We start from the raw sequence: 54,497 nt of genomic DNA, 5'->3' as shown, positions 1-54,497 counted from the left end.
GCCTCTGCCTCCCAAGTGCTGGGATTAAAGGGGTGCGCCACCACCGCCCGGCCCAAACACCTCATCTTAACACGGGGTTTGCTTCTGTGCCGTGTCTGTCTCCCTCTCCAGAGGCCGTTCTCTGTCCCTCTAGGACAAACACACCTTTCCCCTCCGCTCTCATCCCTATCTCCCTTACCACCACATCCTAGCTCGTTCTATCACAGACCTCCCTTTTTTCTCTCCTTAAAAATTGCATCTGCTGGAGGAAGAGGGGGGAGGGAACAGGTGGAGAGGAGGGAGGGGAACCTGCAGTTGGTATGTAAAATAAGTGAAAAATGTTACTTAAATAAAATTTTAAAATTACACTACAAGATCATTAGCTGCTGTTTTCGCCTGAGTCAGGAAGCAGCCGCTTTAACTTTGCTCCCCCACTTACTAAAGGAGCTCTCTGTGGAAACAGATGTTTGGGTGTGGTCTATGACTAATCGGGGTCCAAGGGGGAGCCCCCCGACCCCCGTGTGGGATCCCCTTCATCACTTTCTTCTTCCATGTGCTTTATACAGGCTGCCAGTGGGTGGGGTCCAGATTAAAGGTGATGTTTCCCCTCAAAAGATCTGGATTAAAAGTGGTTCTCCCCACTTTAAACCATTTAATTAAGAAAACAATCGTTCACAAGTGTGCCCAGTTGGGGTTTCGTTGATTCTAGATGGAGTCAAACTGACAACCAAGAATAGCCATCACAGAACATAATCAGAGAGCGGGGTATGGCCGCTGAGGTCTACCACTCAGCACTAAGGGACGCTGAAGCAGGACAGACACAAGCTTCAACGTGGCTTACACAGGGAGACCCTGTCCGCAGCAGCAGAGGCCGGCTCCCTGGACACCCAGGAAAAGGAGCAAACGCACAGTTGTAATCTCTCCACTTGCTGGACACAGCATACAAATAATGTCCTCCAAAACAACTGCCAAAGGAAACAAAACAAAAACCCCAGCCCATTTGTGATCCCAGTAGTTGAGAAGTAAAGCTAGGTGTGGTCACACACCTTTAATCCCAGCACTTGAGAGACCAAGGCAGTTGTGTCTCCCTGAATTCAAAGCTAGCCTGGTCTATAGAGTGAGTTCAAGGACAGCCAAGGCTACATCGAGAGACCATGTCTCAAAACAAAATAAACAAAAAACAGTTCCAAGTCATCTTCTGCTACATAGCAAGTTTGAGGCCAGCGTGGCCTCCATTAAAACCCCGTCACTAACAAAACAAGCCACACGCTTGACATCCAGGTTCTCTAGATGCTGAAGCAGAGCCCAGAGAGGGTCTACATAGCAAATTCAAGGTTAATCAGACTCATGACCTTCTGCTCTCAAACCCACACAAACACAGGAGTTATGGCCCAGAGAGATGACTCAGCAGGCAAAGGCTCTGGTCTACAAGGCTGAGCACAGCGCTTGATTCCCGGAAACCCACAGGTGGAAGAGACCCAAGATGTCCTCTGACCCCGCATGTGTGCTCTGGCCTGTGTACACGCTCACATACACATACAGGTGAGTGATTTCTAATGTAATTTTTAAGACTTCTAAACCAAGCGGTAGTGGCACCCGCCTTTAATCCCAGCACTCAGGAGGCAGGGGCAGGCGGTGAGTTCGAGGCCAGCCTAGGCTACAATGTTACACAGAGAAACTCTGTCTTGAAAAACAAAAACAACAAAAGACTTAACCTTTCCAGACAGGGTATCTCTTCCTAGTCCTGGCTGTCCTGGAAGTCACTAAGTAAACTTGGCTGACCTCGAATTCAGAAATCCTCCTGCCTCAGTTTCTGGAGTCTGGGTGTAGGGAAAATGGACCAGTCAAAGAAACACACCCTGGCCGGGCGTTGGTGGCGCACACCTTTAATCCCAGCACTCGGGAGGCAGAGGTAGGAAGATCTCTGTGAGTTCGAGGCCAGCCTGGTCTCCAGAGCAAGTTCCAGGACAGCCTCCAAAACAATACAGAGAAACCCTGTCTCGAAAAACCAAAAGAAAAAGAAAAAAAGGGAAAAGAAACAAACCCTGAGCAGAGCCAAAGAAACACACTTTGGCCCTGCAACCAGAACTAAAGAAATGCACACTGACCCTGAAACCAATGCCAAAAGGCTAAAAAGGACCAGAGAAAGAAACACACTTTGGCCCTGAAACCAGAGCCAAATCTGATCCTAATCCTGTGCAGAAAACTAACCAATCCCTGAGCAGAGCTCTAGCCAATCTGAGCTCAGCATTAAAATCTAACCAATCCCCACCCTGGAAGCCCTATATAAACCCTGTGTCTGTTCAGCTGTGTCTGTTCGTGACAGAGGGCAGCCACTCTCCTGGATTCTTCCCTCCCAATAAACCCCTTGGATGAGCTTTGGCTGAAGATCTTCTTTTGCGGTGGAGGCGACGGAGCAGAGGCGACCCTGAGCAGTGCAGAGCAGAGCGAGCAGGGCTGTAATACTCTTGCCAGGGAAACCTTCCCTTGGCAGAGCGGAGTTGTTACACTCAACTCTCCAGGAGCAGAGCTGAACTGTAGCAACTTCGCCCTAGAAACCTCCTGCCGAGCAAAACTGCTACACCGGGCGAACATCCCCAGCTGGAAGACCCTGTCCTGCTGGAGGGAAGCCTTCCCCTGAGGCAAGTCTGTAAGCTGCTAAGCTTACTGCAACCTGTGGTGGTCCTTGGCTCCCGAGCTCCAGGATACCCATCCCAACCCCATCCAGCCCGAAATGCCTACACTGGGTAACTGTAACTTTTTAAATTGAAAAACTACAGTAATGACACCGAGAACACAGTAAAGCAGATGCCCATAAAGTCGGAAGTGGACGCCAGACACAAGCGCTGCTTTAGACCGGCCAGGCTGTGGGAAGCTTCCCACCGGGCGTGAGAGCGGAAGTGTGCCAGAGTCGCAGACCGGAGTACGCAGACGTCTCTCCTAGCCGACCAATCAGAAGGAAGCGGGGCGGCGCCGGGCGGAAGTACGGTGTACAAGCAGGAAGTGTGGCGGGCAGAAGCGCTCGGTGGGCAGAGCTATGGAGGCGTACGAACAGGTGCAGAAGGGCCCCCTGAAGCTGAAAGGCGTCGCGGAGCTCGGCGTGACGAAGCGGTGAGGCCCGGGAGCCCGCGGTCTGTCCCTAAGGGCGACCCCGGGCTTCGACCCCGCTCACCGCCCCTCTCCCCCAGGAAGAAGAAGAAGAAAGACAAAGACAAGGCCAAGCTGCTGGAGGCCATGGGGACGAGTAAGAAGAGCGAGGAGGAGAAGAGGCGTTGCCTGGACAAGCGCACGCCGGCGCAGGCGGCCTTCGAGAAGATGCAGGAGAAGCGGGTGAGCGGAGGGCGGGCAGGCCGGCCCGTGTAGCCCAGGCCTTCCCCCAACCCCCGTGTAGCCCAGGCCTTCCCCCAACCCCCGTGTAGCCCAGGCCTTCCCCCAGCCCCCGTGTAGCCCAGGCCTTCCCCCAGCCCCCGTGTAGCCCAGGCCTTCCCCCAGCCCCCGTGTAGCCCAGGCCTTTCCCCCAACCCCCGTGTAGCCCAGGCCTTCCCCCAACCCCCGTGTAGCACAGGCTTTTCCACAACCCCCGTGCAGCCCAGGCTTTCCCCCAGCCCCCGGTGTAGCCCAGGCTTTCCCCCAGCCTCCGGTGTAGCCCAGGCCTTCCCCCAACACCCCCTATAGTTTGTAGTTCTGCCAAATTTAGCATTCGTGCCTACTAGGGTGGTAGGCGGGTGTCACCACTTTCCACTAGCTGTTGATAACCACGTTTATTGCTCCTAAGTTACCACAAAGTCTGTTTCCTTAACACCTTGCTTTAGTAACTTCAAATGGGTTTGTTGTTGGGGAGGTGGTGTGTGTTGGATGGAGCTAGACTCTCCTGGAACTAGCTGCAGTTGGCCTTGAACTCCCACCTCTGGTTCCTGGAATGACTAGTGTGGCCCACAAGGCCATGCTAGTTATTTTGGGTGTTTTGGCTTTCTTTTGTTTTTGAGGCACCATTTGTCCGTGTAGTTCAGGCTGGCATCAGACTTACTCTGTAACCAAGGGCAACCTTAGACTTGCAATCTTCCTGCTTGTTGGGATGACAGGCACTCAACGCCTCCTTAAGTTATTCTCTTACGATTAGAAATCATGAGGGAGAGGAGAGGTCAGAAAAAGACAGGTTCAGACTGTAGACGGGAAATAAGCCCAGTGTGTGGCTCGCTTTTTGCAGTGTAGGAGGATTGCACCCAGGGCCCGGTGCGTGTCCCAGCAAAGCCACCCGCCCCCGGGTCAGTGGTCCTCTGAAGGCAGTCCCTGTCTCCCAGATGAGGGTCTGAAGGCGTTTGGAATCCTCTGTACAGAGATTGCACTGGCATCTAGTGGGAAGACCAGGGCCACTGCCACACCTCTACAGAGAGAGAAGGGATTTTCTCCAAATATCGGGCTGAGCTGAGAATCACCGCCTGCTGTTTCTTTTTTTTTTTTTTTTTTTTTTTTTTTTTTTTTTTTTGGTTTTTCGAGACAGGGTTTCTCTGTGGCTTTGGAGGCTGTCCTGGAACTCACTTGGTAGTCCAGGCTGGTCTCGAACTCACAGAGATCCGCCTGCCTCTGCCTCCCAAGTGCTGGGATCTTAGGCATGCGCCACCAACGCCCGGCTCCGCCTGCTGTTTCTGTGCCTGGACAAAGTTCCTGAATCGCCTGGGTCTAACTTCCTCGTGCATGTGGGCTGGCAGGACAGGCCTGGGTCTGCTGTCTCTGCCACCTCTCAGAGGGACAGTCCATAGCGGAGAGGAGGGCTGAAGCCACCCTTGCAGGGGTGTGGTGAAAACTGAGTTACAAGTGACTGCTTCTGTCCCCTGTCACCTGAGGTCCCAGCTAGGGCTGACATTCAACCACCAGTCAGGGTGAGCAGTTGGTGCAGCCAAGAGTGATTGCAATGAGGGCAGCTGGCCTTCGAGGACGGATAGCAGGTTAGATCCTGTCGGGGAGAAAGAGGGTGGAGGTGAGGAATGGAGCGGCATCTGTGAGCCGGGAGTGGGCACTGTGCGCTCCAGGCCAGTCTGGGCTGCAGGGTGAAACCCTTCTCAAGAGGCAAAAGCGTCTTTGGAGGACGCAGTGATCAGGCAGCATGCACTCCTCCCAGGATCACTTATCGCTCACCTCGTTCTTTGTAATAGAGTCCAGTCATGCCACTGTTTTTTGTTTGTTTTTGTATTTTTGGTTTCTCTGTAACAGTTCTGGCTGTCCTGGAACTTGCTTCGCAGATCAGACTGGTCTGGTCACAGAGATCCACCTGCCTCTGCCTCCCAAGTGCTGAGATTAAAGACGTGGGCCACCACCGCCCGGCCTGTATTTTTTTTAATCATATTTATTGTTACTAGTGTGTGTACTGGAATGCTACAGTATGTTTGCAGAGGTCAGAGGACAACTTGTGGGGTCAGCTCACTCTTTCCACCATGTGGGTCCCCAGGATAGAACTCAGGTTGTCAGGTTTGGTGGCAAGTACCTTTACCTCACTGAGCATCTCCCCATCCGCAATCTGTTTCTTAATCTTCAACCCACCTCAAGCATTCACATTCAGAGTTGGGTCCTCATTCAGTATTTGTGGCCCAAGGACAAGAGTGGGGGAGGCACAGACAGACAGACAGACACGGGTGAGGTGGACTAGGAGCCACCTCTGGACTCTGAGCCAGCTGTGTTCCATGAAGAGCAAACAGAAAAGGACAGCTGGGTGGCAGTGGCCCACGTCTTCAATCCCGGCTCTGGGGAGGCAGAGCAGGTAAGTCTCAGTGAGTTCCAGGACAGCCAAGGCTACACAGAGAAACCCTGCCTTTCAACAAACAAACAAGCAAGCAGACACAAAACAGAAGAGGATTGGGCCTCCGGCAAGGAGCTTGTCATTTCAAATTGCAGCCTGTTCTGTTTGTGTTTGTGATGAGAGGTGCAACAAGTGTGGGCCAGGGTGCTGAGATTGCTGGCCAGCTCCCGGCCTCTGCCAGAAGCCCCTTTGGGTGGAGTGGGTCAGCTGCACAGTGAGGGCAGCAGTTGCAGGGATCCAGGCGGTGTGCTCGCTCTCTCTCTCTCTCTCTCTCTCTCTCTCTCTCTCTCTCTCTCTCTCTCTCTCTCTCTCTCTCTCTCTCTCTCTCTCTCTGAGAAAACAGCATGGAGCATGCTCACATCCATTTGTCTGTGTTCTCTGAGTTGTGTTCCTAAGGCTGCCTTCAGTTTCCCTCCATGGTGGATGTTGGATGTGACCTGAAGGGGCAAGCCAAACAACCCTTTCTCCCCAAGTTGCTTTTTTCCTGGGTATTTTGTCATGATAAGAGAAATGAAAACTCCAACCTGAACGTTCATTTGGATCCTGTCCCCTTAGCCCCTCCCCGGGGCCGCTTGCTCCATGTTCTCTGCCTGTGGCACGTGGTTCTTCTGGCTTTCACCATGGCCCAAGGCAGCACAAAGCCGACGTCCAGCTTCTGGCAGGGTCTGCCCATGAGGAATGCTGGGATTTCAGGGAGACTAAGCAGGGGCCCCTCCTGAGGGGGCTGTCAGGAGAGGGACAGTTGTGGGGCCACAGTTGCTTTGGGTACTTTTGGGCTGTATGGGCATGGGGACTCACTCCGGTCTCTTCTCTTTCCAGCAAATGGAAAGAATCCTGAAGAAGGCATCTAAAACCCATAAGCAGAGAGTGGAGGTGAGCACTGCACCTGTGGGACGCCCAGAGCTGTGGGCGGGGCAGTTGGGCTGTTGGAGCACACCCTCAGGCATGCTGCCCCCCAGGCTCACTTGGGTGCTGTGAGTCCTGTGGTGGTGTCTGAGAGGGCTGGGCACAGGGCGGGCACTACCCACCTGGTTCACACTGGTGTGGCCTCTCTTCCACAGGACTTCAACCGACACCTGGACACACTCACCGAGCACTATGACATTCCTAAAGTCAGCTGGACCAAGTAACCTTCCCCTGGTGCAAAAGACAGCCAGGTTGGCTGTATTGCTCCCTCAGTGTTTTCTAGAAAGTTCTACACCTGCCTGAGGCTTCTGCTGAGTCCAGACTGTCTGAAACTTGATTAAAGTCAGGCTGTTCTTTCACTGAGTTTTCGTTTCTGGGTAATATCCTTTCCTATTTGGACTGTTATGTTGTGAGCTGACAGGCTGGGACCATTTCTGGGTGAGGGCCATGGAAGGAGGGTACCCTTCCCAACCCCATTGCAGCCTCTGTCCTCATCTGTACCACAATGCCAGGACAGGAAGCTCCGGCCTGTGGACCACCACAGGACTTCCACAGTGCTGCTCCGTTTGGGCCAACTGGACCTCAGACCACACAGCAGCTCCGGAAGCAAGGATGGGACACAGGCCCCGGCATATAGCCAGTTCCTCAGGCCACCCAGTGGCTGCCATTGCAGACGTTTCTAATCAGCCCAGCTCTCGGTGATGGCACCTGGCACTCTAAGCATATGGCGAGTGTCATGAGCCTGCGAGGCATTCCTGGCTTAAGGACCCCAAGTGCCAGACAGTGCCAGGGCAAAGCATCTGAGAGTCTAGGTGGACCACTTGGAGAACCTGTGCACGCACACTATTGAGAGAAGCAGCTTCTGTTGCCATGGATACTGAAAGAATGGCAGGGATCACTGGAGCTGAGGTGTAGAATAAAGAAGTGCCAATCATGAAGAGTCGAGTGTTGTCTGTGCACGCTGTCCATCACGGGGATCTTTCCGTTCCGCCCCACAGTGAATGCACCGCACGAAACTGCTTGTGGGGCAAGCTTGTGGGGCTTTCCTTTTATATATATACAGAGAGAGACCGAGGAGTGTGTGTGTGTGTGCGTGTTGTCTGTGCACATGTTCCTGCGGAGAGGACCGCTTGAAGGAGGATTGGCTCTCCTTCCACCATGTGGATCCTGGGGGGATTGGATTTTAACTCAGCTTGTGAGACTCAGCTGTAGTGCCTTTACCCACTCAGTTACAGTCCAGGCGACACATTTGTTCCACCTGCCTGAGGGAGATGGCTGGTGGGGTGCGCATACCTTGTCTCAAGTGTTTAGGTCCATTTTGGATTTGGGAATCCTAACAGATTTGGGCAACATATTAATTTTGTGATATGTAATGAGATGTTACAGTGACTGTCATAAGTCTGCATACATTTTGTTTCTATTTCAATTGTACCTTTGTGGTCACTTTATATGAAGTTTTTTGTCTTTGAACATAGTATACAAAATGCACAATCTTCAGAAGAATTTTGTGCATGAGACAGTTAATGGTGTGAGATTTAGTTATTTGGGTTGTGTGTGTGTGCGCGCGCGCGCACACACACACACACACACACACACGAGTGCGTGCACATGCGCGTGTGTTGGGGGGAGGGGGTTGAGACTCACTGTGCATCCCTGGCTGCCCTGAAACACTCTATATAGTCCAGGCTCCTAGATCCTCCTGCTTCTACCTCTGGAGTGCTGGGATTGAGGGTAAGCACCACCACACTGTTTGTTTTTCTTTTGCTTGTTTTACCTAGGTTCTGTAGCTCAGGCTGCAAACCCGCATGCAGTCCTATCAGGAGTTGGGCAAGATGCCTTGGCAGGTAAAGAGGCATTTGCCACCAAGCCTGCAGACCTAAGTTTGAGTCCCAGGACCCACATGGCGGAAGGAGAGAACTGATTGCCACAGGTGTCTCTGGATTCCTCATGCTCACCATAACGCACACAAATGCTGAATAAGAAGGGAGAGAATAAGAAGGAAATGGGTTTATATGATCAAAACATAAAATGTATACATACATGAAATTGACAAAGGATAAATTAAAATTTTTTAAACTGCATCATACTGTGTAACCCTGGCTGGCCTGGAGCACAGATCGGCCTGCCTCTGCCTCCAAGTACTGGGATTGAAGGTACACACTACCATGCCTCACTAAAATTTAGTGCTTTTAAAAAAGACCTAATTTGTGTGTCCATGTTCAGGTATGTGTGCGTGAGTACGGGTGTCACAGAGGCATCAGGTCACCTGGAATCGGAGTTACAGGCAGTTGTGAGGAAGCACATATGGGTGCTGGGAACAGAGGTCTCAGCAGTTAGAAGTGAATACTTCTCCAGCCCTAAATTTTTAAAAACTGAAAAAGGAGCCAGGCGGTGGTGGCGCAGCCTTTAATCCCAGCATTCGGGAGGCAGGTGCAGGCGGATCTCTGTGAGTTCAAGACCAGCCTGGTCTACAGAGCGGGTTCCAGGACAGGCTCCAAAGCCACAGAGAAACCCTGTCTCGAAAAAAAAAAAAGGGGGGTGCGGGGGACCTGCAAGTAAAGATTCCTGTTGCCGAAACTGATAACCTGAGTTTGATCTCTAGGACCCACATAGTGAAAGGAGAAAACTGACCTCCCTGTGTGTACCGGTAACCAGCCACACTTTGCATTAGTGGCTAAATAACACACGTGTTAGTCACCCGGGTTCACTGGAGCAAAACGGGGTGGGGCAGTCTGACAGATTGACACAGGTGACTGCTGATAAGTTTGGATTGCCATTCAGACTGACTTCCTTTAATCGCCACCTTACAGCGAATCACAGCTGGTGACGGGATATTAGTTTACCAGACTTCTGCCGAATGCAAGGCTGACCCAACTCGGTTCCGCTTTCAACCCAGCGTCTGCCCACAGCATCGGGTTCGAAAGCGCTCACCTTCCTACCACCGCCAGTCTGCCAGCCGCCGGCCCGTAGCCCCGCCCAGGCCCCGCCCACCAGGCGGGTCCCGCCCTCCGAGGCTTACTTCCGGCCCGCTTGATCTGTGGATGAAAAATACTGCCCCACAGTTCGTAGTGCGCCTGCACCTACTCTGCTGCGCATGTGCGCACTCGCGGCTTGCCCCTCAGACCGGACATAACGGTCCGCGCGCCGCTTCATGGACCGGAAGTGGAGGGGAAGTGTCGCGGGGCGCGCCGGGCCTTGCTGAACGCCGGCAGTTCTTGCCGTTGCCGCCGCCCTCGGCTATTGCCGAGGCCTTCCAGAGTCGCCATGTCCGCCAGCGCCGTCTACGTACTGGACCTGAAAGGCAAGGTACTGAAGGGCGCTCCACCCTCCGCGTTGCCAGGCAACAGCGGGCCCTCGCCCTGTCGGGACCCACCCTGTTGCTAGGTAACTGGCCGTCCCACCCGGCCAGGGCGTCGGGCAGGCGGGGCAGCCTCACTTGCCGGCCCTGCCCTGTTGCTAGGAAACGGCCGGTGGTCTTTGCGAGCCCCGCCCCACCTCTAGCTCACTTGGTGGGCTGTGGTTGCTAGGTAACCGTCCGTTTTGCCCCTTTCCCGCCTGGTGCGCCCGGGTGCGGGGACCGGCCTGGGCCGTGGACCGGAAGCCGAGGACCCCGCGGCCCCGGGTCGCGCGACCCTTGGCCGGAGGCGTGGCGCGGACTGTGTCCTCGGCTCGGCCCCTTGCTCCGCCGCGCGCAGGCTTCGGCGCTTTCTCCTAGAGCGGCCGCGCTCCCTGTGACATTGACTTTCGAGCCCCGAGTGACAGGGATGCGGTTTTCCTGAGGGGTAAACAGACACTGACGACTGGCAATGGCCATCCGGAAGTCCCACCTCAAGCATCCTTGCTTCCAACCGATGCTTCCAGAGAAGCTAGACAGGGTGCTACTCCTAGGCCCCATGGGTGGGCAGAATCCGCCATGGCTAAGCGCATGGAAAAGCTCAGACACATGAGGAAAGCTTTCCTGACTGGGGAAGAACAAGACTGCCGGGACAGGAAGGCCCTGGACAGAAGCAGGATCCTGGCATCTTCCCCAGGGGTATCTGAGAAAGAAAGCTTCATCCGTGTGTGTTTGTGCAGGTTTGCACATGTTGGGGAGGAAGGAGACCCCGCCACCCTGACAGGGGCCCTTGCCATCACTCAGTCACTGGTCTGACTCAGTGAGGCTGCCTGGCCTTTAAACCACGTGGGTCTGCCTGTCTGTTTCCCAGCAGCTCCCCTTGGTTTTATAAGACAGGGTTTCTCTGTGTAGCCCAGGCCGTCCTGAGCACACTCTGTAGACCAGGCTGGCCTTGACCTCAGATAGGCCTGCCTCTGCCTCAGGAGTGCTGGGATTATATCTGGCATGTGTGTGACTCTTTTACATGGTATCTGGATGTGGCTAATCTGTGGCTTTGTGATACAGAGGCTATGATTCAATCTGTTCAAGGAGCACTCTGCCAGGGAGCCACAGTATGCCCAGTGCAAAAACCTCTTACTGGAATATATGTTCATCCTTCAGAAATGGGCTATCACTATCCCTCAGTCCATCAAAGTAGAACAGGTGGCCAGCCTCTTGTGTTTGGAAGCTACCAGAACAGGTCCAGCCACAGTAAACAAATCCAACATTCCCCATTGAAAGAACATTGGTGTCCTATCCACATGGAAGAGCTGGAGGTATTCAGAAGTGAGGAGGGGTGCCCAAGCCCCAGCCTTTTCCTTAGTCCCTGGAGTGAGTGCCAGCCTTGGATGCCACCCAAGGTCAACAGCTGGTGAGTCCCAGATCTGGACTTCCTCCACAGCCTTCTGGGAACCTAGGTAGGCAGTGTTCCCTATGGCACATGCCCTGCCTTTTGCCCTGGCCTAAAGGTACAGTGGGCTGCCTGTCACGGCTTGCTTGTTCCTTTAGCACATCTCATTGGCGCCTAGTACGTGCTCCCTCCTGGACTCAAGCTGTAGAAGTAGACTCGTGCAGATTCAGCCGTCTCCGCAGCTGAGGTGTGTGACCATAGACCCCTCCTGTGGCCTCTCTGAGCTTCGCCTTCCCGGCTGCTCTGAAGAATCTCACCTGGGTATTACAGGTGCGACTCGGGCCTGACCCTGCACATGGTACAAAGAGCATGGAATTCAGGCCCCACAGCCAGGTTGCTGCCTTCTCTTTGGCAAGCAGAGCTGGGCACCGGAGCTGGTTCTGAGGAGGTGACAGGTATCCTAGTTGGCATTCGGGCACAAGGCAGCCCACAGACTGGTGGTGGCACCTCTAGGGCTCCAATGGGAGGAGGCCCCAGGGCGCTGCAGTTCCAGGAAGGAGGCCCATGACGGGGTGAAGCAGACCTGCCTGTGGAAAGTCCCTCAGAGGGACTGTAGAACTCCCTGCCTCCTGCCAGAACCAAGTCAACTCAGCTGCTGGTTACTGTGGCACCTTTGGCAAACAGGAGGTCCTCTCCCTATTGCTTCCCCAGCTGCTCCTCAGCTTCCCTGCTTGGCAGCATGGCCCTGGTGACCCTAGGTCTGGGGTGCCGAACTCGCTGGTTTCCCCTCCTTCTTCTCGATGCTGCCCTTCTGGGCACTGAAGACAAAACCCCAGGCTGCCCCCTGTGTGGTCTGAGTTCTCATAGCCCAGCCCAGTGCTTTCTATGCAGGTGGTCCTGACTCCAGGCAGAGGGGCCGTAAACAGGGTCCTAGAAGATGTGTCTGCTTCTGCCTCAGGGCCTTTGTGCTTGCTCCTGCAGAGAGCTGTGTGGCCCAGCCTCAATTCCAACAGCACCCCCTGCCAAGACACCTCTTCTGCCTGCCCTGGCTGAGATCATACTGCAGCCTCCCTCCCTCCCTGCCACACTCCATCTGCCCGCCGATCGCATGCATGTTTACCTGTGTGCTGCTTACCCTGGGACATTCCACACCAACTCTACACGCCCAGAGCAGAGCCTGGCTGTCAGACAGACTTAGTAAGGGTGCTGTGCAGAGGAGGGAGAGGAGCCATAAGAAAGGCAGCTTGTCGCTTGCTCTGATAGAGAGGCCTGTGACTGGCAGGGTGCAGCTGCTGTGAGACCATAGGGCATCCCGGAGGCCATGGGTCTCAGAGGTAAATGGGCTGCTGCAGGGGCAAATACTAGGAATGTGAGAATTGCCCCCTCCCCTGGGGACAGGCAACTGCCCCTGAGCTTCCTGGTGGGTTTGAACCGGGAGAGGGCTGCCCCATCTAGCTTGTGTTGACGCTAAATCCTCTTGTGCTTCATGGGAGAGGACCGAGGAGCGAGAGGATGGCAGAGAGGATCTGTGGCCTCAGCATCTCACCTGTCTCCCTTCCTGCCACACCAGCTCAGAGGCAGATTCCCTCCCCAAGTCCCCAGGGTTCCTAAAACTCGTCCCCACCCCATAAAGCCTTGATGAAGGTGGGGATAGTGGGGAGGTCTCCCCGTTATCTGTCCCTAGGCAGCTGTGACAGTGCAGGACCCACATCTGCCTTAGCTACCATGGTGGTAGCCACCATATGGGCGCAAGGTGCACATTTGCAGAGCAGGCAGATAAACCCTGGACAGCCCTGGTGAGGTGACCCGGAAGGTACTCCTGGCTGACTCTTTGACCAGTCCAATCTAGCAAGAAAGCAGTTCCCAGTGAGTACAGGTGGCCGCTCAGCAAATAGGAGTGAGGTTGTCGCTCAGGTCCTGCCCTGCTCTGCCTCTCTGGGCACTGTAGTCTACATCTGTAAAGCTAACCAGCCTACCATACAAGAGATAACAAGAGGAATAGAAGCAAAGGCAGTCCCTCAGCCAGCACATCAGACCCAGAAGCTCACCCAGTGGGTGCTGTGTCCCTACAAGGCCTAAGTGCTTAGAAAGAAAGGGACCACTTTTGCTACACTCCCAGCTGAAAGCAACAGACAGAATATTTTCTGAAATGACAGGTTCTGAGGCAGGTGGTGCCTGTACAGCGTGGCAGCTCAGGGGAGCTGCAGCTCTGCCCACCAGCCAAGCTAACAGCAGGCAGTGTGACAAGATGGACACTGTCACCCTGAATAACCAGGACCATTCTCAGCCCTCACCCACAGCTTCCACATGGCCCTCCCTTGTGCCCACTCATGTCCACCCCGTTTCCTCAGGGTCCTCCAGGATGCACAGTGACTCTTGAGGGTAGAGCCTACCCTGCCCAGCCTAGTGTCTTGTGTCTCAGAGTCCCATGTCCTATGTTCACGTTCTGTGTCTGTGCTCAGCTCACTCTGGATGGGAAATAGTGATTGTGTGTGTATGTGTGCGCACAAAAGTGCAGGTGCCATGGAGGTCAGAAGAAATCAGATCCCTAGCCGGGCGTTGGTGGTGCACACCTTTAATCCCAGCACTCGGGAGGCAGAGGCAGGCGGATCTCTGTGAGTTCGAGGCCAGCCTAGTCTACAAAACGAGTTCCAGGACAGCCTCCAAAACAATACAGAGAAACCCTGTCTTGAAAAAAAGAAAGAAAGAAAGAAAGAAAGAAAGAAAGAAAGAAAGAAAGAAAGAAAGACAAACCAGATCCCCTGGAGCTGGGGTTACAAGCAGTTGTGAGTTACCTGGTGTGGATGCTGGGGACTGAACCTCAGCCTCTGAACAGCAATGGGCTTCAGTTAAGCAATGAGCCATTTCTCTAACCCCTGGGATTTGTTTGTTTGTTCTTTTGTTTGTTTGTTTTTTTGAGACAGGGTTTCTCTGCATACCCTGGCTATTCTGGAACTCACTTTGTAGACCAGGCTGGCCTCAAACTCAGAGATCTGCCTGCCTCTGCCTCCCCTACCCAGTGCTGGGATTTTTTAAAGACAGGTTCTCACTCTGTCTGGTCTGAAGCTTACTATGCAAACTCACAGGGATCCCCCTGCCTTTGTCTCCCAAGTACTAGGATTGGAAGTGTGTGTCAACATATTTGGTAGAGTATTTTCAGCAGGAAAAGTGCTTGCTATATAACTATAATAGTCTGAGTTCAGATCCCCAGAACCCACATAAATGCCAGGAGGGTATGGTGCCCCAGGATCCAGGGGTCTTGCTGGATAGCTGAAGTGACAAGCTCTGAGTTCAAGTGAGACACCCTGCTCACTGAGTGACAAGTGTGATAACCACTACACTATGGAGACACCCTGCTCACTGAGTGACAAGTGTGATAACCACTACACTGTAGAAACACTCTGCTCAATATGTAAGGTTGAAGAAAACACCCCATGTAAACTCCTGGCCTCCACACTCAGACTCAAGTACCCCCCCCACACACACACACAGGTGTTGCATTTGAACTGCCTATAATGCCAGCACTTAGCATTGCCATGAGTTTGAGGCTGCACAGTGAAATCATTTCAACAAAGCAAAAGCTACAGGCATCTTTCTTGTCAGAGTAGGCTGTCCCCAGACACCAAGGCATAGAGATTAGAAGCTCCTCAGATTCTGGAGTCCTGAGGTCCTGGAACCTAGGGGTGGAATGCTTTTGGATGGTATGGGCCCAGATGCTCTGTGCATCTGTTGAAAGACATGTCCTTGTCTCTGGTCCGGGTCTATTTAAAATTTAGCCACTGAAGTGTTCGTATATGTGGGCTGAGGATGGTAACTCATGCCTGTCGTCCCGGCACTCAGGAGGTAGCAGCTGGAAGAACAGGAGTTCAGGGTCATCATTGGCTACATAGTGGATTTGGGACTAGCCTGGGCTCATTGGGCCCAGTTCCATTCCCCTTTGAGTGTTCACTGCCACATGTAACTTCCTCTCTACCATAACTGTCTCCAGGAGGAGCCACTGGGCCATGATTAACTCTTGTGTCAGTGCTTCAGACCCTCTGTGTGGGGAGGAAGACCAGGGCAGGGCTGCACTTGTACAGGCCTCAGAGGGGTCTATGAACTTGAACGCCTGGGCAATCGGGTGCCTGGTGCTGTCAGGAGAGCCAAGTGCACCAGCAAGTCTGCCTGGAGTGCTCATGGGGCGGGACTTGTGGACGTCAAACTGACCTGCAGTCCTGTCCCGTCACAGATGGCTCCCACCCTACTCCAGGCACTCAAGAGTGGATGCCACCCCTTCTTTCCTTCCCGATGCAGGTGCTCATCTGCCGGAACTACCGTGGGGATGTGGATATGTCCGAGGTGGAGCACTTCATGCCCATCCTGATGGAGAAGGAGGAGGAGGGCATGCTGTCACCCATCTTGGCCCATGGCGGCGTTCGCTTCATGTGGATTAAGCACAACAACCTGTACCGTATCCCTGTGCTGCGGAGCTGTGTGCGGGACGTGCCTACCTGCCAGCACAGGACAGCTGCGCAGCAGGGGACACAAGTTCAGGGAATGCTGAGTATTCCAGAAACTGCACCCCGGGGGGGGGGGGGGAATCTAGCAAGAGTGGGAGCCAGCTGGGCCCAAGGTTGGCCTTTGGAAGCATGTCATATTAAACAGGTCTTTGGATGGGATGGCCAGATTGTCAGAGGCAGGAGTGGACAAGTGAGGAAAATGGCGTAGGAGTAGGGGTAGGGAGTTTATATGCCCTGCATCCCCAGTCCCTCTTCAGCCCCTCACCAAGCATGCTGCCATGGAAGCCCACCATGGGTATACCCACCACTTGGGACTTTGGGCAGGCCTGTCAGGGTTAACTGTGCTGTACACTGGGGCACAGCAGCTCTGCAACTGCAGGTCCCTCAGGGTCAGGAAGTAAGTGTGTGTGCCCAACAGGCGCAGATGCTGCCTCTTCATAAGGACACAGAAGTGTTCTGGCCTTGCAGCTCCTGCCCCACCCTCCCACCCAGGCATGCCCCTGGAGCCACAGGTTAGCTGTGATGACAGGTGCCCCCCTCAGGGTGGATCCCAGAAACACGCCATCTAGCCCTGAGGATAGCTCTGGAGAGGGAATACGTGACCTGAGACCCCCAAGAGAATGATGGCTAGCGTTTGAAACCAGACTCCAAACTGTGGCTGCCCCGTTGCAGGAATAGGTGAGACGCTTGTTGGACCAGCAGTCAAGGCCCTCCCACCATAGTACGTTAGTGTGACAGCGGGGGCATAAGAGGGCTTACACCTACCCCTCTCCTGTCCTGGGGCATCCTCCACCACTGCCCCGCCCTCTGTGTGGTCCTCTGGCTTTCCAGTTTGTGCCTGGGTCAAGGCTCAAGTGGATATGGCCTTCTCCCTCCTTCTCAGGCCTTCCTGCCCGGCACACAGGTTGGACACAGGTGTGGCATAATAGGGACTTGAGGGACTGGCCACAGCTCCCTGGTAGCTCGGCTGATGGGAAAGGGAAGCAGGAAGCTCTCGAGGGCTGGCGGGTTGTGCCAGCACAGTTGCTGTGAATCTGGCAGCCTCGGCCAGCTGGGGAGACCTGGAGGTTTCTGTGAAAAGTGTGATTGGCCTAGTGCTGTCTGCTAGACTAGGAAGGTGCTATATGACGAAACTTTTGCTGGGAAGACATTACATAGGGAGCTCCAGACAGACCAAAGTATGGATGCCACTGAAGTCCAACTTGATGAACCAGTGAGTTTTACTGCAGTTACTGTAGGATTATGGTTAGGGGTCACTTACAGGAGCAGAAATGACTCAAAGCCAGCTGCCATCACCAAAGCCATCCCAGCGTGGGTGACAGCTCAGGAAAGCTGGAAGCCTGGAGCACCCTGCACAGCCTGCAGGCAGCCTAACAGATTGGAGCGTGTCCCTTCCAAGTGTCTGTGGTCTAAACTTGTGCCGGGCAGCTACCTCTGCTTGGTCCCTGCTTCCAGGCAGCTGATCTGGTCTCAGAGTCTTCTTTGCAACTTTGCTTGTTTACTCTTGGGAAGAAGAGGCCTAGTGAATCTGCTGAGTTTCAGGGACTTCCTGAAGCTATGTGGAGCTGCTTACTTTCCTACTTAAGGAGTTTCCCTGTGGGGTGGGGTGTTTCTGTGTCAGAGGAAACTACTGTACAACACCCATTCCTCCAGCTGTTACATTCTTTCTCCCCCTGTTCTACTATGGTCCTTGATATTGGAGGGATAACTACAAATGTCTGCCTCTGGGTAAACATTTAGCCACTCTGAGGGTGAGGGGCTTCACCAGTGATTGGTGAACACACACTTAGAAGGCAGTGTGACAGACCATCACATCAATCTGGTAAGACATTACAAGTTGCTTACCCATTAGGACCTATGACCTCCCCAGCCACAAGTTTTTGTCCTGGCAGACAGAACCAGTATGAACTTGCTCTTGTGGGTCAGGCCTGAAAGCCAGTAGACAAGTCTTACCTGTGACCACCAGGCCGCTACACAGGCAGGCAAGTGCTGCCCATCATGTCAGTATTTTAGCATGCAGCGCCCATAGCTGAGCAGGAATGTTGGTGACAGTTCACCAGCAGCACGAATGACCCCTCTGACACTGTAAAAGCCAGCCCGCAGGGTGGGAGTTTCCAGTTCAGTCCCAACTTAATTTCTCTGTCCTGCAGTCAAAGTGTGCAATGTCTTCAGCAATAGGATCTTACATCTAGTTGTGGCATACAACTAACAGCAATATCAATAGCCTTTACGGTTTGTGGGGCCTGGGACTCCCTGGGACTCCCTGACCCCGAAGTAGACACAAACCACTTCCAAACATCTGTTTCCACAGAGACCTCCTTTATAAAGTGGCTGCTTCCTGACTCAGGTGAAAGCAGCAGCAGATGAGCTGACAGTGTGATTCTAAAGCGGAGGAAGAGGTGGCGAGGCCTGTGTTAGAACGGGCGAGGGTGCTGTGGGAGGGAGATAGGGGCTGGGGTACCAAAGGACGACCCCTGCATAGAGAGGAGACAGACATGGCACACAGGCAAATTGTGGTTTGTGAAGGTAAAGGGAGGAACCCCGTGTAGCATGAGGTGTTTAATTTTGATTGGGCATGTTAATTAGGGTACCCAAAGGGGGCTTTTGATTGTTGGGTTTCAGTACTTTGATAGCTGACCTTGGTAGTCAGTCTCAGGAGGAGGAGGTGGCCAAATAAGGGAATAGATATTGGTGACAGCTTTAGAAGTATGACCTAGGGTTTTTAGCAAGGCTCAGGGGAGAAGGGCAAGAGACATGTTTGCCGTGCTTGGGCTGACCAGAGCCCCTTCAACTTGAACGAAAATGCTTATAAGAGGCCTGTGGCTGTCTCCACATTGGTTAGGAAACATTTGCATCCCTCACTGATAGGCATAGGCCCTGTGAAATCTGCCTGCCAGTCTCTCATGGGACAGCTTGATTTAATGTGTGTGTCCCATCCATTTACCCAGGCCATAATCAAGAACAGGCGTCATGTGTTTGGAGAGGATATTTCGCAGGAATGCCAGCACACTTAACTATTTTCTAACCTGTGTTGGCTTCCCTGTAGCCAGACTGTATATGGACCAGTGGGCAGCTTCCAAGGGTACCTGAAGGAAGTGGTCCTTGCTGTGGTCTGCCCTGGGCTCCCTGTCTCGTTGGGGGGGGTGGGTAGATGTGTGTAGCGTCTACTCGGGAAAAGTGTTGCTGCATGGTAGGAAGACACAGACAGTCCTGACCCTGGTTGCTTCTCCACCCAGCTGGGCTCTCCCAGTCTTGTTCCTAAACGCAGCATCCCAGAACACACCTTGTAAGCCTTCTACTTCCTGTGTCCCCCCAAGGTTCCACTGACTGCTTACCACATGTCCTTGGCCTGGCTCAGACTTGGGCTTAGTCCTCCTAATCTTGGGTCCAGTGGACAACTAGAGTGCAGCTGGTACAGGGAGACATGGGGGGGGGGGGGGTTCTGTGATATGGTATCCCAGCCCCAGAAGGCTCCTTGACTCTGCCACCATGCAGTGGTCGCCACTTCCAAGAAGAATGCTTGTGTGTCGCTGGTATTCTCCTTCCTCTACAAGGTGGTGCAGGTAAGGCCCTCAGCAGTGGGACTTCCTCCTGGAAGGGCTTTGGGTGAGGGATTGTAGCATAGGATACCCAGATGATCCTAGGCCAGGAAGCCTCAGCCTCCTTGCAGGTGAGGTCTTTGGTCTTTATTGCATCCCCAAGAAAGTGAACAAGGTGGGGAGACATCATGACTGGGCAGACGTACTAGGGCAGGGGTGCATAGTGTGATCCAGGCCCTGTGCCTGGACATAGTGCTTTGGGGTCAGTTGGGTGCACAGGCTGGGTCTTGGGGATGTGTAGGAATGTGCAGTCTGATGCTGGTTAATACACAGCTTTCCCCAGGACACCTTTGGATTTAAAGCAACCTCCAGCTGCTGAGTCTGCTGGAATGAAGGCAGCAGAGCTATGGGCAAACTTTGTTTGCCCCTGGGATTGAGCAAGGGCTCCAGGCCTGGTTTTGTGTTTCCACTGAGTGCTTCTGGGGGTGGGGAACCCTTTCTGTGTCTCTCATCCCTCTCAGGTGCCTCATAGCTGAGGGCTGGGGATGGAGCAAGGGAGCCCACTGGGAGAGCCCCCTTCTGAGCAGGCCCACTGTGAGGAGCCAAGCCTTGCCACCTCTGGCAGGCAGGCAGGATATGGCTGGGTGCTGTGGTGAGCAGGGATGCAGGGATGTGCCATGTTTCTCCCTTTGGCTGCTCTTTCCCACTTGTTCTAATGTTGGGCTTGCTTCAGTGTCAGTATGAAGACAGACCTCTGGTACCCTCTGGGTCCCCGTCCACCCCCCAGCCTCCTACCTACCCATTGAAATGGAGATGTTTGCTTACGCAAACATCTTAGGGAGGTAGGCAGAGGTGACAGGCACAGTCAGATTTGACCTGCAGAGGCCTCAGACAGCTTTAATGGTGATACAGGGTCATTCCTCCTGGCCAGTGCCTATTGGCCATGTTCTGACCCTTGAGTTCAGGGCTTGTGCCATCTCCCACAGGGAGCATCACCCATGGAGAGGGCCAGAACAGCCCTTGGGTCTGGGCTGAGGCCTGCTCTTCTGCACCCTGCCCAGGTCTTCTCCGAGTACTTTAAGGAGCTGGAGGAGGAGAGCATCCGAGACAACTTCGTCATCATCTACGAGCTGCTGGACGAGCTCATGGACTTTGGCTACCCACAGACCACAGACAGCAAGATCCTACAGGAGTGAGTGCATGTGCCCCCTGCGCCTCAATCGCCAGCCCAGCAGGGCAGGCACATTGCTCTTCTTGTCCCTGCTGTTTTTAGGAATTTTGAGACAGGGTCCTGATCCTCCTGCCTCTGCCTCTGGAGTTCTGGGCTGATAGGAGTAGGCCATGTTTCCATACAGTCTTGCCTGCATAGCAGAGACCAGCAGGTTCCACGCTGCACCTCATCCCCTCAGTGCAGCCTGCGATGCCAGCCGCTCCCGCCCCGCCCCCGCCCCCGCCCCCGCCCCTTGACAGAGAGACCAGGGAAAGCTGCCACTCGCTGTTCTGGTGGGATGGGGTCACTGGGTGGCCCAGGGCTCAGTCCCTTCCAGGTGCCCACAATGCTATCTGAGTCCCTGTCCCCCACCCTACACCAGCACCCTGCCTCTGAAACTCAGTGTGTGCAGCCCACTCACTATGACTGCCTAGTCAGAGGCCGCTCTCCTGGAGCCTGCTGATGTGGGGGACTTCCTGTGGTTGGGCCTTCCCTGCTCCTTAGCCCATCCCAGTGCCAAGGCCAACAATGCATGTCACCTCTAACTGAGCGGTGGCCCCATAGGTACATCACTCAGGAAGGCCACAAGCTGGAAACAGGGGCCCCCCGTCCCCCGGCCACCGTCACCAATGCTGTGTCCTGGCGCTCGGAGGGCATCAAGTACCGAAAGAACGAGGTGTTCCTGGACGTCATTGAGGCAGTTAACCTCTTGGTAGGCTGTCTTCTCTCTTCCTTTCCTAACTTGCCGTCTTTTCCAGGGCGGAAGCCAGAGGGATAAAACTGAAAACCAGCAGAGCCCTGGTGTAACCCTGGGCCTTGGCAGCAGGTGGCAGGGCTTAGCCGCAGCCATTGGAGAGACCCTGCTCCCTCTGTGTCAGCCTCCCTCACTTAGAATCTTAGAATCTATAGGGACAACATTGTGGTGGCTTTGAGGAGACTGAGGTAGGGGGACCTCAAGTTCTAACCCTTCCAGGGTCACACTGTCTCAGAGAAACAGAACTAGAGAGGCACCGAGATGACTCAGCAGTAAAGGGTGTCCTTCCCACAAAGCCTGACCGTCTGTGTTCCATCCTGGGACCTGTGGTGGGAACAGGGAACTGACTCTCTCTCTCTCTCTCTCTCTCTCTGTCTGTCTGTCTCTCTCTGTCTCTCTGTCTCTCTCTCTGTCTCTCTCTGTCTCTCTCTCTCTCTCTGTCTGTCTGTCTCTCTCTCTCTGTCTCTCTCTCTCTCTGTCTCTCTCTCTCTCTGTCTCTCTCTCTCTCTCTGTCTGTCTGTCTCTCTCTCTCTCTCTCTCACACACACACACACACACACTAAATAACTACAATTTAAAGAAATACAGGGCCAAGGGCAAGGGGATGGCTCAGTGGGCCAAGTTGCTGTTTAAGCGTAATGTCCAAGCTCCATCCCCAGAAGCCTCAGAAAGGTGAAAGGAGACAACACCACAATGTTGTCTTCTGATCTCCCCAACAAGCACGTGTCATATACACTCATACACAGTAAAAATAACCTCTGTAAGTAAAACTAAGTGTGAGGACAGAAGTGTGGATCCCAGCACACGAGTGGAAGGTGGGTGTGGTGGCATGCACTTTAGCCCCAGCACTGACACATAGGGGCAGGTTAGCCCAGCCTAAATGAGATCTCAGCTCAGTGAGAGAGCCTGCCTCAGACAAAGGAACCCTGGCCTCCACGTGTTCAAAAGCAGGCGTGTGCACACATGCAAGACTAAACTCACAAAACATGTACAAAGCTGGAAAGCCAGCTCTGTCACCAAGGCACCCTAAAAAACCACACACCCCAAGAGATCATTGGCTTGTGCTTTTGGGTTATGTGTTCCTTGCTTGGTGTTTGATGTTTGTGGTAGTGGGTGTGGACACCAGGACCTCTGTGCACAGGGTGTATTAGTTACTTGTCTGACTGTCACAAAATGCATGACAGGTGCAACTTCAGGGAGGAAGGGTTCATTCTACATGACAGCCTGTCATGGTTGGGACTTTGATGGCAGGAGTATGGGCAGCAGTCACATGGTGTCCACAGTCAGGAAGCAGATCCAAGAAGGCTACGGTTCCGCCTGCTTCCTCCCTTTCACTCATCCAGAACTGCGGCTTGTGGGATGGAGCCCTCACCTCACATGCTGGGCGGGCCTTCATACCAGCTAACCCAATCTAGAGACTCCCGGACCTGGATGACTCTAGAGCTGTCAGGTTAACAATCAAGGGTTACCATCATATCAGGCAAAACATTTTCATGACATGTCGGTGTGTGCATGTGTGTGTGTGTGCATGTATGGGTGTGCACATGGGTGTGTGCATATGTGGGGAGTGTGCATGTGTGAGGGGGTGTGCATGTGTGAGTGGTGTGTGTGTGTGTGTGTGTGTGTGTGTGTGTGTGTGTGCCTGCAGAGGCCAGTAAAGGAGTAGGATCCGCAGAAGTCGCAGTCACTGTTGTAAGCCACCTGACATGAGTGCTGGGAACCACGAGCAGAAACTCCACCTCCCAGGTGCTGGGATGACAGGCGCTCCCCACGCCCCAGTCCCAGTGTTGTTGTTTTTATATATTAGGTTTTGGATAGTGTATGCTCTTACAATCCGTTTCCTTTGGTTTGCTTTGTGTTTATTGTAGTTTGGCTTTTGTAAAAGGGTCTCACTATGTAGCCCTGGCTGGCCTGGGATTCTCAGAGATCCTTTGCTTTTGCCCCCAAAGTATGGGGTTAAAGCTGTGCACCTCCATACCTGGCCTTGCTTTTGTTTTGTTCTAGTACAAGGTCTCGCTCTGTAGCCCTGGCTGGCATGGAGCTCATGGAACTCTCTGAGCTAAATGAGATGACTTTGCTTCTGTTCAAAGCAAAGGGATTGAACACGGTGCTCAGTGCTGGAGCTGACAGTCTTTTTCTCCAGTGAGCCATCCGAGCAGATGGGAGAGGTCGGAAAGCAGGACAGCCTGGGCTTGGAGCGTCTGGCACTAGGTGTACAGAGAGTCCACATTGAGTAAGGCAGACGGCACTGCCATCCTTGAACACACAGACATCTGCCTGCCTCAGGCTCCTAAGGGCAGGGACAACAGGAGCGCACCCCATGCCTGCTGGCTCTGCCTCTGTCACCTACACTTCCCATGCCTCTGTGGCCGAGCCAGGCAGCCACCGGCCACAGAGGCATGGGCTTCCAATCCCACTTCTGACACCAGATAATGATGATAGCTGATGCTATAGGGGATACAATATATTTATTTACCAGAGAGAGTCACACAAGCTAGGAGTTAGAAGCGTGGCTGGCTTCCAAAAAGGGAGGTCCTTTTTCCTTTCACTTCCTTTTATCTCTACCTGTGCTAATTTACTTGTCCCCGCCCTCATGGGCCGATAGCTTTGCGGGGTTCACTCCTACAGCCAGGGCACCTTATTAAGAGAGACTTTACTGGGCCAGGGTTTGTAGAGGGTTAGGGTCTGTAATGGCAGGGACAGCAGGGCAGCAAGTGGCAGACATGGCGTCTGGGGCTGGAAGCTGAGCCCTCAGCTGCAAACATGAAACAGACAGGGAACAGGGAATGGCAGGCTTTGAACCCTGAAAGCCCAGCCCCACATTCTCCAGCAAGACCACACCTCCTAAGCCTCTCCCCAGCACCAGCAGGGGAGCACCTTCAAATGCCTGAGGCTGAGGAGGGCTGTTCTTTCAGACCACCACACCTTATCCTACTTGGAATCTGCCTACATCTTACTCAGAGTGCTGGTAGGAACATCATTTTTAAAACCCGAGACACTGCTTGTCTTCCCAGAAACTGGAAGGTTGAAACAACAAAATCATAATGTTGAAGCCAGTCTGAGATCCATAGTGAGACTTGACCCCTCACCCCCAAAGGGAAATCCATTTTGAGTGTGAGTTAGTGTGTGTGTGTGAGTGTGGTGTGTGAGTGAGTGTGTGTGAGTGTGGTGTGTGTGTGTGGTGTGTGTGTGGTGTGTGTGTGAGTGAGTGTGGTGTGTGTGGTGTGTGTGTGAGTGAGTGTGGTGAGTGTGAGTGAGTGTGGTGAGTGTGTGTGTGAGTGAGTGTGGTGAGTGTGTGTGTGAGTGAGTGTGGTGTGTGTGTGTGAGTGCAAGTTTATGAGAGGAGGTCAGAGGACAGGCTTGGGTGTTAGCCCTGAGCCTTCCGCCGTGTTGGGATGGTCCTTTTCTTGTTTGCTTGTTTATCGCTGTGTACACTAGGCTTGGAGGCCCAGAAGTTCAGGGAGTCTCCCCACCTCCATCGCAGGCGCTTACAATAAATACTGACTTGAGGCTCTGAGCCCTGAACTCGGGTCCTCACGCTTACATGGCGAGCACTTTACTCACTGAGCCGCTGCCCGCCCCCGTCTCTGTCTTGTGACTGATGTGTCTGGACCATCTGTCCTCACTGAGTCTCTGGACTGCGGGCTGCTGTTTTGCCTTCTTTTCTGCTTTCTGTTCTCTGTGGCCCTCCCCCTCTCCCTGTGGGTCATGGGACATTTGAGGGTTCTGTTGGAGCTTCCGGCCTTGTGTCATGGTTATCTTAGTGCTGTCTGCAAAGCACCTAGAGCTATGTATTGCATGACACTGTTTTGGCAGATGATGGATCACACTCAAGATAGTGCTCCCTTGAGGACCACCAGGAGCCCTGTCATCAGCAGTGCAGTGAGAGCTCACACACACGAACATGCACACGCTTCAGGTTGTGCTGTGTGCCCTGCACCCCTCTTTCCGGTGCCATCCTTTCAGCATTGGGCTGCACCTTTGGAAGACGTGCCAGTGAAGCAGCAGCCATATTTGCTGTGTCATTTGGCAGTCTCAGGTAGTGCCTGCAGGTAGCCCATGGCCTGTCTAGGCTTGAGTAGGCCCTCTGTGGTGATGGCATGGTGACGTCCCCAAACACCACAGTCCAGTCGCTGTGTGTAAACTGGACTTGGGTTTCCATCTGCTTAGACAAGTGCCCGTCTGTCTCTGGAAGTGGGCATCACCAGCCCTCCATGCTGGGGAACCCTCGCGCCTGCGCCCGGCTCATCTGTCCTCCTCGGGACAAGCACTAGGAGAAAGTCGGGTCTGCATTAAGCCAGAGTCGTGGAGGTCACACCTTACACAGTTGCCACTGTCCCCAGGTCAGTGCCAATGGCAACGTGCTGCGCAGTGAGATTGTGGGCTCCATCAAGATGCGGGTCTTCCTCTCAGGCATGCCCGAGCTGCGCCTGGGCCTCAACGACAAGGTCCTCTTCGACAACACAGGCCGTGAGTACCCGAGAGTAGTTAGAGGCTGGGTCAGTCTCGCTCCAGAATGCTGTCTTCCCTGATCCCAAGTGCATGCTCGCCCAGTGGGAAAGCTTTCAAAAGCCAGGCTTTAAAAAGTCTCCTGATCACTGAGGGGCTCAGCTCAGCAGGTAAAGGTGCCTGCTGCCCCACGGCCTGAGTGTGCTCGCCTGAGCCCTCGGGTGGAGGAGGGAGCCAACTCCTGCAAGCTGTTCTCACTGCCACATGAGCAGCACACACGCCCTCTGTACACAAGGAACAAGATGTAACAAGTTCACATTGCTCAAAAGACCCTGAAAGCTAGGGCTGCAGATCAGTAAATGGTCACCAGTGGCCTAGCAGACCTGGTGAGAAGGTTATGAGTTTGAGGCCATCCTGGACTACAGTATGACTCTCCAGAGGGTGGCAGAGGCCTGCTTCTCATCAATGAGGCCCAGCCTGCCCCACAGTCAGAGGCCTGGAGTAGAGCCTGCCCCCTTCCCTTTGAGTGTGTGCTGTTGGGAGGTCACACACCAAGGCTGGTGTGGCTTCCAGTGCCGGAGCACAGCACAGGCGGGCGTGCCTAGGCTTTTATGGCTCCTCATTGACCGCATTACCTAGGCCCTGGGTCAGGTTCCTGGCCCCTGGCAGCCTCCTGGACTTGCTAATGACCCTGCCTGGACCCTCTGAAGTGGATGGGACACCATAGTGACACCCACAGCCACTTAGCAAATGTGTCCTGACCAGCTGCTCTCTGGCTGCTGAAGACTTGGTTGGTATGGCACAGGGAGCCCAGACGCCGGGACTCCATGCCAGTGTCAGGCTGCGTGAGGAGCTGGGAGGGCGTCAGACAGGTGTCTAGGAGCTGCCCTTGTGTATACAAACGGGTGTCTTCTGAGTTTGGCCAGGCTCTGGTCTGCCAGGGTGGTCTTGGCAGTAGGCGGTCTGCACAGGGACTCTAGACCCCATGCCAAGCTCACCTACCCACACAGGAGGGAAGAGCAAGTCGGTGGAGCTGGAGGACGTGAAGTTCCACCAGTGTGTGCGGCTGTCGCGCTTTGAGAACGACCGCACCATCTCCTTCATCCCACCTGACGGGGAATTCGAACTCATGTCCTACCGCCTCAACACCCACGTGAGTGCTCCCAGGGAAGCCCGGCTTCAGCTCTCACACCCCCTCTGGGCACCGTCCAGCCCCAGAGGTGGGTGGGAGCCGTGGCCATTGCTGACTTCCTTGGGCAGACTGTTGGGCAGTGATAGCTGCCCCACCCTTGCCTGCACACTGGTCTCCTGGAAGAGCAGGCCTCGGTTTCCCCTCAGTAAATGAGACTTGGTGTGAGCGCCTTACTGTGCCCGCAGGTGAAGCCTTTGATCTGGATTGAGTCGGTGATTGAGAAGCATTCCCACAGCCGAATCGAGTACATGATCAAGGTGAGTGGGAGAGGGGCCGTCTGTCTCCTGGAGCTGGCCCAGCAGCGGGAGCAAGGACGTCGGCCCATCCTGTACTCACCTTGTCCTAGAGGGAGGGACGGGCACCTTGAAGGCCTAGGACAGGAGGGAGAGCCCTGCAGGTGTGGGCACTGCCAGGTGGCCCTGTAGTGGTGGGCAGGGGGTGGGGTGGCTATACTCCCTTCCCTGCATCCTCCAGAGCCTCTGCCCGGGGCCTCCTTGCAGGCCAAGAGCCAGTTCAAGCGGCGGTCAACAGCCAACAACGTAGAGATCCACATACCAGTCCCCAATGACGCTGACTCGCCCAAGTTCAAGACTACAGTGGGGAGTGTCAAGTGGGTCCCTGAGAACAGCGAGATCGTGTGGTCCATCAAGTCCTTCCCGGTGAGCGCTGTATTCACATGTGCTGAACACCCCCACGTACCCACCCCTGTCCCATCTCTGGGACACTCCCATCTCTGGGACAGTGTTCTTGGGAGCAAGGAGCAGCTCTGGGGAGTGGCTTCCTGGTCCCAGAAACACAGGTGCAGTTCCTCTCTGCACCCTAGCAGGTGTGGAGGAGGGCAGGCCACAGATCCATCCCAGGAGACCTTGCCCTTGGTGCCCCAACACAGCCACTGTAGAAGGGTCCACACACAGGACACCGGTGCCGCCTGTGCTGGTCTGTGTCATTTCAGAGACTGAGAGCCGAGACCAGCTTCTTTTCCACCCTTCCCAAGGCACCCCAAGTACTGCACCCCTGGCTTTAGGGCCTTGCATGGAGTCAAGGAGTGTAAGCAGGAAGGATGGCCAGACTCGGGGTAGACGCTGTCCAGTGTGCACCGCCTTCATTCAGAGTTGACTCCAAAGTAGGGTTTCAAGCCAGGTAGTGGTGGCACACTTTGGAGGCAGAGGCAGGCGAATCTCTGTGAGTTTGAGTTTGAGGCCAGTCTGGTCTACAGAGTGAGCTCCAGGACAGCCAGGACTGTTATACAGAGAAACCCTGTCTGGGAAAAAAGAAAGAGAGAAAGTAGAGGAAGGACAAGGAAAGAGAGAGAAAGATGTGTTCTCCTGGTCCCTGGTGACACACTTGCTCCTTGCCGCTGGCCTTCGGTGACCGCTCTTTCACTTGGCCTCTGATTCTGAAGACTGCGGGGACCACCTGTAGATGGAGTGGACAGTCTCTGTCCTTTTGTGCAGCGTTTTGTCATGGGGCACAGTGCCTGACTGTCACTAAAGTTCTTTTTAGACCAGGTGACACGCCATGCTGTGTCCCCTCCTTTTCCACTGACAGGCACTTGGGTCCCCTGCCCGCCCCCCATTCAGCTGCAGTGAACATGAATGTCAGACTTCTCTCCCAGGCCCGCCCTGTACTCAGGCATGCCCACAAGCAGAATTTCTGAGTGGTTTGAAAAAGTAGTCTTGAGGATTTGCCACAGTGTTTGTACAGACATGGACCATGTCCCCTGCCCCCAGAGGTGCATGAGGGCTCTGGCTCCTTCTTGTCCTCCATGTTTTTGTTTTGAGCTTGGGTCTTCCTGTGTTGCACTGGCTGACGTGAAGTCACTGTGTAGACCAGGCTGGCTCAAACTCACAGAGCTCCACCTGTCTCTGCCTCCTGTTCCTCTCCAGCGCTGGGGTTAAAGACCTACGCCATGCCCATCCTCATGCTCCCTTAGCCTTCACTTATGAACATGTGCTGACCCAGTCCCCCGTTCCACTCAGTCCACTCACTGGTAATTTCACGTTAGTGTTGATGCCCGTTCTCTGAGCTCTGCCCTGGGTACCTACAAAATCTACCGTGTAACATGGAATACCATTTTCTACAAATTGTGTTCTCACATGGAAGTAGTTTTGTGGTGACTTTGTTGGAAACAGGGTCTCCCTGGGTAGTCTCTGATCTGCAGCTCAACTGTGAAACCCTGACTGACCTAACCATGTACTCCAGGCTGACCTTGAACTTGCCGCCGCCATCCTCCTGCCTCCGTCTCGGGAATGCTGGGCCAGTAGGCCCAGCTTCCACTCAGTTTGCTGTGTTTCCCTGGGTAGATAGATGTTCCCATTCCGTTCCCTCCTCACCTTGTTGTGGGGTGTCAGGAGTTATTTTCACCGTCTCCCCTGGAGATGCCACGACTCAGAGAACCTTTGCAGGAGCTCTGTCGCACCCTATCTCCTAAGCAGGGCCCTGCTCACAGCCACTCCTGTTCCCTGCTCTGACTAGAACCGGGGTGCCAGGCATAGAGGACAGCCAAGCCTAGGCCTGTGCTCTTCCTGGCCAGGGCAGGGCAAAGATCCCAGCCAGTCCTGACGGGCCTACTCTCAAACCACCTCCAAGTTATTGCTGGGCTCCTGGGAACGGAACCTGAGCCCATCCATCACCCAATGCCATCCGTCTGTCTGTCCATAGTCCCCTTGGGCCTTCAATGCCATCCGTCTGTCCATAGTCCCCTTGGGCCTTCAGTGCCATCCGTCTGTCTGTCCATAGTCCCCTTGGGCCTTTTTGATTTGATCTCACACTGTTCCGAGACCAAGTAAGAGGCGGTGCAGTGGGACACCCCCTCCTGTGTATTCCCAGGCTCCCTTCCCCACCGTGGCCACTCAGGCCTGTCTGGCTCGGCAGCACCCTGTCCTAGGAGCTGGTGGAGCCTCTTCACAGCACCCCCAGCTTTGGGTCCTGGGAGACAGCACATTGGTTGTGGGCCAGACATCGGGGCAGCTGCCTAACCCTCCTGCTTTGGCTCCCCAGGGTGGCAAGGAGTACCTGATGCGAGCCCACTTTGGTCTTCCCAGTGTGGAAGCCGAAGACAAGGAGGGCAAGCCTCCCATCAGTGTCAAGTTCGAGATCCCCTATTTCACTACCTCTGGCATCCAGGTATGAGTGTGTCAGGGCTGGCTGCCTGCAACATTTGAGCCCAGAGTCACAGCAGAAACCCCAGACCCCCGACCTGGCACGGGCCTATTTCCTCAGGGCCCCTCAGAAAGAGCATGGTTGAAAGGTACATCCTGGTCCCCTGGAACACTCAAGGTCCCCAGGGGAAAACGTGCGCCCTCATGCTGGGCAGCCTGCCCCCTTGGCCTCACCCCTTAGGTGGGTACAGGTGGGGGCGCAGCACAGTCAGGGCCCTTGTGTCCAGGTGCGCTACCTGAAGATCATTGAGAAGAGCGGGTACCAGGCCCTCCCCTGGGTGCGCTACATCACACAGAATGGAGGTGAGTGGTGTCTGGCTGGCAAGACCTGCAGAGGTCTTCCTGGACTGGGCTTCCCGTGTAGAGCTGAGGGTTTGTGGGTGCCCCATGACCCCGTGTGGTGCCCACATTTCTAGATTACCAGCTCCGGACGCAGTGAGGGACCTCTGCAACCACCCCCGCCCACCCGGCCTCAGGACACACCTGCCACACGCATCCAAACCGCAGCTGAAGGGTGGCTCTGGACACACAAACCACCCTCCTGTCAACCCTGCCCCTGCGCACCCACGCAGAACCCATTCCCTGGTCCCATTCAGATCAGGGTGGGAAGGGAGAGCCTGCCAGCCTCCCCCAGGGACAAGCCAGATTGAGCCTCGACTCCGGTGCCTCATGCCTGGCCGCTCGCCACCCTGTGGACGCCATCCTCACCACCACCATGAGCATGTGTTGAGCATGGTGCTCTTGTCATTGGCTGCCACCCCATCACCTTCTACACGTGTCCTGTGCAGACACCATGCAGCATTTAGTGAGGGCAGCTGTCCCTCTCCACGCTGGTCCATGTCCACGGTAGTTGTCTGGCTGCCCAGGCTTCCCGTGCCAGCCCTTGGCCATCAGTGTTTCCCCAAGAGGGTGCATGGCCTCAGCCTTTGCCCCCGAGGGTCCCTGGGCAGGCATAGGCTACCGTCACTGTACAAAGCCACCTTGCTCTCCACCCCTGTGTGTGACAGTTACATTAAAGTCCATTTGTTACACTTGCTGCCTGTCCTTTCTCTGCGCGCTGTGGTTCAGGCCCACCTGGCACCCTGGATTGCAGCAAAGTGTGCCTAGCCGTGAGGGGACTAGCGGCCCTTCCCCTGAGTAGCTGGAGCCCTTCTGAGGGGCACAGCGTAGGTTATCCTCTCTGGGTCTCTCGCTGCTGTCTCCCGTGGATGTAGCCTTCCTCTGGTGGTCTCAGGTTGGAGACTCCCACGTCCCCACTGGGGCTGGTCCCCAGACTGGTTACCGAGTTACAAGTTCCAGGGGGCTCGGACGTTGTGTCCCCATCGTCTGTCTGTGCCCTTTGCTCTCCCGCCTTCCTTGTCATCCCACTCACCTCCCACGACCAGGAACAACTCCTAGTGCAGCAAGGCCAGTTCCCAGCCAGGGCCTAGAGCAGAGCCAGCCAGCTCCCTGGAGGACTGCCCACTCCAGACAGTGCCCTGCCGCCCTCCCCGCTCTGCCACACTGCAGGCTGTGACTCTGCATCCTTTTAGTGCAGCCCCCCAAAACCTACCCACCACTGACCTGCACTCGTGAGGGACACAGTTCTGGGTTCTGGGTCCCCCCTGGGCACCAACAAGAAGAAATGGCAGCCAAACAGCAGAGGAGCAGGCTGGGTCAGAGAACAGAGATGCCCACGCTCTATCCCAAGCCGGCAGCAAGGCCGAGCGCCATGTCTCAACAGACACCAGGAGGGAAAGCTGGTCTGCAGTGGGAATCAGCCGCTGGCCACATGGCTCAGCAGTGACAGGGCTTGCTGCCCAGGACACTAGGCTCCCGAAAGCTGCCCTCTGACCTCCGTGTGAGATAGCACACACACGCACGTGCTCACAATAAAAAGTCAGGTGTGGTGGCCCATGCATGAGGAGAGGACCATAATGCCCTGTCTCACCAAATAACAAGAAGTGGGTGAAGGCGCTGGAGAGGTGACTGTCTCGCAGAGGATCCAGAGGATCCAGGCTCCACCCTGCACCCTCAAGGAAGCTCACGGCTGTCTGTAACCGCAGTTCCAGGGGACCCGATGCCCTCTTCTGGCCTTAGAGGGCACTGCATGCAGTTAAAACACCCGTACCCATAAAAGTAAATTAGAGATTGCTTATTTGTGGGTGTGGTAGGTACATGTGTATGTGGATGCCCAGAGATGCCAGAAGATGGCGTTGGATGGCCCAGGCAACTGGAGTTACAGGGATTGTGAGCCGACATGGATGCTGGGAACCAAACTCAGGTCCATTGGGAGAACAGCATGTATTCTTAACTACTGAGCCAGCTCTCCTGCCCCATAAAAACAAATCTTTAAAAAAAGTTGGCTCGGCCGGGTGGTGGTGGCGCACGCCTTTAATCCCAGCACTCGGGAGGCAGAGGCAGGCGGATCTCTGAGAGTTTGAGGCCAGGCTGGACCGACAGCCTCCAAAACAATACAGAGAAACCCTGTCTCATAAAAACCAAAAAAAAAAAAAAAAAAAAAAGTTGGCTCTGGCACACATAAACCTCTGGACTCAGTCCCCACACTACAAAGAAAAAAATGTTCCCAATGGACAGAGTCTGTGCGTTTTGCCCTCTTGCTCTGAGAAGACATGAGAAGGTACCAGAAAATATGGCAGCCTCTAAAACTGTGGAGGCAGACTCCTGTTCTTGTTGTTGGTATTGGTTTTACTTGTTTTGAGACAGCCCTAGCTGTCCTGGAACTCACTACGTAGACCAGGCTGGCCTTGAGCTCACTGAACCCCCCTGCTTTTGCCCCCCAAGTTCTGGGTTTAAAGGTGAGAGCCCCTGAAGGTGTGTTTGTGCCCAGCCTGCGTGCTCAGTTACACCACCATGGTGAAATGGACTCTTGTGTGGGCTGGGCTGCATGGAGGGTCCTGTGAATGCGTATTCAGCAACAACCACGGGGGGGCGACAGGTTGTTTATTTGAGGTAGTTTCACTATGTAACCAAGCTAGTCTATAACGTGCAGAACCGCCTGCCTCTGCCACCTGAGTGATGGGATTAAAGGCCACCCCACCACACTGCTCACTTCTGCTTGTGTATTTGGTGTCCAGGTCAGAGGACACCTCTGAGGAATCCGTCTCCCCTCTGTCATGTGTGTCCTGGGCTTGAGCTCCGGTCCTCAGGCTAGGCGACACCTTTATCCACTCTAGGTGACACCTTTACCCACTCTACCATCTCCTTGGTTCCTTTAGGAATAGCCATCGCATAAGCCAGGAGTGGTGGCTCACGGTTTTAATGCCAACACTCAGGAGGCAGAGGCAGGCGGATTTCTGAGTCCGGGGCCAGCCTGGTCTTCAGAGTTCCAGGACAACCAGAGCTACACAGAGAAAACCTATCAAAAAATAAAAAGTTCTTACGTTTATTTATTCACTCATCTTTACAGCTACACTTTTGGCAAAACGCAAAGTGAGAAAAATGATTAAAAAAAAAGGGGGAGAAAAAGATTCTTTAAGGCAGCCAGAGAAAAAATATACACGACCTTCAAAAACCAGACAGACAGGCTTTTCAAAGACGTGGGATAGCCAAGTGACATTTCCAACCAGATTAGGGGAAACCCCAGCCCCAGTACACTTAAGTTTCCCCAAAGGCTGAACCACATTCTTCAGACAGTGACCTCAAACGGGGCAGCCCTGGGGTGGGTACCACCCAACATGCACAGGGCCCAGGGCCGCAAAAATAAAACCAGTAAGCATGGCCAGGTGTCCAGATGCACACCCCACACACAGGACCCCCCAGAGGCACACAATGATCGTGTTTGGCATGACCTAAGGCTACTTTTAATAAGATGACAATTGCAATCATCTCCCTTCCCTACTCAAAAGCCTACCATGGCTCTCCAGGGTCCTCAGAGAAAACCCTCCGTCCCCACACTGCCCCTCCCATCCTGCAACACAGCCACGCCTTGACATGCATGGACACACACACACACACACACACACACACACACACACACACACACAGCTGTCTCTGGCTGCACAGTTGCCTGTGTCCCCAAGGCCTGGTTGTCATTGCTCTGTCACATCCTTTGGATGCCCAGACTTATCCATGGGACTCTTCCAATTATGGTCACTAGAGGGCACAGGCGGGTTAGAAATAGCTGTCCACAAACAAGGAGGCTGGGCAGGCTGGGCACCCATGGCCTGCAGACTGGGTTGAATGCTCTAACTCTGGGTGTTTCATCTGTATGCGTGTGTGTGCACCACATGAAAATCTACAAACGGTTGTGAGCCATCACGTGGGTTCTGGGAACCCAACCCCCACCTGCTGCGCTCTTAACCAACAACGACCTCGAACTCAGGATCCTCCTGCCTCCGCCTCTGTGCCACCACACCCAGTTTACCCAGTGCTTGGGATTGAACCCTGGGCTCCATGCAGGCCAGGCAAATGCTCTGCCAAATGAAATACAGCCCAGCCTGGTTTGTTCTTTTGAGTCAGGGCGCATGAAGCGCTATGCCTGACTTAACATTTTTGTTTTGTTTTGATCCTTTTATTTTGCAAGACACGGCTTCTCTGTGTAGCCTGGCTGTCCTGAATTCTCTCTGTAGACCGGACTGGCCTTGAACTCACAGATCTGCCTGCTTCTGCCTCTTGAGTTCTGGGATTAAAAGCAGGCGCCACCACTGCTGGACAGGACTTATGCTTTTAAATTGAGGTGAAATTCAGGTACCATGTAGCTGATAATCTATTTTTAATTGTTTGGGGCAGCAGCTCTCAACTCTCCTAATGCTGTGACCCTTAAATACAGTTCCTCATGCTGTGGTGACCCCAACCATGACATTCTCCATTGCTGCTTCATGACCATAATTGCATAACAGTATTGCACGACTGTAAACATTTTTGGAGATAGAGGATTCCTAAAGGGGTCATGACCCACATGTGAGAACTGCTGATTTAGGGGGTCATGTATGTAACATAGCACGCATGTGGATACCAGGGAACACCCTCAGGTGTGGCCTCGCCCTCCACCCAATTCAAGGCAGAGTTTCTTGGTCACTTTGATGACTGCCCTGCCTGTGCTCCCATCTGGCTGCAGGAGCATTGGATTAAAGACACAGTGCTGCTGTCGCTTGGGTCCTGGTGGTCCAGGCAGGCTCTGGTCATCTCTCTCTCCCTCTCCCTCTCTCTCTCAGAAAGCACTTATTCACTATGAGGTCTCCCCATGCTCACAGCAGGTTTTGAAATGAGCAATTCAGTGACATTCAAAACACTGGCAATATTGTGTGGCCTCTAATCCTACCACACACCTCATGCTTCCCCAAGTCCTGCAAGCCATTGCTCTGCTACCGTCTGTGTGGATTAGCGTGGTCTAGACGCATCATGTCAGTGAGGTCACACACCGTGGGGCCATACGTGTCTGCTGTCACTCAGCAACATTTTTCAGCTTCTCTTACTGTGGCACAGGTAACTGCTTCATTCCTTTTTGTGGCTGAGTAGTTATATTAGGCAGCTGGACAAGTCTAAGTGCTCATCTGTTGGCAGGTGCGTGGGCTTGTCCACCTCCGAGAGGCTCTGCTCATACTTGGAACCCTATGCACAAAGACCAGCCTGAACATCAGCCTTCGTTCTTTTAAGTGGATTCCCAGTAGCGGAATTCTTTTTTCTTAGTAAAAATCCTTGCTCTTGGCAAGGTAGGAAGGTGGAGTCTTGGAATTTCTTGCAAGTTCCTTGCAAGGCACACATACTTCTTCCATCGCCCAGCGTGAATTGCAGCCCCAACTCAATGCTTGACAGTCACGACCCTCCCCTGCACACTGCCCCACACCACCCAACATCCATCCTCCACCAACCAGGCTAGGAGTAGAATACCTTGTCTCCCAGACCATTACTGGTAGGTAGGTCCTGAGCTCCACCCCAGTCACTCCCTCAGTCCCTCACTGGGGGATTCTAGGCAGGGCTCCACCCCTGAGCCATGCCCCCAGTCCCTCACTGGGGGATTCTTTCATGATGGCTGCTTACTACAGGAAGGTGCAAGCCTGCACACCCACAGGCCACATACTCCACACACACACACACACACACACACACACACACACACGCCACATACTTCACACATCCGCTCACTCTCCACACACACACACACAGGCCACATAATTCACACATTCGCTCACACTCCACACACACTCTCCACACACTCCACACACACGCACACACACACACACGCACGCACGCACGCACATGCACGCGCACACACGCTCCCCACTCACACACAGACTCCGAGTGTGCAGGCAGTGGCCCCACAGAAGCACACTGAGTTCAGGGAGCAGGCAGGAGACCCAGCAGCCCCTTCCTGAAGCTTCCAGAAGCTGCACTTCAACTCTGCTCGCACAGCTGTTTCCCGCCCCTCCCACCCAAGAGGCTTCCAAGAGAAACAGGCTGCACCTGGGACAGCTTCCCAGCAGGCCTGGAGGCAGCAGCGAGCCACCCATGTGAGAGTTTGTGGGCGGGGCGTGGTCACGTGTCCACTACACCTGCTGCGCAGGAGGGAGGGCTCGAGGGTGCTGGGGCCCACTGGGCCTGACTGGCACCCTTGCTGCATCTGAACCTCCATGATTTGTCTGGGAAATGGGCTCGGGAGGGCGTGAACTCGGTTTGAGTCTGTGGCGGGATTGGGGGCATGCATGCCGGGAGCCGGGGGCGTCATGGTCAAGGTCTGGAGACAAGGAAGAACCCCAGAATTCTGCCATGACAGTGGAGTATTCTGCCCTGGGTCCACCCCTGGCACACACTGGAGACTCCGTACCTGGTGTGTTGGGAGGGTGCAGAGGGAAGAGCTTGCTCTGTGTAAGAATGCAGACCCGAGTTCAGATCCTGCCGCCCATGTGAAAGGCTGGCTGCGAGCTTGTAACCCCAGCACTGCGCAGTGGCACGGAGGATGCCAGCCTGACCTCAGGCTCAGCGGGAGCCTGACTCAGTGGGTAGGGGGAAAGTGACACAGCCGGACTGTGGCTTCCGTGCGCATGCTCCGCTCACATGGACGCACACGTAGTTTTTAAACCAAGTCATAGATACACAAATGGATCCATTGTGTAGCTTTGGGGGACAGCGGGGAGAGCCACCACACCTGGTGTGGAGTGGCCCAGGCGCCCACTCAGCCCGCTGAGCACCCTAACAACTGAGCTGTGTCCCTAACACTTTAATTGAACTTAAAGCCATATGGCATGCGTTTGCAGAATGTACTGCTCGGTAGCAATGTAGTTCAAGTGTCACTTCTACCTCCTTCCAGAACATTCCATGTACCCAGAAGGAAACCCCATCCCAGGAGCAGACGCGGCCACCCACCGCAGCCCCTGGCAGCCTGTGGCCTGCTTCCTGTGTCAGTGACCTGGCTTGATTTGGATATTGCATGGTGGTGGGTTCACATGCTGTGAGGCCTTCTGTGCCTGGCTCGGTCTCAGGGTCTGTCCTTGTGGCTATGTGTATCAGAGCTCTGCTCCTTTTCACGACTGAGTAATATTCCACAGTGTAGCTGTGCTGCAGTGTGCTAGCCATGAGCCTACACACACACACCACACACACCTCACATTTCACACACACACACACCACACACACCTCTCACACCACATAGCTTTGAACATTTATCTTTTTATTAATTTTTAAAAATTACATTATTTGAGTGTGCACGTGTGCGCTGTGAACTGAGGTCCTCGGGCTTGATGGCAAGTGCCATCGCCTCACCTGCCACACTCTGGCCCAAGTAAAGGATGTCTCTATGTCACTCATGTATGACTTCAATGTTTTGGTGAACTCATAGCAATAAACTTCCTTTCTGACCACCCACATATGCAAATGTCTACACATGCACAGGCATACAGGCAGACATTTATATTGGGTGTCATTTATGTATTTGCAATAATAAGTTTGCAATAAAAACACTTTTTAAACTGGGTGGTGGTGGTGTGCACCTTTAATCCCAGCACTCGGGAGGCAGAGGCAGGCGGATCTCTGTGAGTTCGAGGCCAGCCTGGTCTACAAAGTGAGTTCCAGGGCAGTCTCCAAAGCCACAGTGAAAACCTGTCTCGAAAAACCAAAAAAAAAAAAAAAAACTCCCCCCCATTAAAAAGCCCTTTAAAGTAAAAGAACAGTATTTCGAGCCAGGTCATATGCCTGCACTGGGGAGGCTGAGGCAGGAGATATGAGCTCCATGCCAGCTTGGGCCACAGAACAAAACCCTGTATCCAAACCACAACCACATCAATAGTAAAAGAATTCTCCAGAAGTCTGTCTTGGTCAGTGAGGGCAGAGAAAGATCAGATTTCCAGGCAGGGAGGTGCTTGCTGCCGGTGCCAAACCGTAGGGCCTGAGTTCAATTCCCAGGGATCCACATGGTAGAAGAGAAATGACTACTCCAAGTTGTCCTCTGACTGCTCCGCGTCCACCGTGGCATGTGTTCGAACACACACACACAAGAAAAGAACTTGAAAGAGACAGACCTTAGATTCCGTCCCTGGGAAGTGGGACAACAGAAGCTTGACTCTGAGCATTGCACATGCTGGCCCCTTTACCTTGCCATCCCTTCCATGGTGTCTTCCTGGTGAACTCCTACATGTTTTTAAACCTCGTGTGCAATGTCCCTTCTCTCCCTGCCTGCAGCAGACCCCTGAGGTTGCATGACCAGGGACACCTGTGTCTCCCCAGATTGGAGCTCCTTGAGGGACACAGAGGGCTGGAAAATGGTAAAAATAGAGATTTTCAGGGCGGCAAGACTCCCTGTACAGTGCTCTTTCCCAAAATGTATGTACGCAGATGCCCAGCCACAGCCGCCTGGGCCCTCCCCCTCTCCCCCCCCCCTTGTCCTTACAGCCCCTGCCAGGGCCAGGACAGCCTGTCCCCTGAGTGTCCCCTGAGTGTCCCTGGGTCACAGATAAGGCTGCCAGTGGGCTATCAGCAGGAAACATCTTAGCAAGCAGGAAACCACGACGTGAGCCAACCGCGCCCGCTCTAGGCTCAGCCTATCCTTGGCCTGATATTTTGGGAGCCGCTATTTAAGCCGGACTCGGCTCCTGCTCTGAACGGACTGCAGGACTGCTCCCCAGAGGAAGGCTCTGTCTCCACGTCCCTCACAAGCCTGAGGCTGCAGGGACCGAGGACCAGATTGCTCAAACCTCTCCGGAGACACAACCTCTTGTGTGCGGCCACTGGGCAACCCAAGCAGGTGGCCTTACCTCTCTGGGCCTGCGTTCCTCTCATAACCCTCCTGGGATTCTGTCCTAGGTGAAAAACCAATTGGCAGGCCAGAGCCTTGTCTGAAGGTTCCAGACTGAACCAGCCTCTGAGGGAGACTCATGCTCAAGTAGAAACAGGACCCTGAGCTGGATAGGCTGGCTCAGCAGCTAGGAGCACTGGGTGCTCTTGCAGAGGACCTGGGTTCAATTCCAGCACCCACTTGGTGCCTCACAGCCACCTGGAACTCTGACTCCAGGGGATCTGATGCCCTCTGTGCAGGAAAAAGGTATACATGCAGTGCATATACATACATGCAGACAAACACACACATACATGCAGACAAACATGCACATACATGCAGGCAAACACACATACATGCAGGAAAACATGCACATACATGCAGACAAACACACACATACATGCAGACAAACATGCACATACATGCAGGCAAACACACATACATGCAGGAAAACATGCACATACATGCAGACAAACAGGCACATACCATACATGCAGAGAAACACATACACGCAGGCAAACACACACATACATGCAGACAAACAGGCATATACCATACATGCAGACAAACAAGTACATACATGCAGATGAACACGTACATACCATAAATGCAGACAAACACACACACACGCAGGCAAACACTCACACACGAGTATAATCTGAAATGCATAAGGAGGGGTGTGGAGGGATGGTGCAGTGGTCAGGAGCATATGCAGAGGTGAGGCTTTGGTTCCCAGCACCCATGTCAAGGGTGCTCCCAGCCACTGAATGCCAGCTCCTGGGGAGTCAGCACCTCTGGCCAGTGAGGGCCCCTGCTCTGATGTGCACAAACCCACATATAGACACACTTACACCATTAAAAATAAAAAATAAACAAATAAAAGTACAAGCCAGGGCCTCGAATGCATAAAAGCCTGAATTTCACCTCCACCATAAACACAGCTTTCCAGGTGTGGAGGCCGGAGGATGGAGAGTTCAAGGCACTCCTGTTACATACAGGGTTTGGGGCTAGCCTGAGCTACATGTGACTCTGTTTCATAAAAACAGAAAAAATGAACAGGTGTATTGGCTGACAGGTGTTATCTCAATGTTTGGGAGGCTGAGGCAGGAAGATTGCAAAATATTTGAGACCAGCTTTGGTTACATAGTGAAATCTAGGCCAGCTTGGGCTGTAGACAGAAACCTTATCTCAGAAAATAAAAAAAAACACCCTAAAATAAAAAAGCAGCAACAAAATGGATCAACAAATAAAGGGCTTACTTGCATTTGATTCCCAAGACCTGTGTCCTGTAGGTTGTCCACTGACCTGTACAAACACATTTAATAAAGCAAATACATGTGGTTTTAAAGTTGTTTTTTGTTGTTTGGGGGGGGTTGAGACAGAGTTTCTCTAGCTTTGGACTTTCCTGAAACTCGCTCTATAGACCAGGCTGGCCTCGAACTCACAGAGATCCTCCTGCCTCTGCCTCCTGAGTGCTGGGATTAAAGGTGTGAGCCAAGTATTCTTTAAAAAGAGAAAAAAGTCTAGGCATGGTGGCATACACCCTTAACTCGTGGGCACTCAGGAGGCAGAAGCAGGGGGATCTCTGAGTTCCAGGCCAAACGGCCTCCCAACACAAACTGGGTGGATTGACATTTTTTTTTTGTTTTGTTTTTTCGAGACAGGGTTTCTCTGTGGCTTTGGAGGCTGTCCTGTAACTCACTTGGTAGTCCAGGCTGGTCTCGAACTCACAGAGATGGGTGGATTGACATTTTAAAGATACCGCTGTGCTTATTTTCGTCTTCCAGAGTTGCGAATGGAGACCCAGAGAAGTGAAGGCGCTAGCCGGAGGCCACGCAGCAGTCCAGAGGCCCCACAGCCTGTGCTGAGCCCAGCTCCTGTTATATATATGGCTGGCCAGCCAGAGCAGAGTTGGGATTTGAACTCAGCTCCACCTTCACTACTGCGCCCAGGTGGAGCACACACCCCAGCTTCCGGGTCCTTCTGGCGAGCGCTCCTCCCCAGGCTAGTAAAAGTGAAAAGTAGAAGTGAGACAGAGGCCTGAGCCTTCTGTGTCTGCGCCCCTGTCAAAGCCGGGAGGGGTGAGGGACACCAAGCGTGGCCATGTAAAGTGGCCCCCGGCACCTGCCAGGGCGAGTGCTGGAGCGGGCACTGTGGCCCCCACCCGGGCAGCTGCAGCCACCCAGAGGGAACGGCTGTGCCAGATATAACTGGGCCAGACCCCGCCCAGAGCGCAGCTCTCAGTCCCCACGCCTGAAAGTCACTTTGAGCCAAAGAGTCCTGGTGGGTTACTATCCTGGGCCAGGCTCTGTTTCTGAACCCCAAGAATGGTCTCACGTGAGCACTTGTCCCTCGATGTCCTTAAGCCCTGACGAGGAATAGGAGTCAAGACTTCTCTTGCCTGAGGCCACAGAGCCAAAGGGCTGCAGGCCTGAACTCCTTCCTCCGGGCTGGCCTCTGTGTGGTGACAGGAGGCTCACAGCCAGCCAGCCGTAAGCTCAGAAACTTGGGCTAGAGAAAGTCGCTGCCTAGGACAGTGTGTTCCACAAGCGGGAGACTCGGACCTGCAGCTGCCTCTGGTTAAATGTCCTCATGTTCCCAGGAGTGTGTGTGTGTGTGTGTGTGTGTGTGTGTGTGTGTGTGTGTGTGTGTGTGTGTGTGTTCACTATGTAGACCACGCTGGGCTGGGAGTCAGAGATCCACCTGTGTCACCAAGCACAGGGTTGGGAGTATAGACCACCACACCAGGTTACAGTGTGCATATTTTAAGGCCTCCCAGTGCCAGGAACTGAGACGTCCTTAACCAAGTGGAGGAGGCTCATCTTATTTCCCAGAGGGGAAACAGGCTCCCAAAGCCAACGGCAGGGTTCCACATAGGAGGGGGCTGGCCTGGCTGCCCATGGCCTTGTCCTTTTCCTGTCCGTGTTCCTGGAAGGTGGACAGAGGCACACTCTCCAAGCCTCACAGTAGACTCCGTGTCAGGGGAAGAACTTCCCTTCAGCCCACCCCTAGGTGGCGCTCACTGAACCACAGGTCCCCTGCATGACTGCGCATCGAGCTCCGCATGCCAATGCCAGGCAACGCAGAGGACATTTCACAAGCCTCGGGCGATGGCAGAGGTGGCTTTTCTGAGAAAGATGCTTTGAGGAGGAAACAGAGGTGGAGGGCTGGGGGATGGGAGGGCTCAGCCTGCACCAAAGAGGCTCCGGGAGGTGGGCATGGTGCAGAGCTTGTGGCGCTCAGAAATGGAGGCAGGAGGATCACTGCAAGTTGGAGTGAGACTCTGTTAAAAACAAGACAACAAAATAAATTTCAAATGGAAAAGATCTGGTGTGGTGACTTGTGCCTGTGTCACACCTCACTCAGAGCGCTGAAGCAAAAGGATTGCTTCAAGTTCAAGGCCAGCCTGGGCTGCAGAGTGAGACTCTGTCTCTAAAAATCTAATACATGAAATGTCTCTGTGGTAAAAGTGCTGGCTGCCGTGCCTGACACCCAGGACCCACATGGTGCTAGGAACTAACTCCTACAAGTTGTCCTCTGATGTCCACATGTGTGCTCTCCCTCCCTCCCTCCCTCCCTCCCTCCCTCCCTCCCTCCCTCCCTCCCTCCCTCCCTCCGTCTCTCTCTCTCTCTCTCTCTCTCTCTGTCACACACACACACACACACACACAAACACTGATAAATGCAATTTAAAATCATACAAAAATGTGCCAGGCATGGTGCACACACACTTTAGTCCTAGAATTCAAGAGGCAGAGGCAGGTGGATCTCTGTGAGTTTGAGGCCAGCCTGGTCTACAGAGCGAGTTCCAGGACAGCCTCCAAAGCAATACAGAAAAACCCTGTCTCGGAAAAAAAAGCGGCAGGGGACTGAGTGTGGTGACTCATACTGTTATTTCAGCACTGGGAAACTGAGGCAGGATTGGCATGAGATTGAAGCTAGCCTAGGCTACGTAGAAAGAGCATGCCTCAGAAACAAAGAGCAGGGTTGGAGAGCTGGCTCAAAGGTTAAGAGCACCTGCTGCTCTTGCAGAGGACCTGAGTTCAGTTCCCAGCACCCACATGGAGGCTTAGAACCACCTGTAACTCCAGCTCCCAGGATCCAGTGCTCTCTTCGGGCACCTACACCTACACACATGTCCTCCCCCCCCACACACAAATTTAACACAACAACAAACCTATCTGCTTTAAGTAGTACTTTTTGTTCTGTTCACCCACTGGCCACCAAGAGGGTGGGTCCCTGCCCTGGTCCCCAGCCCTGGCACCAGGACTCTGGGCTGGTGTCTCCAGCCTGACTCACTGGTGTGAGACCTGCACTCCTTCCTAAGGGGCTATTTCACAGGCTCGGGGGAGGCAGGTCAATGGCTACTTAGTCTGCTCAGCTGTTCTCTCCAACTTCAGTTTCCTCAGCTGAACAGTTAGGCTGGGGTGTGACATTTCCTAGAGGGGCTCCCTGCAATGTCAGAGGGCACACTTGGGAAAGGCGTGGCCAGTGGTCACTGTCACCTCCACAGGATCAGCGTTACCACTGACCTCAGAAAAGGTATCGCCTTCCCCCAGCTGCCAGGGGAAGGCAGGGAAGGCCTCGGGGGACCTGAGGTGCTGGCTGTCACCCTGCTCTCTTCTTTCTAAGAAGACTTGGTACAATGTTCTCCCAAAATGGAACGCACAGGCCAGCTGCCGTCCCTGGGCCCTGACCCCATGGTCCAGTGCAAGGCTTCTGATCACAGCCTGGAAAGGTTTCTGTGTAAAAGTGGCCATGCAAATACAGGACCAGAGACCACGAAAGCCCCATTTCCCCTTTGCTGCCACGGGCTCGTGACAGCCACCTGCGAGCTCTACACTGCCACTCTACACTGACTTCCAGCAAATGGCAGCCCTGGGGCAGATCTGAGCACTGGGGCATCAGGTGGTGACTGTGCAGAGGGAGGGGGCAGGGCACGGTGCTCCTGACATCCTAGCAAATTCAGCTAAAGAAAAACTCTTCTCTAGTTGCCATTTTAGTCATTATGTATTGCTGTGCTGGAGAAGGAACCCATGACCTCAAACACGCTATGCCAGTGTTCGATACCTGAGCCAAACCCAGCCCCTCACTGGGGAACTCTAGGCAGAGGCTCCACCCCTGAGCCATGCCCCCAGAACCATTTTTCATATAGTACGGGCTGACCCCAAGCTCTCTGTGTAGCCCAACAGAACCTTGAACTCAAGATCCTCTTGCCTCAGTTTCCCGAGTACTGGCATGGTAGGCTATGTCTCCATGCACACGGGGAGACTGGTTTTATGGGCATGGAAACCAAAGCTCAGAGAAAGATCTGCATACTCAGTGTGCCAGGCAGGAAGGCAGGGAAAGAGATCAGGGTAAGTGATAGAATGTTCTCCAGGGAGAGAAGGACGAGGTAGTCCTGGGATACAGCATGAGATTCATATAAGCAGTAAAAGGACCAGCAAGACAACTCAGCAGGGAAAGGGGCGTCTGTGTCAACTCAGAGGCCTCCCCCACGTCAACACCAGTGTCACCCTGCAGCAGAGCAGCATCGAGCATCACAAACACTCAGAGGGCTGCAGAGAGGACTCAGACACTCAGAGGGATACAGAGAGGACTCAGACACTCAAAGGGATACAGAGAGGACTCAGACACTCAGAGGGATGCAGAGAGGACTCAGACACTCAGAGGGATACAGAGAGGACTCAGACACTCAGAGGGATACAGAGAGGACTCAGACACTCAGAGGGATGCAGAGAGGACTCAGACACTCAGAGGACTGTGGAGAGGGCTCAGGGGGCAGAGACACTTGCAGCCAAGCCTGGCAGCCTGAGACCCACATGGTGGGAGGAGAGAAGCAACTCCCACAAACTGTCCCCTGACCTCACCTGCCCACCGTGGCACACACGTGCCCACTCACACACATGCAAATAAATAAATAACGAATGTAAAACCCCAAACCCTGCCATGCATGCTGGTTTGTGTCTTTTTGATGAAATTTTTTGGGTTTTTTTTTGTTTGTTTTGTTTTGTTTTGTTTTTCGAGACACGGTTTCTCTGTATTGTTTTGGAGGCTGTCCTGGAACTAGCTCTTGTAGACCAGACTGGTCTGGAACTCACAGAGATCCGCCTTCCTCTGCCTCCCGAGTGCTGGGATTAAAGGCGTGTGCCACCAATGCCCGTAACATAGGAAAATTGATGGGAGAAGAGAGTGTGCAGGGGAGGGCACATTTTAGCTGACGAGGTTAAGATCACTGAGCAGGATGGGGCATTGGTGGCGCACACCTTTAATTCCAGCACTCGGGAGGCAGAGGCAGGGGGATCTCTGTGAGTTCAAGACCAGCCTGGTCTACAGAGTGAGTTCCAGGACAGCCTCCACAGCCACAGAAACCCTGTCTTGAAAAAATAAACAAACAAACAAAAGAACCCTGAGCAGGACATTTGGGCAGGAGACACAACAGGGTTAGGAACAGCCTTCAGATGTGAGGAACAGCCAGTATGAAGGACTGTCCCTGGTGTGGTTCCGGGACAGCAGGGAGCAGGTGTGTTGAATGGGGCAAGATGGAATGGGAGGGCAGCTAGGGCCAGAGCACAGGACCTCATGGGCCTCCGTGAAGGCTTGCACATTCTTTTCCAACTCTACCTGTATGCACACTTGCTCAGGGCCCCGAACTCCCCATCACTCTGGATATATTTGCTAGGAGGGGTCAGCGAGGTGAAGATCTGGGTCTTAGCTTGGGAGCTTCAAGGCCTTCAGGCTCCCCCGGGGCTCCATGGTGCTGTCCGTCCTGAAGAACCTGGAATAGTGTGAAACCATACACAACAGCATGAATGCACCCTGGAGGCCCAGTTCTGTAGACAGGATGCCGCCTGCCCCCAGCCAGCCTCAAGCCTCAACCCAAACTGTCCCCAGGACAAGCTGCCCCTCCAGGGTGCTGGAGGAAGGAACTCTGGATCTCTGCTCTCTGAGCCCGAGTTAACAATTTGGTTCTCTGTAAACCACAGCTCGAGGCTGTTATCTGCCATCGATGACAGGTTGAGGGTGGGGGTGGGGTGCAGGTGAGCTAAGGGCCTAGATCTTCCCCGGAAGTGCCAGCCTGTGTCAACATGGGGTGGTTGGGAAGACATACCAGACACACACAGTTGGGGTTCAAGGGGCTTGAACACTGCAGTCACTGGTCAGTGCCCAATGCCCATGGGTCTTGAGTCAAGGGGTGGGGTGGGGGACTTCTGGGAAGCCTCCCGGGAGAAGTGAAGTGGGAAGGGGTCTTACAGAGCCAGAGCTGAGGCTGGGGAGGTGCTGCGTGCGGCAGCCGCCCAGTCATCTATCACCCCCGGCTCCTGGAGAGGCTGAGGCAGGAGGATTGCAAACGCAAACAGCCTGAGCAACCCCAGTGAGATTCTGCGTCCAAGTAACAGCATCCCAGCGTGGCGATAAACACCTGCAGTCCCACACCTGGAGGCACCTGGCCAGGCTGGACTACATGAACCCCATCGCAAGGGAAAAAGAAATTAAAAGTAAAAAGAGGGGCTAGCGGTATGAGTCAGTGGGTAAAGGTGATTGTTGTCAAGCCTGGTGGCCTGAGTTAGTCCAGAGAGAAAGGAGAAAACCAGCTCTCACAAGTGTCTTCACAGCCTGGCATTCACACACACACACACACACACACACACACACACACACTAAATAAAAAAGGAGAAAACCAGCTCTCACAAGTGTCTTCACCGCCTGGCATTCACACACACACACACACACACACACACACACACACACACACACACACAAAAATAAAAAAGGAGAAAACCAGCTCTCACAAGTGTCTTCACCGCCTGGCATTCACACACACACACACACACACACACACACACTAAATAAAAAAGGAGAAAACCAGCTCTCACAGGTGTCTTCACAGCCTGGCATTCACACACACACACACACACACACACACACACACACACTAAATAAAAAAGGAAACAAAATTTTTAAAAAGAGATTCTTACAACAGTGTCAATAGTGGTGACTAAGCCATGCAGGCAGGCTTTGGTTTTTGATCGTTTATTTCGTTATTTGATGTGTGAGTTCTGGATGAACCTGTGTGTACAGGTGTGTACACTTAGGGGCATCACAGGGTTTCTCATTGAAGCCGGAGCTAGGCTGGTGACCAGCAAGCCCCAGTCACCCTCCTGTCTGACCCCGGGGTGGCAGGCACACGGTCACACCTGCCCCGCCGTGTGGCTGCTGGGGCCTAACTCAGGTCCTCTCGCTTGTGCAGTGAATGCTCTAACCCACCCAGCCGTCTCCCAAGCCCTTGACATTAGTTTTTGAAACCGGGGTTTATCCACCTGCAGGCGGGGCTGTCAGGGAAGGTCTCTTCTGGGAGTTGGCCCTTCCTGAAAAATTCTTGAGCGATGTCCCCAAGAGAGACCTGATGGTGTGCGGCCCCAGGCTGCAGTGATTCCCAGGGGGGTCTGTCTCTGGAAAATGCCCGGAGGGGCCAATAACAAAGCCAGGCTGTGACCTGGGAGACCCTTGGAGCCTGGTAGCTCCAAGGAGGGTCCTTCCTGGGTTACCCCTCCAGCAGCTGCCAAAAGGAAGCCAGGCAGGGGACATGCCAGGTGTCAGGCCGGCAGACAGACAGACAGGAAGCAGCTTTGCAGGTAGACAGGTATCGAATGTGGAAACCCCAGGAGGCCCTGTGCTGTGGGCGGGCAGCGGCTCGGGTCGGATCCCACATCTAAGAGGCAGCTCCTGGTACCCGCCTGGCTGACAGCCAGGGCTGTGGGAGTCCCCCTTGGGGGTCACATTGTCTCTGACTGGGTGACTAGCAACTCACCGCCTCCTTCCTTCAGCGGCCACAGTGCCCCCTACCAGAGAGCTGGGAACACCTGAGAGAGAGAGAGAGAGAGAGACAGAGAGACAGAGAGAGAGAGAGACAGAGACAGAGACAGAGACAGAGACAGAGACACAGAGACACAGAGACACAGAGACACAGAGACAGACAGAAGGATCCTCTTTTTCTTTTCTTTTCTTTTTTTTTTTTGAGACAGGGTTTCTCTGTATTGTTTGGGAGGCTGTCCTGGCACTCGCTCTGTAGCCCAGGCTGGCCTTGAACTCACAGAGATCCTCCTGCCTCTGCCTCCTGAGTGCTGGGATTAAAGGCTGCGCCACCCATCTGACTTTGTTTGCTAAAACTCTTTGTAACACACTCACTGAACCAGTATGGTGTCTAACTTGATGGGTTCTAGAATGTTCACGTCCAGCCCTACACTACATTCTAGAACACTTAGACTTTTAAGTTTGTCTTCTGTGTTTTGAGACAGAGACTCATGTAGCCCAGGCTGGCCTTCAACTTGGTTTGCAGCTGAGGATCACTCCTACTCCCTCTTGCCTCCATGCCCCGAGTGCTGGGATGGGAGGTGTGAGCCACTAGCTTGGTTTATGTAGTGCTCGGAATGGTCTCGTGCGTGCTAGGCTGCACTCTGCCAAAAGAGCTGCAGCCCAGTGTTCTTTTCCCTTTAAAAACATTGCCTTAACTCGTCTGATGGGTGGAGGCCTGCTCATACATACAGACTGCTGGCCTCACTCAGGTCAAGGCTCCTGGGAAGCTGTCTCTTCCTACCCCAGGACCTTTGCACCAACAGTTCTCTCTGCCCAGATCCCCCTCCTGTTATTCCCTCTAAAAAGCTTTCCCCAACTCAGTGGGTAAAGCAATTGCCATGCAAATGTGAGGACCTGAGTTCAAATCCCCATCACCCACACAGATGCTGGACAATGGAACAGTCATCCTTGTGCAGGCAGAGAGAAACATGAGATTCCTGGAGCAAGCTGGCAGCAAGGGCAACGGGATCAGAGTCCTATGCTGGTTGAGACGGCCTGGCTTAACATGTAAGGTGGAGAGCAGCTGGGGAAAACAGCTGACGTCCCTGGTCACACACACTCAGACACACCACACTCCATACAAACAGTGTCCCTTGGGACTGGAGAGATGACTCAGTGGTTAATTAAGAGCACTGAATGCTCTTCCAGAGGACTGAGGTTTGATTCCCAGGACCTACATGGTGGCTCAAAACTGTAATGTAACTCCAGTTCCAGGTGATCCAACAACCATTCTGGCCTTTGCAAGGACCAGGCATGCCTGGTCAAAACACACATCAGTTAATAAATAAAATTGAAATGTCCTTTCTATAAAGCCTCCCCACCCCCCAAATGGTTTCCCCACAGAGTCTGCCCTGCTGATGTACAGGGACTTGTTACACACATGGTCCCATGATGGGGAATCCTGGAAGGGGAGACACGGGGGGGGGAGGAATGGGGGACACAGACACTTGCTGTGCGAGTCTAAAGTTATTCTCCAGCAAACAGAGCCAAGGGCTGCGGCTGCAGCTGAGCAGAGCTCCTGCCAGGCTGGTGAAGGTCCTGGGTCCTGTCCAAAGCCCTCAGAAAACAGAAATGAACTAGAGTCAGCACTCAGGAGGCAGAGACAGGTGGATTTCTGTGAGTTCAAGGTCAGACTGGTCTATGTAGTGAGTTCTAGAACAGCCAGAAAAAAGAAACTTAAAAACAAAAACAAAACAAACAAAAACATGAGGGATAACTGAGGAAGTTAGTAATTGAGGAAGAAGGCCAGCATCAACCTCTGAACACACACACACACAGACACTCTCACAGACACACACACCACTCACACACAGACACAGACACACACAGACACTCACACACAGACACAGACACACACAGACACTAACACACACAGACACTCACACAGAGACACTTACACACAGACACACACGCTGGGCGGTGGTGGCGCACGCCTTTAATCCCAGCACTCGGGAGGCAGAGACAGGCGGATCTCTGTGAGTTCAAGACCAGCCTGGTCTACAGAGCGAGTTCCAGGACAGCCTCCAAAGCCACAGAGAAACCCTGTCTTGAAAATCAAAAACAAAACAAAAAAAAAACCACACAGACACACACACATAGATACTCTCACAGACACACACAGTCACACACACAGACACATAAGCACACACACTCACGGATACACACAGACACACACACAGACACACAAGACACTCACACACACAGACACTCACAGTCACACACACAGACACATAAGCACACACACTCACGGATACACACAGACACACACACAGACACACAAGACACACACAGACACTCACACACACAGACACACAGGCACAAAGACTCACACACACACAGACACTCTCACACATACACAGATATACACACACAGACACACATACACAGCCACAGACACACATACACAGCCACAGCCACACACACAGACACTTACACACATAAACATTCTCACACACACAGACAGACACTCACACACACTCAGACACACACACACCACACACACACACACACACACACACACACACACACACACGATAAAATCTGGTGAGCCCCAGGTGACAGCAACAAAACCCTTTGATGTTAGCAGAGTGTCAGGAATCAGACACAGGTGTGCAGGGGCCTCTTGCCCTCTGCCCTGTGTCTATCCGCCATCTCACTGTCCCGTGCCCTCTTCTTTCTCGGCTTCCCCTCTGAACCACTTCCCTCTCTGGTGCCCATGCGGAGCAGGCTGCCGGGTGCCCTCCTGCAAGACCTTGCTCACTTCGGACTCCCCCAAGGCACGAGGCAGCCAGTGACTTCGAGATCTGAGTCCAGCAGGGACCGGCTTGTCCCTCGTATCTCTGGGTGCAGGAAAAACCATATATGAAATGTAGACAATGTACAGTAAGTCTGCAATGGAAATGGACACCAAAAGGTCACTATGCCTGCTCAGAGATGTCAAAGCTTGCAGCTGACGTCACGAAGTCTTCCTCAGACCTTCTTTTATTCCATCTTTCTACCACATTCATTTCCTCAGAAGTCACAGGCCTGCTTGTGAGCGCCGGTTCTCTCATTGCCCCATGTGGGTTCCGGGCAAGCAAGCCGGGTCTCCAGGGCAGTTATCTGAGCCCCATAAAGTCTTCAAGACAGTGTTTGCCGCTGAGTTGTGTACTAAAACTCGAGAAGTGGACTGACCAGAGTCTCAATGGCTAAGAGTGCTCGCCAACCAGCACGAGAGCCTGAGCTTGATTCCCCAGGACCCACATAGCAGATGAGAGAACCGACTCTCACCAGATGTCCCGTGACGTCCGCGTGCACAGTGACCTGTGCACACCCCTCTCCCCAAATTAGTAAAAATATAATAGTAATTTTTAAAAGGTAGCGAATCTCAGCCAGGCATAGAGCCCAGACAAGAGCACCCCTTGTCTGAGAATTAAACACCCCAAATCCAAAGCACTCCCCAGGCACCCTGGGCAAGGAGCACACCACCTGTGATGCTCGTGAGGCCTTTTCATAGGAGAGAGGCTCAGAGAGGTCTCAGGCAAGCCCACACAGGTGAGTGGCAGAGCTGGGCCTGTGCTCTGGAAGAGGACTTCCAACAGGATAGACATGGCGGCTCTGTCAGGACAGTGCTGGCTGCACAAGCCAAGGACTTAAGCTCTGGTCCCCCAGAACCCTCGTGAGAAAGACAGTTGTGACAGCCGGTGTCTGTGATCCCAGTTTTGGGGACGGGGAGACCAGAGCATGCCGGGAGCTCACTGGTCTAGCAGAACCATCAAGCTCCAGGCTTAGAGAGACTCTGACTCACAAACTAAGGTGTCCAGTGCTTGAGGAAGTTGACCCACAGGAACATCCTTGGTCCTCTTTATTGATTGGCTGTTGCAGGACTTGGTCCTCACATTTACAATCCTCCTGCCTCAGCCTCTTGCGGGGTAACAGGCTTGTGCCGTGAAGCCCCACTCCTGGCCAGGATGAGCAGGACAGAAACATTCTCGCTCTGCCTGGACCCCACACCTCTATCGATGTGGCAGAAATTCTCTGAGCTTGCCCCTCCCCTCCTGCTGAGTCATATCAGGCCAACGGAACACAACCCTCGGTTCACATTGCTGCTGTGCCTTCGAAACCTCGCCCACCTGTGCCTGGACACTCCCTCCCCCTGAAGTGGGCGTGAAGCTGCCGATCTTTGTGGGTTTGGAGGGGTACTCTGAATTTCACACTATTCGTCTTATCTTATTTTTTATGTTTTGGTTTTTCGAGACAGGGTTTCTCTGTGGCTTTGGAGGCTGTCCTGGAACTCGCTCTGTAGACCAGGTTGGTCTCGAACTCACAGAGATCCGCCTGCCTCTGCCTCCCGAATGCAGGGATTAAAGGTGTGCACTCCTATGCCTGGTTCTGGGGCATTTCTTGATCGATGGGAGGGTCCAGCCCACTGCGGATGGTCCCAACCCTGGGCATGTGGTCCTGTCTGTGAAAGGAGGCTGAGCCCTGAGGAGCTAAGCAGCACCTCCAATGCCACCACTCCTGCTTCCAGTCCTCCCTGACATCCCCAGACACACCCTTTCCCCCCAAGTTGCTGTCACGGTGTTTCATCACAGCCTCACCAACCCAGCTAAGACACAATGTGAGAGGAGGGGCCGGCTTCCAATTCCCAGCACTCACAGATAAAGCTGCCATTGTGGCCTATGCCTGTAACCCCAGTGCGGGAGGAGGCAGGAGGACCCTGGCGCTCACTGGCCAACCAGTCTGGTCAAACCAAGCTCTGGGTTACTGGGAGACCCTTGTTCCCCCCAAAAAGGCGGAGAACGAATGCAGATGACAACTGAGGTCCACCTCCGGCACGTGTGTGCACACAGGTACCTACACACATGTAACACAAGCACACACGCACACGCGCACGCACACACGCACACACACACGCCCCTTCCCCTCAGCAGTCACGCCTCTCTCCATCCCTGCCAGCCCTTTTTCCCACCTCTGTGGGTTGTGAGTATCCAGTGTGACTGGGTCACATCTGTGGGGTCTTTGTGCCTGGCTCCCTCGCTCACTGTCACGATTTTGAGGTTCCTCTACCCGGCAGCCTGTTGGCCCCACGTTTCATTTCTAGCTGGATGACACGGCTGAGCCTCCACTTGTGAGGAGGTGTCCTCCTGATAAGCTCTTCAGGAGTTGAAAGTATCAGAAATGTGTTCAGTACACCCTTGTTGCCAGGTCAGTCAGGGATCTCTCCTCAGTCATAAGGCCTGTTTACTCGGCACCCTGCACGGAGTAGGCCGTCCCTCTGCCTGGGAACTGTCCCCAACACTGCATCTCGGAAGAGAACCTGTCCGCACCCTGAAAGGCCCACACTCCAAGTCCGTGAGTGACTTAAATGTGGAAACAGAGATCTAACCAGCGTCAAGTCAGGCTCCTTTGCATCCTGCTGTAGGAGGTTGATATTTAGGAGTCCTCGGTACATGTGTGTGCTGTTGGGCACGCGCATGTGGGGGTGTGCAAGTGTGTGATCATGGTTACCCTTGTGTGCGTGAGTGGAAATGTCTGTGCTCCTGGGCATGGTCGTATGTGGGGATGTGTGTGCGAGTGTGTGCACGTGTTTGTGATCATGCTTGTTTGAGAGTGTCTGTGTATACGCGTGTGTGCATGCACATGTGAATGTGATTGTGTGTATGCGTGCATGCGTGCATGTGTGTGTGTACATGGAAGTCAGGGGTTGACTTTGGGTGTCTTCTTTGATTGTTCTCCAACTTTTCTTTTGTTTTGACACAAGGTAACCCAGTGCAGTCCTGACTGGCCTGGATCACAGAGATCTCTACCTTATTTGACATGGGGTCTCACTGACCCTGGAGCTCACAGATTCTGCTAGACTGGCTGGTCAGGAAGGCTCAAGAACCCTATACCAGCCTCCCCAGCTCTGAGATTTCCAACACCTATTATCTCAGATAATTTTTGCATGATTGCTGGGGATTCAAACTCAAGTCCTCTGCTTGCACATTTAAGACAGAGATTCACCACATCTGAACAAACAGGCCTCCCAGCACTCCCAAGCCCCACACACAGTAAACAAATGTAGCTGTTTATGTATTTATTTATTTCAGTGTTTCAAGACAGGGTTTCTCCGTGTAGCATTAGCTGTCCTGGAACTCACTCTGTAGACCAGGCTGGCCTCAAACTCACAGAGATCCACCTGCCTCTGTCTCTCAAGTGCTGGGATTAAAGGCGTGCGCCGCCACTGCCCGACCAAACTTTTTAT

General features: G+C 53.7%; 2 protein-coding genes across 2 annotated transcripts; both read left to right on the top strand.

Annotated features, from left to right (window-relative positions):
- The first annotated feature begins 2,930 nt into the window (after nt 1-2,930).
- On the top strand, nt 2,931-7,042 carry Fam32a (family with sequence similarity 32 member A). The gene is made up of 4 exons (XM_005087082.4): nt 2,931-3,090; nt 3,168-3,309; nt 6,593-6,646; nt 6,835-7,042. The coding sequence occupies exons 1-4, from the start codon at nt 3,017-3,019 to the stop codon at nt 6,901-6,903; spliced, it is 339 nt and encodes a 112-aa protein (XP_005087139.1). The 5' UTR covers nt 2,931-3,016; the 3' UTR covers nt 6,904-7,042.
- Nucleotides 7,043-9,816: 2,774 nt separating this feature from the next.
- Ap1m1 (adaptor related protein complex 1 subunit mu 1) lies at nt 9,817-31,238 on the top strand. Its single transcript, XM_005087083.4, has 12 exons — nt 9,817-9,985; nt 15,697-15,853; nt 19,398-19,465; nt 20,503-20,633; nt 21,216-21,363; nt 25,749-25,875; nt 26,865-27,007; nt 27,232-27,303; nt 27,547-27,705; nt 30,047-30,172; nt 30,435-30,510; nt 30,624-31,238. The coding sequence occupies exons 1-12, from the start codon at nt 9,944-9,946 to the stop codon at nt 30,644-30,646; spliced, it is 1,272 nt and encodes a 423-aa protein (XP_005087140.1). The 5' UTR covers nt 9,817-9,943; the 3' UTR covers nt 30,647-31,238.
- Nucleotides 31,239-54,497: the final 23,259 nt, after the last annotated feature.

This window comes from Mesocricetus auratus, unplaced genomic scaffold (assembly GCF_017639785.1).
Source record: "Mesocricetus auratus isolate SY011 unplaced genomic scaffold, BCM_Maur_2.0 Super-Scaffold_6731, whole genome shotgun sequence".
Taxonomy (NCBI): domain Eukaryota; kingdom Metazoa; phylum Chordata; class Mammalia; order Rodentia; family Cricetidae; genus Mesocricetus; species Mesocricetus auratus.
This window is presented reverse-complemented; position numbering and strand designations above follow the sequence as displayed.

Coding starts and splice junctions, on each gene's coding strand:
- Ap1m1 (XM_005087083.4), top strand. CDS start 9,944: ATGTCCGCCAGCGCCGTCTACGTACTGGACCTGAAAGGCAAG. Junction 27,008..27,231: donor CCTACCGCCTCAACACCCAC/GTGAGTGCTCCC, acceptor CTGTGCCCGCAG/GTGAAGCCTTTGATCTGGAT. Junction 27,304..27,546: donor GAATCGAGTACATGATCAAG/GTGAGTGGGAGA, acceptor GCCTCCTTGCAG/GCCAAGAGCCAGTTCAAGCG.
- Fam32a (XM_005087082.4), top strand. CDS start 3,017: ATGGAGGCGTACGAACAGGTGCAGAAGGGCCCCCTGAAGCTGAAAGGC. Junction 3,091..3,167: donor GAGCTCGGCGTGACGAAGCG/GTGAGGCCCGGG, acceptor CCTCTCCCCCAG/GAAGAAGAAGAAGAAAGACA. Junction 3,310..6,592: donor AGAAGATGCAGGAGAAGCGG/GTGAGCGGAGGG, acceptor TTCTCTTTCCAG/CAAATGGAAAGAATCCTGAA.